This window comes from Euphorbia lathyris, chromosome 5 (genome assembly GCF_963576675.1).
Source record: "Euphorbia lathyris chromosome 5, ddEupLath1.1, whole genome shotgun sequence".
Lineage (NCBI taxonomy): Eukaryota > Viridiplantae > Streptophyta > Magnoliopsida > Malpighiales > Euphorbiaceae > Euphorbia > Euphorbia lathyris.
Genome location: NC_088914.1, coordinates 5,321,076 through 5,393,164, shown reverse-complemented (window position 1 = coordinate 5,393,164; position 72,089 = coordinate 5,321,076). Strand labels below are relative to the sequence as shown.

At 36.9% G+C, this 72,089-nt stretch overlaps 2 protein-coding genes across 3 annotated transcripts; one reads left to right on the top strand and one right to left on the bottom strand.

Moving 5' to 3' along the window:
* Positions 1 to 34,666: 34,666 nt before the first annotated feature.
* Positions 34,667 to 52,428, top strand: LOC136229621 (sphingosine-1-phosphate lyase). Of its 2 annotated transcripts, XM_066018527.1 has the most exons (15): positions 34,667 to 35,055; positions 35,137 to 35,182; positions 36,849 to 37,000; positions 39,854 to 39,913; positions 40,716 to 40,940; positions 41,054 to 41,195; positions 41,361 to 41,411; positions 41,534 to 41,625; positions 47,619 to 47,745; positions 48,386 to 48,401; positions 49,167 to 49,274; positions 49,375 to 49,429; positions 50,134 to 50,280; positions 51,154 to 51,232; positions 52,221 to 52,428. In XM_066018527.1, exons 1-15 carry the CDS (start codon positions 34,847 to 34,849, stop codon positions 52,341 to 52,343), a joined length of 1,632 nt encoding a protein of 543 aa, XP_065874599.1. In that variant the 5' UTR covers positions 34,667 to 34,846; the 3' UTR covers positions 52,344 to 52,428. The 2 variants fall into 2 exon arrangements, with proteins under 2 accessions (XP_065874599.1, XP_065874600.1); XM_066018528.1 differs by lacking the exons at positions 34,667 to 35,055; positions 35,137 to 35,182 and having other exon boundaries at positions 36,853 to 36,993.
* An 8,213-nt stretch (positions 52,429 to 60,641) lies between these two features.
* On the bottom strand, positions 60,642 to 65,379 carry LOC136229978 (protein LAZY 1). The gene is made up of 5 exons (XM_066018866.1): positions 65,238 to 65,379; positions 65,076 to 65,142; positions 63,310 to 64,127; positions 62,013 to 62,298; positions 60,642 to 60,881 (listed from the first exon to the last, which is right to left on the bottom strand). Exons 1-5 carry the CDS (start codon positions 65,241 to 65,243, stop codon positions 60,862 to 60,864), a joined length of 1,197 nt encoding a protein of 398 aa, XP_065874938.1. The 5' UTR covers positions 65,244 to 65,379; the 3' UTR covers positions 60,642 to 60,861.
* Between the last annotated feature and the right edge of the window lie 6,710 nt (positions 65,380 to 72,089).

Below are 72,089 nucleotides of genomic sequence, written 5' to 3'. Positions count from 1 at the left end.
GATTATAGGTCAATCCGAGTGATGGTCACTGGATTGTTGTCAAGAACATTCTTAAGTACTTAAATGACTGAAGATATGTTCATGGTATATGGAGATGAAATTTGAAAGTTGGAGACTTTCAGATACAAGTCATCAAACAGATAAAGATGATCTTACAAAATACAAGTTTATTTTAAAAAGAGGTACGGTTAGCTGGAATAGTTCCGAGCAGGAAAAATCGTGCCCGAGCCAGTAAATTAAATTAGAGTACATATATATATATATATATATATATATATATATATATATATATATATATATATATGTAGCAGCTTCAGAAGCAACTAAAAGGAAGTTTGGAATGCAAGTTCATTAATGAACTAGGCGTGGTACCTGACATTGTTAATGAGATTAACAATAGGGTTGTTGCTCTTGCTAAGGGCCCGCAGTCTCATAATACATCCAAACACTACCTCAGTCGTTACCATCTCTTCCGAGAGATAACAACAAGAGTAGATGTGAGAATTAAAAGAGTGTCCACCAAGGCACAATCTTATAGATCCATTTAAAAGAATGCCTTACCCCAAAAGGTTCATGATCGTCATACGAACGCTTATGGGAATGTTTCAGAAACAATTGGCTTTAGTCCAAGTGGGATAATGTTGGGGTTTATGTCCTATAGACAATTGTTTTAGGATATAAACATGGATCCGATGAAATAGTTCATTAGGATTGGGACCCGACTTGAGATAACAGAATGGATTGATTTATCTAATGTGTCAACTGTTCATCTCATTGGTATTAGTAGGTATAACTAATCCTCAGACTCAAACATTCGTTAATTAGTGATTATGGATTATGGAGTCTGATACTTTGATTCTGTGCGAGCACGATCCAATAGGTGAGAGCCTGGGGTGTGTGAGAGCAGGGTTGGGTATCACACAAAGTAATTGCAGAATAGTTAATGTCAGATTGAGCATTCGTCACTCCCGATAAGTGGGAAATATATCCAAATGGCCGCTTGTGGTGAATTGACTGAAATCCTTGCAAGGTGATAGAGTTAAGAGTAGAAATGAACATTTCACTTAACTTATCTTTCAGAGTAAATTCAACCTGTACAAGTAAAACCAGACTCTTCGTTATATGTAACCTTGACACGTTCCATGGTTATAAGGAATTGACCGACAGGATATAGTTGATGAAGGATCGTATTATACTGTACCTAATGCAGAAAGGTTAACGTCAGTTATCAACCTGACTTCTTAATTGCTCTGGAGGAATATCATAGGTTCTGCTAGTAACAGCTCGCGACGGTATTCCATTATATATATGTTGGAATTAATCGTGATGAATAATTTCAAAGGATATATACGGCTAGTGGCAATAAAGAACCTAATGGGTCGCATATGGGACTTGGAATCGGAGGACGAAAATGTAATTAGTGAGACAATATATATGGGCCGGAATTTACATATTAATTCGGGATAAATTAATTTGATTAATAATTATAATTTGATTATGATTATGAATTAAATTAAAAGATTATCTGATAATATCAATTAGAAGTTTTTATATGATTGAAACTCTAATTAATTATCCCTAACATTAATTAATTATTAATTTGATTAATAATAATTATCTAGATATAATTAGTTATTATTTAGATAATAGTAAAATGTTTATTTAATTATCTAATTAGGAATCCTATTCCGAATAAGATTCCAATTATTTAATTACCTAACACAACTGGGATTAGGGTTTAGAGAAGTCTACAAATAGACTCCCTAACCCCATAATTCGGCCAACACAATAATAAAGGAGGAGGAACCGTTTCGTCTTCGTCTCGGCTAATCTACATTATTTCTTACTCTCTTTTTTATCTCGTATCGATTTCTGTTAGAGGCAATCATTGCAATTGCTAATATTAAGGTTGATTACTGATTAGTTATCTTTTCTGTGTTGTTTCTTTTGTTGTTCGTGATACACAGATTAAGAGTTGTGGGCACTTCGTTTGCAACCGTAGATAGTTCTTCACCGAAGGTATTACTTTCTATCCCTCTTTATATGAAATAACAATTAACAGATCTTGGAAAAAAGGAAATAGATAAAATAGATAAAATTTTATCATTCCGATGCGCCTAGACTTGTCTATTTTCCTTCATATCAGTAAGGAACAGATCAAACACAGACGAAAAGAGCCAAATTAGGGCAAAAACATCTGTCAAGTTCGTGACACCTCAGTCCCGTTCGTGATCATGCCCAAAATCAACCAAAGATAGAAGATCATCTGTAGCGATCGTGACCTATGTCGCGATCGTGACCTATATTGCGATCGTGACATATAGCTCCATCAACTTTGCATGGCAAAGCAAAGTCACGAATGTGACACCCTTGTCTCGTTCGTGACCGACGTCTTCACTGTAAAAGGTATGATTCTTCAGTACAATTGCATCTCATTCATCCTGAACCATCATTCTTCTTCACCACGGGCCATGACTCTCCATAACAACACTTGAAGAGTTATCATCTTGATGAGACAAGATTCTTCACCTACTATAAGAAGGATACTCCTTTCTCCCTTCAATATATAGAAAAGAGAGAAGAATAATACATACATAGTTATAGAAAGTATACTATAAGCAAAGAAGATTCTACAGTTTCTAAGCTTCCATTTCCAACATTGAAAGAAGCAAGATCGAGAGATACAAGATACAAGATACAAAAGAAGAAGACGCCCAGAGGCTTGACAAACCTTATAGAGACAGTAAAAGGATTCACAACCCCTATACTCTCATCTGTTGTAGTCTTTATTCTCTGTATTATTTACTTTTGACAAATTATTAATTCTGTCAGACACTTATTTATCAAAATTACAATTCAATCTAATACAAATTATTCTTTGTTCATCAATAGATTCTATCACTGCTTTTATGAATATTCTAGGGAAATCCATATAAGCAAGACATAGGAATAATTATCATTTTATGAAGTTAGAAGTGATTCAGTTCATAAAAGGATAATTGTATCACATAATCCACTTGCTTCGTTTTTAATTCTTAATTCTAATTCACTATGATAGGTCGAGGAATTAGGATTATCTATCTAAAAACATCCAAGTTATTTAATCCTAGATCGAGAGCTTGGATTAAATATTTCTATCTGATACAACTGCAGTAAGTTTGGAAAGTGTTTTCAAGTTTAAACTTATAAAAATTTGTATATATCTCGGGCTATGCACGTAATAGAAACTTAGAAAATATAATTTAAGTATTATTATCATTCTTTTTTTAAACAAAACTATTTTCACATCAAGTTATTTATTCTCCATAACCAAGAGAAAACGAATTTATAAATTAAATCCGTTATAGTAGTTAATCAGTGTTCTCTATGGGAACGATAATCTTATTATTACTACAAGCGGAACTGTGCACTTACGGAATTCACCTAACATCTATGTAAAACTTTTTCCCCCACGGTTCAATGACATGTGGCACGGTCCGTTCAATTTCCCCCACTCTGAGCAATTTGGAATGCAAACGGGCTCGTCGCGGCATGCGCGGTAGTAATCAGGGAGGAATTACTAGTGCCTCTTAGACCAAGCGGTTGAGAGTTCGAATTCTGGTAACCCCATTTGTTGATTAAATTTCAACACATGGTAGAGTGGACCTGTATTGTACACTCTTGAAGCCTATATGCATTCGGGGGTATGTGGGAGATTAATATAAAAAGCTATTATTGGTCTTTAACTACCAGATTAAGCTTCCATAATACCATATTGTTTCCTAGAGCAGGAGTAGGAAGTTAATTTACTCCATAAACTTTTAAGCATGATGGGTAGAGGACTTTAACGTCTCAAGTTGGCCCCAAGGCCAACGAGCAACCTCCAAATTTTGACTCTTTTGTAGTTTTATCCTGCATTCCCCCTCTAATCTATCTGTTGCTATCTCTATTGATAAGTCCTTAATTTATGTATTTATGCATTCATATGCATATTTATATTAATACATTTAGCATAGTTGAGGATAAGTTTTGTAAAGATTTCACTTGTTTGTTTATGATTTCTATAGAGATAGGTTTGAAATACATAAAAGCTCAATACGAAGGAATATCAGTAAGGAACAGATCAAACACAGAAAAAAAGAAACAAATTAGGGCAAAAACATTTGTCACGATCGTGACACCCCATTCTCGTTCGTGATCATGCCCAAAATCAACCAAAGATAGAAGATCATCTGTCGCGATCGTGGCCTATGTCACGATCGTGACCTATTTCGCGATCGTGACATATAGCTCCATCAACTTTGCATGGCAAAGCAAAGTCACGAACGTGACACCCCTGTCTCATTCATGACCGATGTCTTCACTGCAAAAGGTATGATTCTTCAGTACAATTGCATCTCATTCATCCTGAACCATCATTCTTCTTCACCACGGGCTATGACTCTCCATAACAACACTTGAAGAGTTATCATCTTGAAGAGACATGATTCTTCACCTACTATAAGAAGGATACTCCTTTCTCCCTTCAACATACAGAAAAGAGAGAAGAATAATACAGACACAGTTATAGAAAGTATACTATAAGCAAATAAGATTCTACAGTTTCTAAGCTTCCATTCCCAACATTGAAAGAAGCAAGATCGAGAGATACACTTCCTCGAGATACAAGATACAAGATACAAAAGAAGAAGACGCCCAGAGGCCTGACAAACCTTATAGAGACAGTAAAAGGATTCACAACCCCTATACTCTTATCTGTTGTAGTCTTTATTCTCTGTATTATTTACTTTTGACAAATCATTAATTTTGTCAAACACTTGTTTATCAAAATTACAATTCAATCTAATGCAAATTATTCTTTGTTCATCATTAGATTCTATCACTGCTTTTATGAATATTCTATGGAAATCCATATAAGCAAGACATAAGAATAATTATCATTTTATGAAGTTAGAAGAGATTCAGTTCATAAAAGGATAATTGTATCACATAATCCACTTGCTTCGTTTTTAATTCTTAATTCTAATTCACTATGATAGGTCGAGGAATTAGGATTATCTATCTAAAAACATCCAAGTTATTTAATCCTGGATCGAGAGATTGGATTAAATATTTCTATCTGATACAACTGCAGTAAGTTTGAAAAGTGTTTTCAGGTTTAAACTTATAAAAATCTGTATATATCCCGGGCTATGCACGTAATAGAAACTTAGGAAATATAATTTAAGTATTATTATCATTCTTTTTTTAAACAAAACTATTTTCAGATCAAGTTATTTATTCTCTATAACCAAAAGAAAACGAATTTATAAATTAAATTCGTTATAGTAGTTAATTAGCGTTCTCTATGGCAACGATAATCTTATTATTACTACAAGCGGAACCGTGCACTTGCGGAATTCACCTAACATCTATGTACAATGTTTTTTCATAAAAATGTCATATATCATTTCATTATATTAGAAAGTACAGATACATCATGAAACTTAAGAGGAATAAGACCTCTCATCCATACAGGGTACAACCAGTACAATATCCATAAAGGGGAGAAAATAGACTATAAAGAGTAATAAAAACAAAAAAAAAGTACAAATACAACAAAAATAAAAATTATATCCTTTTCGTAAGTCGAATCCTGTTGAAAAAACATTGTAGTCCATTCTTCTTCATTTAGGTTCTTCCGGACGTTCGGATCTGGTTTTTTTTTTTTTTTGCAACAACGCAGAACTCTAGATCTACGGATAATATGAACTTTTTCTGCTCTTACTAACACCGAGAAAAGAATAAAAGAAAGAAGTATAACTAGGAAGTGTGTATATGACAGAAAAAGAAATTTTATAAAGAATATAGATTTCAAACTAACAAGAAAAAGTAGATCTAAAGCTAAAAACTAACTCGAAGCATAAATGGGAGGAGGAAGAAGGAAGATAAACTTCCTTCTTCCTTCTTTAAGTGAACCTAATTAGAAAGCTAGATCGGAAGTTAAGCGACGATAATGATGATGGTGAGGAGTTGAAAAAACGGGTACTTGAAAAGGAAAAGGAAGCAAAGCTTTTCAAAAGTTATAGAGAATTGAGAGCTTAAGTTGTTAAAAATAAGTTCACGAAGTTTTCCAAAATTTTGGTGATAAGTCCGAAATGTACCTAATTTAGCATGCATAATTGTGTTTGATTTCATGTAATATGTGTGTTATTTATTTTATTTTGGAAAGATTTTACGTGAGTATTTGATGTTTGTTTTCAAGGTATTAATTATTTAGAAAAAGCTAAATCGGAGCAAAAATGGATTAAAATTGGGCAAGATAGCAAGTTTTCAAGTAGAGTCACGTCCGAGAATTGGAAGTCACAAACGAGAAGCTGAAACAATTCGCCAAAGATAAGAAGAAAGTTTCTGTCACTGACGAGATTACCAGAATCTCGGTAGAGATGCGTTAGGCAGGAAACGCGCGCCCGTTTCTCCCCCTCTCCCTCGCGTGTCGCAATCGAGATTCTTGAATCTCATACGCGTCAGCGAGCAGTTCATGTATTGTTCCATCCTTATTTTCATCCAAGCAACACATCCTTTCATCCGGATCGAGGCTACTCTTTACCAACAGACATGCCTCTCCAACAGACATTTTGGAGATTATAAAAGGAGGAAAATGTTACACAAAAAGTGTCGCTACAAGTTACAAAAATTCTATTATTTTATTACATACATTAGGATTTCTTCTACTTAGAGTTAGGCTTATCCAAGTTACATTTATGCTTCGAAGTTGATCGAGAGATTTCTTTTTCGAAGACTCAACAAGAAGATCCAGAATTGAAGGTGAACCAAGACGTGACGAACCTGTTGGTCCCGTGTAATTAGTTCAAAGGGGGAGGGGGTTAGGAACTAATGTAACTTTTTTCCTTAATTATGCTGACTTAATTTAATTCTTTAAATAACCTTACTCAGTTTTGGTTAGCAAGGCTGAGCGAAACGTAAGACAGCTTTAGTCAGAGACTGACTAGAACCGTTTTACTTGTGAGTTGAGAATTAACACTTAAGGTCAGCTTCCAACTCAGCACTCTGATTACTCAGTGTCAGCTTATACAATTTATATCCTGAGTAATTTAAGCAAGCAACGCATACATATATATATTGAGAGAAAGGGTTAGAGATTACTCAGCAGTCTTATCCTGGTTCGGCCTCACCGCCTACGTCCAGTCCCCAGAATCCTTCCGGGTTTTTTCAATCCACTACTGAGCTCTTTAAAGGTAGAGCACAAACCGTTTACAAAGCAATTGAGTATGCAAGAGTACCATCCTCTATTCGTCTACTCAATCCTACTGAGCGCTATAACCGAACACTCAGATTTTCTCTACCGCTAAGTAGTAAAACCGAGTACTCAGCACCACTCTCTCAATCTTTACAATTGATACAAATTTGTTCTTTCTAGATGAAGAGTACTTTAGATGAATACAAATTCACTCTAGACTTTTACACAGAGATTGGATTTGGGTGTAAGTATTTGCTTTTCTGTTTGTATGTGCTTGTATGTATTGTTTTTCTTTTTGTACTTCGACAAAGGATCCAAGTGATGAACTTGTCCTTTTATAGTAAAACCTGATGCTTCAATCATTTGAATTCGGACATATCCATTGAATTCAAACGGTCTTCTTGCGTCATTCATTGGTCAGCATACAGATTTGCAGGCCAATCCTGTCGTCTGAAATTAACAGGCGTCAGGCTTGTCTTCTTCTGCCAGGTTCGTCTTCTAGCGCCAGTTTCGTCATTTAGCCAAATGCCAGTTGACCCATGCATCTCGAAAAGGTCTATTGGTGTAATTCCAAGGCTTCTGAATTGGCGCAGATCTTTGTCGGATTTTGTCTTTTAGTTAACGGATCATTGGCGTTGTCCTGATGAACACTCAGCTTGACTTAATAGACGTTGCCTTTAATCTTTATCTTTGGCGAGGCTGAGTTACGTTCTGTTGAAACACCTTTCCACAAGATTTTGATTTGACAAAATCATCCATGATTAAGAGACAATTAAATTTAAGTGCTTTGATTTAATTGTACTAATCTGTTTGTTCAATGTTGAGTATAAACTTAAATACAAAAAGATATAAAAAGTAAGACAGGACGAAGTCAGCATGAGATCAAAGAACAAGCTGAGTAGAATCAAGCTCAGTATCAAAGAATAGAAGTCTGAAGTTCAACAAAGTAAAGAAGAATGGAACTCAGCATTAAAAACCCTCTCAAAAGTTGTCTTACAAAATAGAACTCAGCATAGAAGTTGACGACAAACAAAGACAATGAATAAAGTAGAAACTGAGTAAATCTTCAAGACAGCATGAGAGATCCGTTCACTAGAAGACAAGTTTTGCAAACCTTCTGCACCAATAATTGAATCCTCAGAATTACGCAGAAGACACATTTCGAGATGCATGGGGGAACAGATTATTGCTAAAAGACAACTGCCACAAAAAGACAACGTCTGCAGGAACAAGACAAGCCTAGCACCTGAAGAATTCAGAGGATAGGATTGGCCTGTAAAATCTGAAGCTGACCAGAATCTGTCTCCCAAAAGAGCCGTTTTGGAATTAACGGCTAAATCATTTCAAATGATCCTTCTCCAGGTTTTCATATATATAAAGACAATCAAACTCCTTGGATCATTGCCGAAGTAGAAAAAGAAAACTACAAGTGCGAAAAATACAAGTTCAAAGCATTTCAAAACAAGAAAAAGATCTTACACCCATTTTCTATTCCTGTGTAAATGCTAGATTGATTGTCTGTAATCATCTAAGGTGTTCTTCTTTTGAAAGAGAACAAATTGTATCAATTGAGATATTGAGAGTGTTGTGTTGAGTGTTTGGTTGTAAACATTCAGTGGTAGAGAAATCTAAGTACCGGGTTGTGGTGCTTAGTAGGAGTTGAGTAGAAGAATAGAGGATGGTACTCTTGCATATTCAACTGCCTTGTAAACGGTTTGTGCTCTACCTTTAAAGAGCTCAGTATTGGATTCTAAAAAGCCCGGACGACTCTAGGGACTGGACGTAGGCGGAGAGGTCGAACCAGGATAAGTCATACTGAGTAATTTCTAACCCTCTCAATATATATATATATATGTGTGTGTGTGTGTGTGTGTGTGTGTGTGTGCATGTGTTGTCTGTTGAATTTACTCAGCATATATATCATTTAAATCTGATACTGGGTAAATTAGAGTGCTGAGTTGGAAGCTGACCACAGAGAGTATCAATTCCCAACTCACAAGTAAAACAGCCTTAGTCAATATCTGACCAAAGCTGCCTTATATCAAGATCGGCCGTGCTGACCAAAATCTGAGTTAATAAACTCATCAAAAAGAAAAGTCAGTATAATTAATTTAGAGAAAAAGTTACATTAGTTCCTAACCCCCCCCCCCCCTTTGGAACTAATCACACGGGACCAACAAGTGGTATCAGAGCCTAAGCTCACTACTCAAAGATATAACTATCTTGAGCGGATCCCCATAAATGGCTGAGAACAGCACTCGTTTCCTTCCAGGGAACCAAACAACACATATACTCCCTGAGGGATTATCTATTAGTCGGCCTCCCCTATTCTTTGGATCCAACTATACATTCTGGAAGAATAGGATGAAGAACTTTATTCAAGCCACAAACATGAGTGCGTGGCTTGCAATAGTTCAAGGCCCATACGTGCCATATAAAAATGTTGACAATGAGAAAGTTGTTAAGAGTGAAACTGAGTGGTCAGAAGATGACCTTAGAAAACTTCAAAACATGCTTCAGCTATCAATATGCTTCACTGTGCTTTAGATGCTGCAGAATATAATAAAATATCAGGTTGTGAGTCAGCACAGGAGATATGGAAAAAGCTCGAGGTGACCTACGAAGGTACAAGCAAGGTCAAAGAGTTGAAAGTGAATCAACACATGAGATTGTATGAACTGTTCGAGATGAACGACAACGAGGACATCTCCAGCATGAATGCTAGATTCAATAATATTATAAATGAACTAAAAAGACTCGGCAAGAACTTCACCGAAGAAGAACAAGTGAAGAAAATCTTGAGAAGCTTACCTAAGAGCTGGCAAGCTAAAGTAGAAGAAGCTCAGGACCTGATTACATATAAGTATGACGAGCTAATCGGATCCCTGCTGACTCATGAGATCTTAATGCAAAACTTTGAAGCTAAAGAGAAAGAAAAGTCAGAAGACAAGAAACAAAAATCACTTGTCATGAAAGCTGACTCGACTGAAGCTGACTCATCAGACGATGAGGAAATGGCCATGTTTACACGAAAAATGAAGAAACTGTTTAGGAGGAATGAAAAGAACAGCAGGAGGCCATTCAGAAAAAATGACAGATACAAAGCTGAGTCCAGTGACAAATACAAGAAGGACGGCTCCAAGACTGTCACCTGTTTGAGTGCCACCAAACTGGGCACATCAAGTCAAGCTGCCCAAACCTCAAGAAAGAGAAGAAGGGAAGCAAAAAGGCTATGGTAGCAACATGGAGCGACAGTGATGAGTCAACCTCATCTGAAGCTGATGCAACTGAAACAGCCAACATATGTTTCATGGCTGATGATGCTGACCATTCTCAATCTGAGCAAGCTGACCTCTCCGATGAAACTGACCAGGAGGAACACAACAATGAGGTAACATCTTTACTCTTGCTTAGAAATGAGATGGTAAATGCCCTGAGTGATTTATACACACTAACCAAAAAATGTAACAAGAAAATAAAATCACTCAGCAGGCGATGTGACGAGATTGAAGAGGTCAAGCTGAGTGACCTCTGATATCTCCTCCAAGACAATTCAGATTTACATAGCAACATGCAAATAATGCACAAGTTTGTCACAGAGGTCCAATCTGAATCGAAGAAACTAAGAAAGGACGTTACAACCTTACAGAGTCAAGTAAAAGGCTTAAATAGAAATAAACCCCAAGCTGAGTACGCAAGTACTAATCAGCATAAACAGCTCACTCAGTGTGACTGTTGCGGAAAAAGGGACACACAAAAAGACGTGTGTTGGTTCAATAAGCGGATTGTCCAATGTGACTTCTGCGGAAGAAAAGGACATACCACTAAGGTATGTTGGCATGCTCAGCATAACAATGCTGACCACACTCAGTATCACCCTCAAAGGGTAATTCATTGTGACTTCTGTGGTAAAAATGGCCACACTATAAAAGTATGTCGTCACAAACTAAAAAATGACTTTGCACCTGTTTATACTAACAAGAAAGGACCCAAAAAGAATTGGGTACCTAAAGATGAATAGTTTAAAATGCAGGTCAGCTTGACATGCGTGGAGAAGTCAAAACTTTGGTATATAGACAGCGCATGCTCAAGGCACATGACAGGTGATGAAACACAATTCATCACACTAGAGCTTAAACGAGGTGGTAGTGTAAGCTTTGGGGACAATAAGAAGGGTAAGATAGTCGGCTCAGGTACTATCGGAGGTAACCTAACTATTGAGTCAGTCTCCTTAGTTAAAGGTCTCAAATACAATCTTCTGAGTGTAGCTCAACTTTGCACAAGTGGCAGAAAGGTTGTATTTGATGATACCAAGTGTCAAATACTCAAGGGAAATACAAATGGATTAATTTTAACTGCCCCTCGTATAGACAATGTATACATGCTGAATTTGGAAAAACAGTTTTCTAAAAACATATGCTTAGTGTCTAAAGAGGATAACTCCTGGCTATGGCATAGAAGACTTGGTCATGTAAGCATGGACCTTCTTGCCAAATTAGCTAGAAAGCAACTAGTTGAGGGATTGCCCAAACTTAAATTTGAAAAAGATCAATTGTGTAAAGCTTGTCAGCAAGGCAAACAAACTAAAAAGTCATTTCAAAGCAAAAACATCGTCTCAACTAAGAGACCATTGGAATTACTACACTTGGATCTTTTCGGACCTATCTAGCCACTCAGCTTGGGAGGTAAGAAATTTTCCTTGGTCATTGTAGACGATTTCTCTCGGTACACTTGGATCATCTTGCTGGGTAGCAAGGATGAAACATTTGAGATGTTTACCACATTAATTAAAAAGCTTGAAATTGACAAAGACCTAAAAGTAGCTCATATTAGAAGCGACAATGGTGGAGAATTCAAAAACTAATAGTTTGATGAATTCTGTGAAACCAGTGGCATTGACCATAATTTATCTGCTCCTAGAACACCTCAACAGAATGGGGTTGTTGAAAGGAAGAACAGAACAATTGTCGAAATTGCTAGAACCATGCTGAGTGAAAATAGGCTTCCAAAGTATTTCTCGGGTGAAGCTGTCCACACAGCATGTTATATTCTCAATAGGGCTTTAGTTAGACCTATTCTTAAGAAAACCCCATATGAACTTTGGAAAGGACGAAAGCCCAACATTGGCTATTTTCGTGCCTTCGGGTGTAAGTGTTTTATACTCAATACAAAGGATAACCTTGCAAAATTTGATGCTAAAGGTGACGAAGCGATCTTTTTAGGGTACTCAACAAACAGTAAAGCATATAGAGTCTATAATAAAAGAACTCAGGTTGTAGAAGAATCTGTACATATTGAGTTCGATGAAGCTGACCCTGCAGGGAAGTCAACCCAGCTCGAAGAAGATGAACTGAGCTCAGCCTCCGCTGACCAAAATGGTGCTCCTGAGTCATCAATACAGGGGCTGACCAAAGGTAAACAAGAAGTTGAAATTACCTTTGCTGACCAATCTACTCCTGCAGAAATTGTAGAAACACCTGTTCCAAATAACTCAGCGTTGCCCAAAGAAATAAGAATTCCACGAGGACATTCAGAAAAATCCATTCTTGATGCTGCTGAAAACAAGGTAATGACAAGAGATCAGCTTCGGAAGTATCTAAGCAATGTGGCTTTTGTATCTGTACATGAACCAAAGAACTTTGCTGATGCTGAGCACGATGAATACTGGATCAATGCTATGCAAGAAGAGCTCGACCAATTCACAAGAAATGAGGTATGGGATTTAGTACCTAAGCCTAGGAATCAAAAGTCCATAGGTACTAAATGGGTCTTTAGAAACAAACTAGATGAGCATGGAAATGTAGTCAGAAACAAGGCTCGACTTGTAGCTCAAGGCTATAGTCAGCAAGAGGGTATTGACTACGGTGAAACATTTGCATCAGTAGCTAGGCTAGAAGCTATACGTATATTGTGTGCCTATGCTAGTTTTATGAACTTTAAATTATATCAAATGGATGTTAAAAGTGCATTTCATAATGGCTTTATAAACGAAGAGGTACATGTTAACCAACCTCCTGGGTTTGAAGATCCAAAATTTCCAAACCACGTTTATAAACTCAAGAAGGCCATGTATGGCCTGAAGCAAGCTCCAAGAGCTTGGTATGAGAGGTTGACCAACTTCTTGCTGACCAGGAACTATGTCAGAGGAAAAGCTGACACAACCTTGTTCATTAAGAAAAAGGGGAAACATATCCTACTTGCACAAATCTATGTAGATGATATAATATTTGGCGCTACTGATGAATCTTTGTGTAAAGAATTTAGCAAACAAATGCAAACTGAGTTCGAGATGTCCATGATGGGTGAACTCAACTTCTTCCTTGGACTTCAAATTAAGCAAGGTAAGAATGGCATCTTCATAAGTCAGTCCAAGTACACCAAAGAGATGTTAAAGAAGTTCGATATGGAAGATTGCAAACCCATATCAACCCCTATGGGTACTGATACTGTCCTTTGCAAAGATGAGAAAAGTAAGTCAATAGATAGTAAACTTTATCAAGGTATGATAGGCTCCTTACTTTATCTCATGGCTACTAGACCTGATATACAGTACTCAGTATGTTATTGTGCAAGATATCAAGCTGACCCCAGGGAATCTCACTTAATTATTGTAAAAAGAATTTTTAGATAATTGCAGAGCTCAGTTGATGCAGGTTTATGGTATCCAACCTCAAATGACTTTACACTCATTGGATATACTGATGCTGACTATGGACGAGATAAGCTAGAACGTAAGAGTACTTCGGGAGGGTGTCATTTCCTTGGAAGCTGTCTAGTATCTTGGTTCAGCAAGAAGCAATCATCCGTAGCCCTGTCCACAACTGAAGCTGAGTACATAGCTGCTGGAAGCTGTGTTGCCCAAGTCCTATGGATAAAGCAACAACTTGAGGATTATGGAGTAAAAACAGAAACAATAGAGATCAAATGTGACAACAAGAGTGCCATTGATCTATCCAAGAATCCAATCCAACACAGCAGGATGAAGCATGTCAGCATAAGGCATCACTTCATCAGAGATCACATACTAAAGGGAGAGATCAAGCTGATCTACGTACCAACAGATGAACAGCTTGCAGATATCTTCACCAAGCCATTGGCACGTGAACAATTCAACATACTAAGGGAAGCTATCGGTATGTCTAATCCTCTTCAATAACTCTATGCGAAAAATTGAATGTTGAGTGATTGCCATGCTGAGTGAATTCAAAATTAGTAACTACTACTTACTGGGCTTAAAATGTAGAAGATCACTCTATGCTCAATAGATATACATGATGAGTGATTATCCTATGCTAAGTTACTAAGAGATAAGAAACTCATCTACGTAGAACTAGGTACTTAGCATCACAAACATTCCATATTCTAGTAAAACTTAGTAAAACCCACCTGCACCATTTAATGCAAACACGTGTAATAAAAAGAGCATCTGGGATAACGTAAGAAATAAAGGCAAAGTCCATGCGCCGAACGTGTCATAAGTGACAGAATTTCTGTCGATTGAATATCCCAAGGTAAAAACGGCTAGTCCAACGAATAGGATCGATTTAAAATCTCTATAAAAGGTGGAAGATTTCTCACTTAATCGTCTTTACGCTTGAATCCTTTGGCATTCCAATCTCTCTCTCTCTCTGAATTTCAAAATCCCTCGAAAAACTTTGAGAAGAAAATGTCAAACCCTCAGAATGTCTCCGGTGGTGATTCCGGCAAACATCACACCGATGAAAATCCAAAATCTCCTCCACAGCTTAACCAAACTCCAAACAAAAACCCTCAAGCTGACCCAGCAAGCTCTTCAAAGAAGCCCAAGGAAAGGAACATGGTCAAGGTCCATAAGAAAGTCAACAATCTGGAAGTTCTGAAATGCAAATGGTTCTCTTCCAGCTTCATCACCGCTGAAAAACCCTTCTGTGAGTGGATTGAGAAGAATAAATGGGTGGGACTCTTCTCTCTCCCTGGGAAAACCTATCCTAGGTTAGTTAGGGAATTTTATTCCAATCTTCATGTTGACAAAGAAGATGTTGGCTACTTGGAAACTTTCGTCAAGGGCCACAAGATTACAATAACCCCATCTTACGTAGCAACCTTACTCAACCTGCCAGAAGAAGGGAAAGAGTTCAGGACAACCAAAGAAATGCTTGACCATGTCAAAGGGTTCTGCAAACCAGAAAATCACAAAGGAGAGATACCCAGCACCTGTATGGGGCAAAATCAGAAGATGGCTCATTACATATTGACCAACTTCATCTTCCCAAAACTCAACTCATTATCATCGGCCTCCAACTTCGAGCAGTGCTTCATATGGCACATGCTAACCTACAACCCACTCAATATGCTAGTATTTCTAGTCGGTGCATTTCAACGAGGAGGTAAGAAACTTAGACTGGGCTCCTTAATCACTAAAATCCTCGAAGATCAGAAAATAGAAACAATCAATGAAACTCAGAGTTTGGGAAATGAAATCTCCGCGGCTCTACTGTTGGGGTTAAGATTCAACCAGCCCTTGAAGGGGACTGAAGATGTTGAGGAAGATGAAGAAGAAAATGATGTTGGACAAGAAGTGGAACCAAAGAAAGGAAAGAAAGTTGTTGCTGAGTCTGCTGAGCCAGCAAAGACAAGGAAGAAGAGAAAAGCACTTGAAACGTGCTCAAAGGATGTTGATACCGTCCCAAGGAAGGTACGAGCTGTATCTAAAGGGAAGAAAGTTGATACTGACCAAACACCTAGGTCAGCAAAGAAACGAAAAGGGCAAGTTGAGCCCGAAGAGGTGAGTGAAGAGACTCCAGAACAACCTCTGCAGAAGAAAAGAAGAAGCTCTACATTGCAAATTGTTGAAGCTGACCCCCTCGACTGGGTTGTCCCTCCAAAGTCACACTTCGTCCAAAGTCGCGGGATTGATCTTGAGCAAACCCCTATTGAGGGCGAAGAGGAAGAACAGATAAATGACGACGCTCAGCCTGATATTGAGGAAGAAGAACATGTTGAGCAAACACAGACTGAAGACAATGCTAAGCAAGAGGAGAATCCAAGTATGGCACTTCAAACAGTGGATGTTGAGCTCACCGAACACAACATTGCAGAAAATAAGGTCAATGTTGAGCTTAGAGACAACTCCTCTTCTGACTCAAGTGAGGATATTCAAGCTGACTCTCCACCCCCTCAAGCTAAGACATTCAAAAGGCTAAAGAAGAAAGCCTACAAAGCACCTTTTATTGATCTGTTGGGTGATTCTCCACTTTGGGACCAAATTACTGATCTATCTGACATCCAGTTCAGATACTTTTCTAATGATACTGAGTCTCCTCCTATGGAACCTACTGAAAATCAAGCCTCTGTTACTCATACTGAGGAACAAGCCAAGACTCTGGAAAATCCAAATACTGCCGAGCAAGAGCTCGAAGTCCAAGATGCTCAAGATGGGAAGCAAACTATGGAACAACCTGCTCAACTTCCACATCATATTGAGCAGGCCAACATCTCTGTAAGTTAATCACCGCAAACTCAAAATGCACAAGATGTTGAGCACTCAGCTCCTCGTACTGAGCTACCACAAGGCACAACCATTGACCAACCCAACCAATCTGATAAGCATCCAACTCTACCACCATCAAGTTCAACCTCAATTCCTGCCTCTGAGTCAAATCCTGCTGGCACATTGGCCTATCTGAGTGCTACTGAGTCTGGGCGCAGAATCATTGCCTCCGCTCAGTCTCTACTCCAGGATTTGAATCCTATTCATACAGATGCTGCTGGGGCTGCAAATCTTGAGTCCTCCCAAATTACATCCATCACTCCACTTCTGAACGAAATTCGGAGCCTCAAAGATCTCATCAGTGTTATGACCACAGTCTAGACACAGCAACCCAAGCAAGACCAGATTGCCAAGATAACTAAACTGTTGCTCATGATGGTGAACCACATGAATGCACTTGAAGGCAAAATCCAGAGTCCATCTGATATAAATCCAGGGTATGCTACTTCTACTGAGCTCAAAGACTACTTTACTAAGCTGACCACGGACCTGGCCAACATTGGATCTACGGGTCATCCTGAGTATGCCACTTCTGCTGAGTTGAACCAACACTTCTCAAAACTGACCTCTGATCTGAACTGCACACGTGAATTAATTTCCTCCACTTCTTAGTGTACCATTGATCAACTGAGTGAAGCTGTGCGCCTCCTCAATGTCAATAAGGACCAGATGGATATTGACCCCGTCAATACTGATGCATTTCTGAACTTTGTCCAAGACATCCATGATCAATGAAAATTCTTTGACTCAGCTGTACTCAAAATGTACCACCAATCCTATGCCCAGCTCACTGAGTCCGTCTCCTGGATCAGCAAATCTCATTAGTACATCGTTAGCATACTGAGTAGCTCCTTACGCGTTCCAAGATCCATTCAAGATGATGGTGTTCCTGTTATAGATGGCCTAAGAGAGAGTACAAAGAGGTTGAAGCGTTATTCCAACTCTCTGTCTGCTGCTGCTTGAAATGATACTTTCATTCCTCCTCCACCCGATGATGGCAAAACGGGGGAGAAAAGGCAAGATGGAACTCAGCACGCAGGTGGTGCATCAAGCAGCAAAGAAAAAGGAAAAGGCAAGTATCAAGCTGGGGAGCAAGCTCACGCTACCTCAAGGAAGAAAAAGTAGCTTAGTCATACTTCAGGACTTAGCATGTATTTTTGCTTAATATTTTTTTGTGCACCTTGATGTTTTGTATGCTTAACGAGTTAAACTATGGTAAGTACCATTCTATCCAAATTATCCAAATACCATGCCTAATGTTATGTGCTAAAAACTGATAAATCAGAATAGAACAAACAAGTAAAAGTAAAACATACTCAGTATACGTTAAACACTAAAACAATCTGTGCATCAAACTGAGTATTTAACCATTTCTGAAAAACTGACCTAGATTAGATCTTGGAAGGTCTAGAATTGAACTGAGTCAGTGTAAGCAATGTCTTGAACTTATTCGATTGGAAGGTTTAGAATTAAGTTAGGACATTAGATGCAACCCTTACGGGGGAGTAATTTCAGAAATGTGAAAAATAAATCAATCATGGGGAATTTCAAAACTGAGTTCCATAATTATGTATTTTGCCAACATCAAAATGGGGGAGTTTGTTGAAACACCTTTCCATAAGATTTTGATTTGACAAAATCATCCATGATTAAGAGACAATTAAATTTAAGTGCTTTGATTTAATTGTACTAATCTGTTTGTTCAATGTTGAGTATAAACTTAAATACAAAAAGATATAAAAAGTAAGACAGGACGAAGTCAGCATGAGATCAAAGAACAAGCTGAGTAGAATCAAGCTCAGTATCAAAGAATAGAAGTATGAAGTTCAACAAAGTAAAGAAGAATGGAACTCAGCATTAAAAGCCCTCTCAAAAGTTGTCTTACAAAATAGAACTCAGCATAGAAGTTGACAACAAACAAAGACAACGAATAAAGTAGAAACTGAGTAAATCTTCAAGACAGCATGAGAGATCCGTTCACTAGAAGACAAGTTTTGCAAACCTTCTGCACCAATAATTGAATCCTCGGAATTACGCAGAAGACACGTTCCGAGATGCATGGGGCAACAGATTATTGCTAAAAGACAACTGCCACAAAAAGACAACGTCTGTAGGAACAAGACAAGCCTGACGCCTAAAGAATTCAGAGGATAGGATTGGCCTGCAAAATCTGAAGCTGACCAGAATCTGTCTCCCAAAAGAGCCGTTTTGGAATTAACGGCTAAATCATTTCAAATGATCCTTCTCCAGGTCTTCATCTATATAAAGACAATCAAACTCCTTGGATCATTGCCGAAGTACAAAAAGAAAAATACAAGTGCGAAAAATACAAGTTCAAAGCATTTCAAAACAAGAAAAAGATCTTACACCCATTTTCTATTCCTGTGTAAATGCTAGATTGATTGTCTGTAATCATCTAAGGTGTTCTTCTTTTGAAAGAGAACAAATTGTATCAATTGAGATATTGAGAGTGTTGTGCTGAGTGTTTGGTTGTAAACATTCAGTGGTAGAGATATCTAAGTACCGGGTTGTGGTGCTTAGTAGGTGTTGAGTAGAAGAATAGAGGACGGTACTCTTGCATATTCAACTGCCTTGTAAACGATTTGTGCTCTACCTTTAAAGAGCTCAGTATTGGATTCTAAAAGCCCGGAGGACTCTGGGGACTGGACGTAGGCGGAGAGGCCGAACCAGGATAAGTCATACTGAGTAATTTCTAACCCTCTCAATATATATATATATATATATATATATGTGTGTGTGTGTGTGTGTGTGTGCATGTGTTGTCTGTTGAATTTACTCAGCATATATATCATTTAAATCTGATACTGAGTAAATTAGAGTGCTGAGTTGGAAGCTGACCACAGAAAGTGTCAATTCCCAACTCACAAGTAAAACAGCCTTAGTCAATATCTGACCAAAGCTGCCTTATATCAAGATCGGCCGTGCTGACCAAAATCTGAGTTAATAAACTCATCAGAAAGAAAAGTCAGTATAATTAATTTAGAGAAAAAGTTACATTAGTTCCTAACCCCTCCCCCCCCTTGGAACTAATCACACGGGACCAACACGTTCTACTCAGCTTCTTCGGTCAGCTTCGTCTTCAAGCGTTTGTTCTGAAGAAGACTTTTATGCTGAGTTGTGTTCTACTCAGCTTCTGTTGCTCATGTTGACTTTGTTCTGTCTTACTTTTTATTTCTGTTCTCATTTATAATTATACTCAACATTGAACAAACACATTAGTACAATTAAATCAAAGCACTTAAATTTAATTGTCTTAATCATGGGATTAACTTAAATAATTTTGTCTAATCAAAATCATGTGGAAAGGTGTTTCAACAAACTCCCCCATTTTGATGTTGGCAAAAATATTTAATTATGGAACTCAGCATTGAAGTTCCCCACGATTGATTTACCTTTTATTCTTCTGAAGTTACTCCCCCGTGAGGGTTGCATCTATTGACTTAAATTAACTCTAAACCTTCTAAGATTTAATTGAGTGAAATTAAGACATGCCTTTATTGACTTAGTTCAATTCTAGACCTTCCAAGATCTAATTCAGATGAGCCTAGGTCAGCTTTCAGAAGTTGGTCAATTCATGGAACATAGTTATTACTCAGTGTCAATTATAGATATCAGAGTTGTGTGTTGAGTATGTTTTACTTGTATGTTCCTTATGTTCACAAGATTCAATTTGTTGTTCAATGATTAGTTAAGTATGACAGATCAGCATATAAGCACAACAATTAAGCATCGCATATAAAGTTAGTTTGAATAAAAGATGCTTATATATTATAGACTATTATATAACTCAGCTTAACATGCCATAAAATACAAGTTACAAGCACTATAGACTATTACTAGCACTATTTTCTAATGTTGGCTTGAACTTGATTCGACTTAGGTTTGGTTTGGGCAGTGCGTTGTTGCTGAGTTCGGGTGCTCGGGTCAGCAGAAGTTGAACCAGGCTTCTGCTGAGTTCCGGCAGCTGGCTTGGATATCTCCCCCTGTTTCTGCTGAGTTCGTTCTTTCTCCCCCATTTTGCCAGCATCATGAGATGGAGGAGAAGGAGCATAGAAAATTCCATGTTGAACAGCACGAGTCAGTTTTGATGAGTACAGTTGGAGTTGACTCGTACTCTCCCTTAGACCTTGGAAAACCTGCATTCCCTTGTCCATACTTGAAGCGGGGATCTTAATGTTTGCACTGAGCATACTTAGCAGATACTCTTGAGACTTCCCGATCCAAGTTATCGATTCTGTCATCCGGGCATAGGATTGATGATACATCCTGAGCAGGGTAGTGTCATATGCTTGATGTTGAGTATTCGTATGCCGGACTTGTGCAAGTGTGGACTGAGTGCACTGTAGAATCTCGTTGGTCTTCACTTGGTCAGTGTCCATTTCCTCTTTACTTAGGTTAAGTAGGCGAATGGCTTCACCAATCTGTTCAATGGAACACTGGGAGGAGGAGGAGATTAGTTCACGAGCTCCGGTCAGTTCAGGGGTCAGCTGGGAGAAGTGTTGATTAACCTCAGCAGAGGTGGCATATGTTGAGTTCGCAGCTGATAAGGTATTGAGTTTACCTTGGATGGAGTTCATATGGTTCACCATCATCAGCTGGAGTTCAGCCAGCTTCACTATTGACTCTTGCTTGGGCTGTTGAGATACAAAAGACGTCATGACACTCATCAAGTCCTTGAGACCCTTGATTTCAGTCAAAAGCTGAGTGACAGAGGAGAGTTGTGTTGGCTCAACATGAACAGACCCAGCAGCATCGGCGTGAGTTTGATAAATATCCTGAAGGAGAGCTTGAGCTGAGTCGATAATTTTCCTGCCAGACTCAGAGGCATTCAAGTAAGCATAGGATTCATCAATGGTGTGCTCAGGGGCCGGAATCTTGTCAGCACCGGATGGAGGAGGTGTTTGGTGCTGAGAAGTAGAGGTGCCATCTTGGTCAACATCTGCACTTTTATCCAGGTTAGCAGCAGGAGCTGACTGGTTTTCATTCTGCTTGGAAGGAGTAGGGAGAGGTGGATCAGTAGAAATATTGACCTGCTCAGTGTCAATCTGAAGTTGAGTAGTTTTTGAAGGTTGAGGCAACTCAGAATTATCTTGAGCAGGATTTTCCTTTGCTAGCTCGTTTGGTTGAGCAGCAGGGACTTCGAGCACTTGCTCAGTGGAAGGTTGAGCAGAAGTGTCCGCAGTATTTTGACCCTTGGGAACTGTTGGGTCGGCTTGTTCCTCAGCTCGAGAAATAGAGGCTTATTTTTCCTTGATTTGTTCCGGAGTTGGCTCAGTGATAGTGGAGAAGAATTGGAACTGAAGCTTAGTGAGGTCAGTGATTGGATCTCTGAGTGGGGAGTCATCCATCAGATCAATGAGGTTGGACTCCTGAGCTTTGCGTTTAAAACGCTTGTCCGCACTATCCTTAGGAGTTTTGGTTGGTGGAGTAGGATCAGCAGGAATAGACTCAAGTGACTCAGAGGAGAAGTTGAGGTCAGTACCAAGGCCTTCCACAACCTTGTCATTCACTGGTGACTCAGCAAGATGCTCAGCTTGGTCAACATCAACTTGTTTACTTTGCTCAGTAGGAACCATCACATCAGCTTAAGGCTGTCCCTCAGTATCACCCAGTTCTTCCTCTTGACCAGAAAGAACTTTTTCCAGATCAATCTCTTGACTCTGCACGAAATGTGATTCCTTAGTAATCACGAAGTCAAGTGGAGGAGCGTCAAGTGGCTTTAGCCCAGAATTTTTCTTCCTCTTGAGGGGCTGATCTGGTGTCTCTTCACTTTCTTCCTCAGGCTCAACTTGCCTTTTCTCCGCTGACTTAGGTTCCCCTTGAGCTTGCTCAGCAGTAGCTTTCTTCGCACTAGAGATGATCCGAAGCTTCCTCGGAGCTGTGTTAATGTCTCTTGCGGATTGGTCACCTTTTCGCTTTTTGTCCTGCCTAGTGCGGTTAGCGGGTTCTTTGTCACCCATCACTTTCTTTCCTTTCTTGGTCAGCGCATCCTGTGCTGCTTCAACCATATTATCCCCTTCTTCATTTTCATCAGTGGGATCTTCTTCACCTGCAGTCCCCTTTCCTTTCTTATGCTTAATGGGTTGGTTGTAGGCTAAGCCAAACAGAACGGCAGCAGTGATTTCTATACTAGAAATTTCAATCTCCTCTACAATACTGACTTTGTGATCCTGGAGAATTCTGGTGATGAGAGAACCCATCCTGAGTGTCCCTGTACTGCGTTGGAAAGCACCGATAAGAAATACGGGCATGTTGAGCGGCTTATAGTTCAGCATGTGCCAGATGAAGCACTACTCAAAGTTCGAAGCTGGTGAGGAGGAGTTGACCTTGGGAATAGGAAGTTGGTCAGGATATCATGAGCCATTTTCTGAGGCTGACCTATGCAGGTGCTGGCTATCTCCCCTTTGTGGTTCTTCGGTTTGCAGAACTCAACGGGGTAGTTGACGCGTAAATAATCATTCGTGGTCCTGAGTTCTGAACCTTTTGCCGTCAGGTTTAGAAGTTTAGCGAGGTAGGACGGAGTGAGGGTGATGTCCTTATTTTTGACCTTAGTGACTAGGTGGTCAACATCATCTTCAGCAACCCTGAGGTTCGTGTAGAATTCCCTCACTAACTGTGGATAAGTGGTGCCGGGAAGAGAGAATAGCTTGGTCCAGCCATTCTTAGAAATCCACTCGCAAAAGGGCTTTTCAGCTTCTACAAATCCCTTGGAGAACCAACAGGAACGGAAGACTTTGAAATTCTTTACGTTTTTATAGACTTGGTGGAAAACCCTTTCTTAGGGTTGCTTGTTCTTTTTCTCCTTCTTCTTCTTTGAAGGAGTTGCTTAGTCAGCTTTGGGGTTTTTGCTCGGAGTGCTGACCTTGGATTGGTCATGCTGACCTTGTCCTTGAGACTCAGTGGAAGTCTCTTCATAGTCCTGCTCAGCAGGAGACGGAGGGTTTAGGTCGGAATTATTATCTTCGTAATCCCAGCGGGAGTTGTTCTGGGAATCGCCAGACATTATGTTTTTTAGGATTCTTGAGAGAGTTTAGAGGATTTGGGATTCAAGAGAGAGAGAAATCAAATGCCAAAGATTTCTAGTGTAAAGAGAGTTTAGTGGGAAATCGTCCACTATTTATAGTCGTTTTGGATTAATCTGATAGGTCGGAATGGCGGTTTCACCTCGAGTTGATCAATCGACCGTTATCCCTGGCATTTATGACACATTCGGTGCATGTGTTTTCTATTTATTACGCTTATGTCATCCTAGGTGGCTACTTAACGTGCGCGCTAGCATTTATTGTGCAAGTGGCTTTAACTCAGTATCTAGAATATTAATCATTTTTGACGTTCTGAGTGCACATTTTTACGTAGAAGGGATTTGATCATGCTTAGTAACTCAGCTTATAGTAACCACTCAGTGTGTATGTCTACTCAGCATAAGGTGATTTTATATTATTCATATTAGCTCAGCATGTAATAGTTATTCATTAAGCACTAATCACTCAGCATGTAATAATCACTCAACATTCATTTAAGCGCATAAATCTATTGAAGAGGATTACACATACCGATAGCTTCCCTTAGTATGTTAAATTGCTCACGAACCAAGGGCTTCGTAAAGATATCCGCAAGTTGTTCATCTATTGGAACATAGGTCAGCTTGATCTCACCCTTGAGTACATGGTCTCTCATGAAGTGATGCCTAATGCTGACATGCTTCATCCTGTTGTGTTGGATTGGATTTTTGGATAAGTCAATGGCACTCTTATTGTCGCATTTGACTTCGATTGTTTTTGTTTGTACTCCATAATCCTCCAGTTGTTGCTTAATCCATAGGACTTGTGCCACACAGCTTCCAGCAGCAATGTACTCAGCTTCAGTTGTTGACAGGGCCACTGACGATTGCTTCTTGCTGAACTAATACACTAGACAGCTTCCAAGGAAGTGACATCCTCCTGAAGTACTCTTACGCTCTAGTTTATCTCGTCCATAGTTAGCGTCAGTGTATCCAGTGAGTGTGAAGTCATTTGTATTTGGATACCATAAACCTGCATTAATTGAGCTCTGCAAATATCTAAAAATTCTTTTCACAGCTATATAGTGAGATTCTTTGGGGTCAGCTTGATATCTTGCGGAATAACATACTGAGTACTGAATGTCAGGCCTACTAGCAGTTAGATAAAGTAGAGAACCAATCATACCTCGATATAACTTGCTGTCTACTGACTTACCTTTCTCGTCAGCGCAAAGCACAGTGTCAGTACCCATTGGGGTAGATATGGGCTTACATTCTTCCATATCGAATTTCTTCAATATTTCTTTGGCGTACTTAACTAACTAATGAAGATGTTGTTCTTCCCTTACTTAATTTGAAGTCCAGGGAAGAAGTTGAGTTCGGCCATCATTGACATCTTGAACTCAGTTTGCATCTGTTTACTAAATTCCTTGCACATAGATTCATTAGTAGCACCAAAGATAATATCATCTACGTAAATTTGTGCCAGCAGGGTATCTTTACCCTTTTTCTTAATGAATAAGGTTGTGTCAGCTTTACCTCTGACATAGTTCCTGGTCAGCAGGAAACTGGTCAACCTTTCGTACCAAGCATGTGGTGCTTGTTTCAGGCCGTACAGGGCCTTCTTGAGTTTATAAACATGGTTTGGAAATTTTGGATCTTCAAACCCAGGAGGCTGACTAACATATACCTCTTCGTTTATAACTCCATTAAGAAATGCACTTTTAACATCCATTTGGAACAGTTTGAAGTTCATGAAGCTAGCATATGCACACAATATTCTTATAGCATCTAACCTAGCTACGGGTGCAAAAGTCTCACCATAGTTAATGCCTTCTTGCTGACTGTAGCCCTGAGCTACCAGTCTGGCTTTGTTCTTGACTACGTTGCCTTGTTCATCTAGTTTATTTCGAAAGACCCATTTAGTTCCTATGGTCTTTTGATTCCTAGGTTTTGGCACTAAATCTCATACCTCATTTCTCTTGAATTGATCAAGCTCTTCTTGCATTGCATTGATCCAGAATTCGTCGTGCTCAGCTTCGGTGAAGTTCTTTGGTTCATGAACTGAGACGAACGCAACATTGCTGAGATATCTCCTGAGCTGATTTCTTGTCATCAGGTTGTTCTCAGCAGCATCAAGAATGGACTTCTCCGAGTGTCCTCTTGGGATTTTGATCTCTTTAGGTAATGTTTAGTTTTCAGGAGCAGGTGTTTCAACAATCTCTGCAGTTTTAGATTGGTCAGCAAAGGTAATTTCAAGTTCGTTTTTACCTTTGGTCAGCCCGTGTGGTAATGACTCAGCGGCTCCATTTTGGTCAGCGGAAGCTGAGCATGGGTCATCTTCGACAGACTGACTTGACTTACCTGCAGGGTCAGTTTCATCGAACTCAACATGTACAGACTCTTCTACAACCTGAGTTCGTTTATTGAACACCCTATATGCTTTACTGTTAGTTGAGTACCCTAGAAAGATCGTTTCGTCAGCTTTAGAGTCAAACTTGGCAAGGTTGTCTTTCGTATTGAGTATAAAAAAATTTACTACCAAAGGCACGAAAATATCCAATGTTGGGTTTCCGTCCTTTCCAAAGTTCGTAGGGGGTTTTCTTAAGTATAGGTCTAACTAAAGCCCTATTGAGTATATAGCATGCTGTGTTGACAGCCTCACCCCAGAAATACTTTGGAAGCCTATTCTCACTCAGCATTGTCCTAGCTATTTCAATTAATGTTTTGTTCTTCCTCTCAACTACCCATTGTTGAGGAGTTCTAGGAGCAGAAAAATTATGGTCAATGCCGCTGACTTCACAGAATTCATCAAACTGTTGGTTTTTGAATTCTCCGCCATTATCGCTACGGATGTGAGCTAATTTTAAGTCTTTGTCAGTTTCAAGCTTTTTTTATCAATGTTGAAAACATCTCAAAGGCTTCATCATTGCTACTCAGCAAGATGACCCAAGTATACCGAGAGAAATCATCTACAATGACCAAGGAAAATCTCTTACCACCCAAGCTCAGCTGCTGGACTGGTCCGAAAAGATCCAAGTGTAGCAATTCCAATGGTCGTTTGGTTGAGACAATATTTTTACTTTGAAAAGACCTTTTAGTTTGTTTACCTTGCTGACAAGCATTCTATAATTGATCTTTCTCAAATCTAAGTTTGGGCAAACCCTCAACTAATTGCTTTCTTGCTAATTTGGCAAGGAGGTCCATACTTACATGACCAAGTCTCCTATGTCATAGCCAGGAATTGTCTTCCTTTGACACTAAGCATATGTTTTTCGAAAACTTCTTTTCTAAACTCAACATGAACACATTGTCAACACGAGGGGCAGTTAAAATTAGATCATTTGTTTTTCCCTCGAGTATCAGAAACTCAGTGGCATCAAATACAACCTTTCTACCGCTGTCACACAGCTGAGCCACACTCAATAGGTTATATTTGAGACCCCTGACTAAGGAGACTGACTCAATAGTAGGGTTTGCTCCGATAGTACCTGATCCTACTATCTTACCCTTTTTGTTGTCTCCGAAGCTTACACTTCCACCTCGTTTACGCACAAGTGTGATGAATTGAGTTTCATCACCAGTCATATGCCTCGAGCACGCGCTGTCAATATACCAAAGCTTTGACTTCTCCGCGCACCTCAGGCTCACCTGCAATTTAAACTATTCATCTTTAGGTACCCAATTCTTTTTGGGTCCTCGTTGGTTAGCATAAACAGGTGAAACATCATATTTTGCTTTGTGACGACATACGTTTATGGTGTGGCTATCTTTACCACAAAAGTCACAAAAAATTACCCTTTGAGGGTATTTCCTCTTTTGGTCAGCACGATGGTGTTGAGCATACCAACACACGTTTATAATGTGTCCTTTCTTTCCACAACAGTCACACTGACTGTTCTACTGAGTGTACTGTCTATGCTGACCAGTACCTTGATACTCAGCATTAGGATAGAACCTTTTCTTAGCCGATGTACTCAGTCGTTCTGTATAGATGTGATGTCCTTTCTCAGCTTCTTAGAGTCTGATTGGACTTCCAAGACAAACCGATGCATGATTTTTAAATTTTCATCTTGCCTGGTGTTGTCCTGAAGCAGATGTCGGAGGTCACTCAGTTTGACCTCTTCAATCTCATCACATCGCCTGCTGAGTGCTCTTCTTTTCTTATTACACTTTTTGGTCAGTGTATAGAGATCACTCATGGCATTAACCATTTCATTTCTGAGTAGAAAAAGAGATGTTACCTCATTGGAGTGTTCCTCTTGGTCAGATTCATCTGAGAAGTCAGCTTGCTCAGATCGGCATTGGTCAGCAGATTCGTCAGCCATGAAACATATGTTTGCTGACTCAGTGGCATCAGCTTCTGATGAGGTTGACTCATCACTATCGCTCCATATTGCCACCGTAGCTTTTCTGCTACCTTTCTTTTCTTTCTTCAGAGTGGGACAGCTTGATTTAATGTGCCCAGTTTGATGGCATTCAAAGCAAGTGACAGGCTTCGAGCTGTCCTTCTTGTGTCTGCTGTCGCTGGACTCAGCTTTGTACTTATCGCTTCGTTTGAATGGCCTTTTGTTGTTGTTGTCATTCTTTCTGAACAGCTTCTTCATTTTTCTTGTAAACATGGCCATCTCCTCATCATTTGACGAGTCAGCTTTCATGACAAGAGATTTTTGCTTCTTGTCCTCTGACTTTTCCTTAGCTTCAAAGTTCTTCATTGAGATCTCGTGGGTCAGTAGAGATCCTATGAGCTCATGATATTTATATGTGGTCAGGTCCTGAGCTTCTTCCACAGCTGTCTTCTTAGCTTGCCAGCTCTTGGGGAGACTCCTCAAGATTTTCTTCACTTGTTCCTCTTCTGTGAAGTTCTTACCGAGTCTCTTAAGCTCATTTATGATATTGGTGAACCTTGAGTTCATCTCAGACATGTCTTCATTTTCATTCATCTCGAACAGCTCATATAGTCTCATGTGTTGGTTTACCTTGGACTCCTTGACCTTGCTTGTGCCTTCATAGGTCACCTCTAGCTTCTTCCATATTTCCTGTGCTGACTCACAGCCTAAAATTTTGTTGTACTCTGCAGCATCTAAAGCACAGTGAAGCATATTGATAGCCGAAGCATTATTCTGTAGTTTCTTAAGGTCATCTTCTGACCACTCAGTTTCACTTTTAACAACTTTCTCGTTGTTTACCATTTTGTAGGGAACAAACGGGCCTTGGACTATCGCAAGCCATGCACTCATGTTTGTTGCTTGAATAAAAAATTTCATCTTGTTCTTCCAAAATGTATAATTTGATCCGAAGAACAAGGGATGCCGACTAATAAATGATCCCTCAGGGAGTATCTGTGTTGTTTGATTTCCTGAAAGGAAACGAGTGCTGTTCTCAGCCATTTTACAGGGATCAGCTCAAGATAGTTTTATCTTTGAGTAATGAGCTACTGAGCTCTGATACCACTTGTTGGTCCCGTGTAATTAGTTCAAAGGGAGGGGGGTTAGGAACTAATGTAACTTTTTCGCTTAATTATGCTGACTTAATTTAATTCTTTAAATAACCTTACTCAGTTTTGGTCAGCAAGGCTGAGCGAAACGTAAGACAGCTTTAGTCAGAGACTGACTAGAACTGTTTTACTTGTGAGTTGAGAATTAACACTTAAGGTCACCTTCCAACTCAGCACTCTGATTACTCAGTGTCAGCTTATACAATTTATATCCTGAGTAATTTAAGTAAGCAACACATACATATATATATTGAGAGAAAGGGTTAGAGATTACTCAGCAGTCTTATCCTGGTTCGGCCTCACCGCCTACGTCCAGTCCCCAGAATCCTCCCGAGCTTTTTCAATCTACTACTGAGCTCTTTAAAGGTAGAGCACAAACCGTTTACAAAGCAATTGAGTATGTAAGAGTACCATCCTCTATCCGTCTACTCAATCGTACTGAGCGCTATAACCGAACACTCAGATTTTCTCTACCGCTAAGTAGTAAAACCGAGTACTCAGCACCACTCTCTCAATCTTTACAATTGATACAAATTTGTTCTTTCTAGATGAAGAACACTTTAGATGAATACAAATTCACTTTAGACTTTTACACAGAGATTGGATTTGGGTGTAAGTATTTGCTTTTCTGTTTGTATGTGCTTGTATGTATTGTTTTTCTTTTTGTACTTCGGCAAAGGATCCAAGTGATGAACTTGTCCTTTTAGAGCAAAATCTGATGCTTCAATCATTTGAATTCGGACATATCCATTGAATTCAAACGGTCTTCTTGCATCATTCATTGGTCAGCATACAGATTTGCAAGCCAATCCTGTCGTCTGAAATTAGCAGGCGTCAGGCTTGTCTTCTTCCGCCAGGTTCGTCTTCTAGCGCCAGTTTCGTCATCTAGCCAAATGCCAGTTGACCCATGCATCTCGAAAAGGTCTCTTGGTGTAATTCCAAGGCTTCTGAATTGGCGCAGATCTTTGTCTTTTAGTTAACGGATCATTGGCGCTGTCCTGATGAACACTCAGCTTGACTTAATAGACGTTGTCTTCAATCTTTATCTTTGGCGAGGCTGAGTTACGTTCTACTTAGTTTCTTCGGTCAACTTCGTCTTCAAGCGTTTGTTTTGAAGAAGACTTTTATGCTGAGTTGTGTTCTACTCAGCTTCTGTTGCTCATGCTGACTTCGTTTTGTCTTACTTTTTATTTATGTTATCATTTATAATTATACTCAACATTGAACAAACACATTAGTACAATTAAATCAAAGCACTTAAATTTAATTGTCTTAATCATGAGATTAACTTAAATAATTTTGTCAAATCAAAATCATGTGGAAAGGTGTTTCAACAGAACCTACAAAGTAGAGTAAAGGATTGACAATCCGGAATTCTTAATTTATTTTAATGCATTTAAAAAAAAAATTCTTCTTTGTTAAACTTGTGATGTTTATGACTCACAATAATAATATATCTTTTAATTCAATTCCATTCTCACTTTGTTTTACTTAAAGTTTGATTTAACAATATTTTTTAAGTAACATTAATTGGTGTTTTCATGTAAAATTTATTGGAAAGAAATTTGGTATTCGAACATGCAAACTTTGTTGAACACTTATGCAAATTCGGATTTAAATTTGGTCATTGCGGTAATTCGAGTAATCGGGTTTAGATTCCGAATTTGATTAATGTTTTCAATCTAAGATCGAAAGTAAAGATTGATAACCATTCAATTCTTCTAATTGAATCAATTGGTAAGTTATTACATTCGTTTTTTACAAAGCAAAGTTTAAAGTTATGATTTTGGCTTAACATAAATTAACTTTGGAATAAGTTGTAGTTTAGATTTAATTTCTGTAATTAGAATTAGAAAATATTTCACAAATATCAATTTTCTATAAGCCTCGAGAAAACGAATAAAGAAACAATATAAGTTAATTATCAACTGCGTTCTCTGTGGGTCGATATCTTTTATTACTTAAACGTGTAAACCGTATACTTGCGGAAAATCACCAACATTTGGGCAATTGAATAATCTCAAACAATGAGTTAAATGCACCATTGGTTATTGAACTTACATGGTTATCTCAAAATGGTAATTGAATCTCAATTTGAGTTTTATCCCAATTACGCCATTTTATCCTAATTGAGATAAAACTCAAAATTAAATAATTTTATTGAGACAAATTCAAAGTGAATAGACAATCATTTAAATTCGGTGAACAACGGTGCATTTGTTAAATGAGAAGAAAATCTGATGTCCTTATTCTATGTCACTCTCACAAAAAGTGGTCCATTTTTATTGTATGAGTCTTATTGACTCACGAAATATATTATTTTAATTAAATAAGAATCACTTTTTATGAAAGGAACCAGGACCGGTCCTGATAATTTAGGGGTCTTAGACAAAATAAGCAATAAGTGTCTTTTAAAATGTAAAAATTGGACATGTCTTTTAATTTTTTTATAAATGGATTTTCGGAAAGAAATTAACAATTCTGTATAATTTTATCACTATTTATATTAAAAAAATTAACTTTCATATATAATATAAGACTAAAAAAAATTTGAATCCCTCCAATTTTCGACACTAAGCCGCCGTACCGTGATCTATGCCCAGAACCAAGGAAATACTGAAACGAACACATCAGAATTTATTCTCTTAAATGCTATGAAAAAACATTTCATATCACTTTTTTCTATATAGGTGCGTGAAAGCATTTATTGATTGAGGGATAACTTATGAAGCCATGAAACCCATCAATTATTTTGTTGCTATTAACAAATCCGCCAAAAAAGAAAAGATCACATTCACATGTATGCAATACAAATACAATCACAATCACAATCACATAAAAAGATAAAAAAATTTATTTTCAAAAAGAAAATAATTTTTCAAATATCTTAAATAATTCATTTTTGGGAAAAACAAAATAAAAGATACTGTGGTTTGGCTGATTCACAAAATAATGCACGTGATTTAAAATTTGTAAGGGTAGTGTACAATATTTGTCCTATTTCATATTTTGGTGGACAACTTTCAATTTTGCATATAACATTTTGATAACATTCCACTAAAGTGTATAGCCGGTAATTGTGACCAGTCAACACGAAATCAACTCACCATATTAGTAATTTGACATCTTTAAAAGTCAAAAGTTAACCGGCCAACGCACCACATCAGCAATTTTGACCTTTATATAAGTTAAATTGCTAACGTGGCACGTTGACTTCGCATTGACCGGTCATAATTACCGGTTATATACTTTAGTGGGAGGTCACTAAAGACTGTATACCAAAATGTGAAAAATGACAAAGGGTGTACACCACGTATATAATTTACCCAAGTTTGTAAACAAGTGTTTCTGCTTTTTGCAGTTTACAAACTCAATCATTCTTTCAAAAATTGTTGTTGTGACTATTTATCCCAAAAGGAAGCGATCTGAAGCAATTAAAAAAACTGACTTTGCAAATTATTCAAAATTTAAGGTGAACTTTGTAATTTAACCACAGGTATTGTTTGGCTAAAAAATAGACTCACATATCATTTCACTGTAAAATTCACAAAATACAATCTTATGTTTATAAATTTTTAAACCACAAAAACATATTTTTGCAAATCCATAAAACCATGAGTTTTTTTTTTTTTTTTATTTTTTTTTTATCTCTTCATTTTATTTCAACAATTTGCCCAAAAACCAAACACCATTCAAGGATGTATTTTTTAGCTTGCTCGATAAGAGCATCTCCAATGGTTCGTACCTACAATTACTTAATATACATGTGTTTCTACTTTTTTGGAATTGTGCGACCATGCTAGGAAGTTTGTAGAAAACTTATAAAAGTATAAGAATGGATTTCTAATCAAAGATTGTGTAAAGTTAAAAGACGAAACGCTTAAATGTTCGAAATTAAAACCGTAAAGACGAATGACTTAATTAATATGAACGATGCTGAATTGTGGATAAAATACATGAATACTTGAAATTGAAGTTGAAATTGAACGATTACAAATATAGGAATTGAAATGGTAGAACTTGAAATTGAAAAGGAAAGTGTAGAACTAAGGATGACAGAGACTTAATGTTGAGTCTGATTTTTGAATTGATTTTGGTTGATTGTTGTTGAGAGTCTTTTTCTACAGTTGAATTATGTTTTTATGCTCTAAATTTTATGCAGACAACTTCCCAGTAAGGATGCTCCACGTTTCAGCAAAGGAAGTTCCGTAACTGTCAAGGATGCTCCCTAACTGCACTCCTCCACTATCTATAAAGCAACGTTGCGCACAACTGCTCTCACTCCACTATCCCTTTTCTGTTGCTAAATTTTGTAATTATGCTGTAGATTTTATGCTAATGTGTTTGTTAAGTGTTTATTCTAACTTAAGCATAAAATCAAAGACAACTTAAAAAAGCATTGACAATCTCTCAACTCAAGTCGTTCCAAAAGAAGCAAAAAGATAGAAGATAGAAGACATTGTCACACAAACGTTTCACTCTATCAACCAAATGAGGAAAGATTCAGACTGCAAGCTTGTAATCAGGGGTGGATATAGGAGGGGTCCGGGGAGCCCGGGCCCCTCCGGCCGTCGGAAACACTGTGACTGTAGGTAGTTCCAACCCTTTTGTCTCCACAAAATTTAAGGTTGTGGTGTTTTCAGCCCTCTGTCTCCAAGAAATTTTGATGGAATCCTCTTAGGCTCCCCTCTAAATCCAAAATTCTAATTTTGTTTACCGGTTAGGTCATCTCTAAATCCAAAAAATATATTTTTGACCTGTTAGGTTCTCTGTAAATCTAAAATTATAATTCTTTGACATGTTAGGTATTTTTTAAATCCAAATTTTTAAATTTTTTGGATTGTTAGCCCTTCTTAAATCCAATTTTCTATTTTTTTTTTTGTTTATTAGGCCTTCCTAAATCTAATTTTTTCTATTAGGTCATTTTCCTAAATCTGATTTTTTGGTTCTTGACTACTCAGATTATAACACATATATATACGGGAAAAAAATTAAAGTTCAATTTAGCAATTATTTTTACACACGCACGTGTAAAATCACTCCTCAACCGACTCATTCTGTATTCGTAACTGCATACAATGCTATAAGTCGGAAGACGATTATTGACGCGTGGATAAACAATCAACAGAAATCTAATTTCGCAGGCAACAATTTTTTTTATATGGATAAATTGACACAGTGGTCAGAAACGCATAAAAGACAGAAGAGGTTTTCCCATTGGATCAAGCCAACTCCGATGGAAACAGAGGTACTAAGCCTAATTTGTAATTTTGTAGGGAAATAGTATATGAAAATCAACTTATTTTACGGCTTGACGCAAATGGCTTGGCCCGCCAAATTTTGTAGGGAAGAAATAGTATATGAAATGAAATCAACTTATTTGACGGCTAGACGCAAATGGCTTGGCCCGCCAAAACGGACGAACCTGACTTGCACGCGACAAATAACAGATAACTCCTTTTCTATTTTCCTCGATTTGAATCATTTCGTATTCTTTCTTCTGACTAGTATTACTTTATTATTTTTATTTCTCTTTGTTATTTTCGTTAATCCGATCTGAGCTTCGATAATTCAACAGCAATGGAAATGGATTTGGCTTCCATCAAGGCTTTATTGATTCAGTTCAGAGCTTCTACGAATTCTTTCTTATCGGATTATGAACCTCTTACTCTGCTTCTTGCTCCTCTCTTCACTCTCTTTCTCGCGAGAATTCTCCGCTCTTTTCTTCGTTTACTACACGAAAATGGAGTCAAAGCTACTATTATAGGGTTTATCATGACTTCAATCAAGTATGTGATTCATTCAATTGATTATGATTGGGGAATTTGTGTTTTTGGATATTGATTTTGTTATTTGTTTTTGTTTTTAAGGTTGGTGCCTGGGGTCAAGGGTTATATTGATGCCGAAAAACAGAAGGTTAGTCGTGATTCTTTTAATTTATTTATTTTATGCATGGTTGGTGAAGTGCTACAGTGATTTAAAAAATTTGTTTGGGCTGTAAATTCTGATACATGGGGTCTTTCTGGATTTTGAAAACATTGAATGAGTAGTTGGATAGGTGTATGTTCGATTTTGCTTCACCTTGCGAACTTGAAGGTTATATTTATGTATACTACTTGCATTAAATGCACACAATTTGGTTTCAGCATGAGGTTATTAATGGGTAGAAATGGCTATTATTATGTATAATGTCCAAAACTTAATGTTTGTTGTGCTTGTGCAGCTATTAATGAGCATAGAATTTTTGGTAAACAGCATTAATAATCTTATTTTTATTTTTTTCATTAAAAACAAACTCTGGTCGATGGTTGGGTTTGGGGTAATGTAGGTCCATAGCCTGCAGATTGTGGTAGGTGGGTAACGTTTGCAGTTTCTCTTATTTAGGATAATGAGATAGTGGGGGTGTTTGGGGTGGAAGGCCAGTGAATATCCAGGATTTACAAGTTGTGTGGTGGTCTCTCATGATTTATGGGTACTAATTGATATTTTTGGAGTGTTTAAAGCCTCGTATTTCCATAGAATTTTCAACGTTTTCGGATGATCAGCGCCCCATTTAAGGAGTACAAATTATTAGAGGCTGGAATTTATGTATCTGCATTATTCATTTTTTTCCTGAAAGTTACCATGGCTATCAAGAATTTTTTTAAATGCTAAGTTGGGGGACAACTCTAGAGCCTAATTTAAGTATTCAACTCGAAGTGAATGTGGGGCTAACAAATTACTTCCATAGATCTCTTCAGCTTACAAAGCATTTGATGGAATGAGCTACAACTTCCATAGCAAATTACTTCCACAGACCGCTTTGTGTTAAATAGTGATGGAATGAGCTACAACTTTCTGAATGTACTCCCTTTGCTTGCCTCTCTGCATTTATTGGTATTCAATCAAAGGGTAATTCTTGCCGTCCTGTTTCTGCGTTGAAAAGTAGAGTTCCCTGTCAAAGTAGGGTGTGTCCTTCTGATTTCGAATATGTGAACTTTTTATGTGGTTGATTCATACTTTGTAATCATAGCTTCCAAGTATTAATATGAGCTTCAAAAGAAATTTTCGCTCACAGGAACACTTCTTGTGACGTACACATGGATATTTTGAGATGAAAATTACCATTAGGAATACTTTTACATTGATAAATATCTAAATGAAAGACTTTTGGATCTATTTGGACCGTGATTCATGATGTTTTTCCTTATTAGCTGATGGAGGTATGCAATGACCATTGTTGCACGTAAACTCTTCTTCATTAGCGTTTCCGCGTTTCGTGTCCGTTTCCAAGCTAATTTTTCCGTTTTCATTTCCATTTCCGTGCAACATACGCAATGACTATATGTTTTTTTTTTGCTGAAGACTAACATAACTCTTTCAGTAAATTCTATATTGTGCGAGGAAATTCCAATTCCTTGTCAATGCGCCATTTTCACTGCTGTAATATATTGGGCTATTGAGTGCTTGTATGGGAATAATAATTGAAACTAAGTTCTATTCTGAAACAGCTATCCTTTTTTTTTTTCGTTTAACTACAATCTGTGTATATTTTCTTTTCGTTTAACTACCTCATGTGGATATTTTGGTCTTTGAAATGCAGGTTGTAGATAAGTTACAGGGTGATAGTAAATCTAAACGGGAGGGTTGGAGGTCAGAGTTGCCAAGGGAACGCTTTGGAGCTTCAATAATAGATAAATTGAAAGAGGAGAAAAGGAATGATGTTGCTTGGCAGGGAAAATGCTCTGGTACAGTGTATGTTTTCTATTTATTTACAAATGTTTTCACTTAGGAGCATAATTGTCAACTTGAGATTCGATTCATGAATCGTGAATCGAATCGTAAGATTCAGTTCAAATTCACAATATTATAAAAAATAAAATATTATCAAATATTAGTCTAGAAACGCAATATGGATTCAGATATAGATTCGATATGGAATAAGATGGAGCATAGTATAAGGGAAGTAGCGAAGGAAGTTCTAGGGGAATCTAAAGGTAGCATGCCACCGGGTAAGGACACATCTTGGTGGACAGAAGAAGTACGACAAGCAGTAAAGAGTAAGAGAGAATCCTATAAACTATTGGGGAAATGTAGGAGTGACGAGAACTACGAAAAATACAAAGAGGCTAAAAGGGAAGTAAAGAAGGTCATACGAGATGCTAGAGCAAAGGTGAATCGGGATCTGTATACAAGATTGGATACGAAAGAAGGGGAAAGAGACATATATAGAATTGCTCGGATGAGAGATAGGAAGACGCGAGATCTCGGAAAAGTTAAATGTGTGAAGGATGTGGACCAGAAAGTCCTAGTTGGAGATAAGGATATCAAGGAACGATGGAGGTCCTATTTTGATGACTTATTTAATGGAGATCGCCAACAAGATGTTGGAGATATAAGTATCCATCACGATATGATAAATCATGAATGCCTGCGGAGAATTCAAAAGGGTGAAGTCAAAATGGCATTAAGTAAGATGAAGTTGAAGAAAGCAGTAGGACCTGATGGCATCCCTATTGAGATTTGGAGATGTTTGGGAGAAAGAGGAATCGAATGGTTGACGACGTTCTTCAACAAAATTTGGAGAAACAATAAGATGCCATCAGAATGGAGGAAAAGTACCTTAATCCCTTTGTATAAGAACAAAGGCGATGTCCAAGATTGTGCCAACTATCGGGGAATCAAATTAATGAGTCACACTATGAAACTTTGGGAGCGAGTGATTGAACAAAGGCTAAGGAGGACGGTGAAGATCTCGGAAAACCAGTTTGGCTTTATGCCGGGAAGATCAACTATGGAAGCCATCCATCTAATGAGACAATTAATGGAGCACTATCGAAATAAGAAGAAAGACTTGCATATGGTTTTCATTGACTTGGAGAAAGCATATGATAAGGTACCAAGGGAAGTACTTTGGTGGGCCTTGATAAGGAAAGGCATTTCGCGGAAATATATTGACATCATAAAGGACATATATGAGGGAGTATGCACGAGTGTACGTACTAGTGTTGGGAAGACTGAAGAGTTTCCTATTACGACTGGAGTGCATCAAGGTTCCGCACTAAGCCCATTTCTTTTTGCCATCGTTATGGATGAACTAACAAGTTCACTTCAAGATGGTATACCATGGTGCATGCTGTTTGCATATGATATTGTGTTGGTTGAGGAGACGAAAGAAGGAGTGGAGATGAAGTTGGAACTATGGAGGCAAACTCTAGAATCTAGAGGCTTTAAGTTGAGTCGAAGTAAGACAGAATATTTGGAGTGTAAGTTTAGCGGCCGTAGGAGTAGGGAGGCAGGGACAATCATCCTAGATGGGAGAGTTGTTCAGGCCTCGGATTGCTTCCGGTATTTAGGATCTATTATCCAAACGGATGGAGAAGTAGATGGAGATGTTGCTCATAGGATTAAAGCTGGTTGGTCGAAGTGGAAGAGTGCTACGGGTTTCCTTTGTGATCCCGGCATGCCTAATAGATTGAAGGGAAAATTCTACCGGACGGCAATTAGACCAGCATTGTTATATGGTACGGAGTGTTGGGCAGTAAAACACTGCCACATCCATAAGATGTCGGTGGCGGAGATGCGTATGTTGAGATGGATGTGTGGTCACACGAGAAAGGACCGGGTGCGTAATGAAATAATTAGGACAAAAGTAGGGGTCACATCTATTGAGAATAAAATGAGAGAAAACCGACTAAGGTGGTTTGGCCATGTGAGACGTAGAGCGCTTGATGCGCCGGTTAGGAGAACCGAAGAGTGGCAAAGGGATGTAGTGGTGAGGGGTAGGGGAAGACCTAAGCAAACTTGGAGGAGGGTGATCGAGAGTGATATGAGTTTATTGGGAATTGAGGAAAATATGGTAGTGGATAGGACGGAGTGGAGGGAGCGAATCTGTGTCGCTGACACGACTTGATTTTCACGGTTTTATATGATGGTTCATGTTAGCCGACCCCGAATCATTTCGGGACTAAGGCTTTGTTGTTGTTGTTGTTGTATTAGTCTAGAAACGCAATTTTAATGTCAAACAAGAAATTATATCAACCAACTAAGTACTTACAATTCAAATCTAATGCAAATACAATTCTAATAAAACTAATTCACAAATCGGACTCGGTTTAATAACTTTGTGGAGATGGATAGTTTGAGCTTCTTACTCTTTTTCTTTGCCTTGTTGTCAACTTGATACTGATGGAATGAAACTAGTTTGAGTTGATAACTTGATAAATAACAATCAGATTAGAGTATAGTGGATTTAGTAGTTAGTATTGTTGAAGTTTTTGATGAACAGTGATGAAGATCCGACTCGAAATAGGGCCGAATCAAATTGAATCGTATGATTCGAATCGCGAATTGTAAGATTCTGTTACAATTTAGATTCACCCTATAGATTCGGCTCGAAATAGGGGTGAATCGAATCGTACGATCCGAATCGTGAATAGTAAGATTCTAACAACAGTGCTTAGGAGTATCTCGTGCACTGGTGAGGAGGTTTTTTCAGCTTCTGCCCTGTTGAAGAAATTGTTTAATTTTACTTTTGTTATTCTTTTTCTTTTCTTTTCTTTTCTTTTCTTTTCCTTTATTTATTTATTTATTTATTTTATGTTGCAGCTACATAGGGGGAAGTGAATCTGAAGGACATTTTTCTTTGATAAATGAGGCATGTTCAATGTAAGTAAGATGTGACAAAGCTAGTATTTTGATTTTTTAGTTTCTTTTATTATCATCCCTAAAAGTTACTCTTTGAATAACTCAATTGATGTGTTCAGTATGGAATTTTAATCTAATTTCCTTGACTATTCTAGTAGTGAATTAAATATATTTAACTGTCCTAAACTTTTACTTCTGCTGTTACTGCTTCCTTTAAATTTGCAGCTAAACTTAAGTTGATCCCTGCAAGGAATCTAGATGGTAAATTTTGGACATAGTGCTTATTGTTCCGAAAAGAAATTAGAGTACCACTCTACTATTGTAAAGCTTTTGCAGATGTATGAAGAAATTCTTAGCTGGATCTGAGTTCTTAAGGGGATATCGTAGTTTGTCTTAAGTTCTTCTGCTTGCAGCTATTAGATTTCTTCGATATTGTTTGGAAATATAAAAATTACCCTTCAAATCTACTTTAAACAATTTAAGTTTTTTATTCTTAAAACAGTGAACCAGCAAACATCTATATTTATTGACATTGAGTTAAATAATTTTATTGCGCTTCATTGAAAACAACAGTTAAGGCATTGCCAATTTCATGGGGTTTGTAATATTCCGTTGAACAACGTCATGATTATGTTGCTTTCATGATTTTATTGTCCTCTTACAGATGCATTCTGTATGTTCTTTGACACAATGTCCATAATAAGCTTAGGACTTCTCAAGTCCTCTCTCATCACTATTGACTTCATGTTACCTGCTTCACCATTCCTTCCCAATCATCCTTATACCTTATCTCTCATTGAAACTTAAATTGATTCACTTTCAGGTTTGCACATACAAATCCATTGCATTTGGATGTATTCCAAAGTGTAGCACGATTTGAAGCTGAAGTGGTTGCAATGACAGCTTCCCTACTTGGTAGTAAAGAAAAGGCTTCTGGAGGAGAAGTATGCGGAAACATGACATCTGGAGGAACTGAAAGTATATTGTTGGCTGTAAAATCATCTCGTGACTATATGAAGGCTAAGAAAGGAATCACCAGGCCTGAAATGTATGCTGCTGCTTTTCAAGAATGTGTTCTCAATTCATTGTTTGATTTATTTTTCTGATTTATCCCTGAGTTTAAGGACTGTTAATAAGAGTGATTTCTTTTCCCATTCATAGGATCATACCTGAATCTGCACACTCAGCATATGATAAGGCAGCTCAATACTTTAACATCAAGTTGTGGCGTGTTCCAGTAAATAAAGAATTTCAAGCAGATGTTAAAGCAATCAAACGACACATTAACAGGAATACAATTTTGGTACATTAACCTGCAGTCAATAACTTTTACTTCATTTATCTTCCAGTGATCTTTCCTAGCCAGAACAGACCTTCAGGAGTATATGCTGTTCCATTTTAATTTTGTTATGTCAAGCATAGGATGTGATTTACAAGTTGATCTGATTTTATTGTCATGCTGCTGCAGATTGTTGGATCCGCACCTGGCTTTCCCCATGGAATTATTGATCCTATTGAGGTACATGACTTCTACATCCTTCCCGGTAATGATAAAATTGTGACAAACGCATAAATTATCAGTATGTGTACATTTGTTGTTCTTTCCTAGCTGTTAATTCAAGTAAAAAATTTCTTTTACAGGAGCTTGGCGAGTTGGCTTTTCGATATGGGATTTGTCTACATGTTGACCTTTGTCTTGGTGGTTTTGTATTACCTTTTGCTCGTAAGCTTGGGTATGTCTGATCTTTCTAAAAATCCCTTTTTTGTTTTATAACTTTTATGGCCATAGCCACTTTATGTGCCCTGGTTCCCGCTAAATATGGTCCATGGAGTTCTTGATATTCAAGGAATATTGATGTCTACTTTCTCAAAATCTTAATTTGATGCATATAAAAGAATTCATGATTTTTGAAATTTTATGCACTAGTAGCGTTCTGATTTTGTGATCATATGTGCTTGAGTGACATGTTGATTTTTATTATGGAGGGTTATGGGAATTGTTAGTAGATCTGTTTGATATTGCCGCATAAGGTTATGTTAAGACATGTACAAACTGCTTGGGCGGACGCTATAGCTCAGTGACAATGTGTTCCTTGGGTAAAAGCTATTGATAGCTCTGTTCTATACTAAATGCATATATTTCTGTGAAGTGTGAACATAGTTTGTGGCTTTCACTTTCAATGGTTCACATATGGCATCGTGTATATCGTATATCGGAGCCATGTTTTTAGCCTGTAATCAAGCCGAGCCGAGCCGAGCTTTGGCCTGTTCAGGCTCGGCTCATCAAAAAATTGACGAGCTCGAGCTCAACAATGTGTTCATGAGCTGCTCACGAGCTGTTCGCGAGCAGCTTGTTAATTCAGTTCATGAACTTCACTTGCGAACTGTAACCACACAAGGGTTATTTGAAAGTGTTTTCTTATTAAGGCTAAAGGTATTACAAGTATATATATATATACAAACAACCATTAATACCCAACTACTTACTTCCCAACTACTTACTTAAATGCCAGCTACTAACTATATCTAATTAATATTGTAACACTCCCCCTCAAGCTGGAGCATAGATATTTATCATGCCCAGCTTGTTACAAATATAATTGACTCGAGTTCCTGGTAAAGCCTTGGTGAACACATCTGCTAATTGACTTCCGGTTCTGACATGTGGAGTTGTGATTGTACCATCCTCCAACTTCTCTCGAGTAAAATGACAGTCAACTTCTATATGCTTTGTTCTTTCATTAAACACACAGTTCTTTGCAATATAGATAGCTGCTTTATTATCACAGTATAACTTCATTGGTTTTATCTGGTCAAACCCAATTTCGCCAAGTAGACGACGTAACCACACAAGTTCACACGTAGCCTGTGCCATAGCTCGGTATTCAGATTCTGCACTGGATCTAGAAACTACATTTTGCTTCTTACTCTTCCATGAAACTAGATTTCCCCCAACAAATACACAGTACCCAGTAGTAGAGCGTCTGTCTGACAAATCTCCAGCATAATCTGCATCGGTGAAGCCTTCTGCGATGTGATGTCCATGATTTTGATATAACAAGCCTCGTCCAGGAGCTCCCTTTAGATACCTCAGGATGTGAGTAACAGCATCCCAATGCGTTGTCCTAGGTGAGGACATGAATTGACTTACCACACTCACAGGAAATGAAATGTCAGGACGAGTAATTGTGAGATAATTCAGTTTGCCCACAATTCTCCTGTATTTCTCAGGTTCTTTGAGTAAGTCACCATCATCAGACTTCAACTTCACATTGGGCACCATTGGAGCATCACAAGTCTTTCCCTCAATTAGACCTGCATCTTTCAACATATATAAACAATATTTTCTCTGATTTAAACAAATTCCTTTCCTACTGCGAGATACCCAAGAAGTATTTCAAAGGACCAAGATCCTTTGTCTGGAAGCAAGTACCAAGGAACTTCTTCAACTCCTTAATCCGATCAACAACACTTCCTGTAATTATGATATCGTCAACATACACAACCAGTAGAATGCATCCAGAGCTAGAACTGAAGTAGAAAACAGAGGGATCATATGCACTTCTGTGTAAGCCGAATTCCATTACTGCGGCACTGAATTTACCAAACCATGCACGAGGAGATTGCTTCAAACCATACAGAGACTTTCTTAATCTGCACACCTTTCCAGACTCCCCCTGAGCAACAAAGCCAGGAGGTTGCTCCATATAAACCTCTTCATTCAGGTCACCGTGCAAGGAAGCATTTTTAACATCCAGTTGATGAAGCTCCCAATTGTAAGTGGCAGCTAAAGAAATGAACAGACGGACAGAAGTGAGTTTAGCAACAGGAGAGAAAGTAACGAAATAATCAAGACCATAAGTCTAAGCATAGCCTTTAGCAACCAGGCGAGCCTTCACTCGAGCAACAGTACCATCAGGATTCATCTTAACAGTCCAAATCCACCGAGCACCAATTTTCTTCCGATCTTTTGGTAAGTCCACAATGTCCCAAGTGTGATTATGTTCAAGTGCCTTCAGTTCTTCTTTCATTGCCTCTAGCCAATCAGGATGATCCATAGCCTCTGAAATGGATTTTGGAACTGCAATGGAATCTAAGGTAGCTACAAAACACTTGGAAGGGGGTGATAAGGCATCATAAGAAACAAAGGAGGAGATAGGGTAAGTGCAAGACCTTGTACCTTTCCGAAGAGCAATAGGGAGATCAAGACTAGGTTCAGATGAAGATGTAGGATCTGGAGCCGAAACAGATGAGGTATCATTGGTGACTGGTCCTGGAGCAGGTGCCGTAACCGCGGGCTGCACACGCCTAGAATAAACGTGATGAATAGGAGGACGAGGGACAACCTGTTCACTTACAGTATAGATCAAAAAATTATCATCAGATGTATCAGTAGGAAAAGAGGGTGAAGGGGAAGATGGACGGAAGAAAGACGTATTCTCAAAGAACGTGACATCGGCCGACACAAGATAGCGCCCCAAGGATGGAGAGTAACAACGGTACCCTTTTTTACTTCGAGAATATCCCAAAAAGACACACTTGAGAGATTTGGGGTCAAGTTTGGAGACTTGAGGACGAATATCGTGTACAAAACAAGTGCACCCAAAAATACGAGGGGCAAGAGAAAATAAAGATTGAGAAGGAAACAGGATAGAGTATGGAATCTGACCCTGAAGAACAGCGGACGGCATACGATTGATGAGGTAACAGGCAGTGGAGACAGCATCTGCCCAAAACACTTTCGGGACTTGTATTTGGAACATGATCGCCCGAGTGACTTCAAGTAAATGGCGATTCTTCCTTTCGGCTACACCATTCTGTTGTGGTGTAACAACACATGACGTTTGATGAATAATACCATGTTGTAGAAGGTATGACTGAAAAGTACTGGATAAGTATTCTTTGGCATTGTCACTTCGCAAAATACAAATATTTTTATTAAATTGAGTTTTAATCTCAGCATGAAAAGCACAAAAAACAGTAAATAAATCTGAACGGTGCTTCAAATGATAAAGCCATGTAACTCGAGAAAAATCATCCACAAAAGTCACAAAATAACGATAACCAAGTTTAGAAACAATAGGACAAGGACCCCACACATCAGTGTGAACTAAATCAAAGACAGACTCAACACGTTTATTTATTCGAGGAGAATATGGGACTCGATGGTGCTTAGCAAACTGACATGCTTCACACTCCAAAATAGAGTTCCTTGGAAGACTCGGACACATTTTCTACAAGACTGGAAGAGATGGATGACCAAACTGACAATGAAGCTGCAACAGAGAGGAGCTTGTACAGGAAATTGGTCTTGGCACCGCTTCAGTGGAGTCAAGAACATACAACCCATTCACCAGTTTCCCTCTACCAATATTCTGTTTCGTCCCAAGATCCTGAAAAAGGCAATAATTTGGGAAGAAAACAACACAACAATTAAGGGCTTTGGTGAGTTGACTAACAGATAACAGATTAAAAGGAAATTGAGAAAGACATAAAACAGAGGATAAAGAGATTTTGGAGGTAGGATGAGCAGTTTCATGACCATTTACAGGAGCGGTGGCTCCATTAGCTAAAGTAACAGATGGCAGATTGGTATTAGAATCAAAAGAAGAAAGAATACATGTGTTACCAGTCATGCGATCGGTAGCACCAGAATCAATAACCCAACTACGGGATGAGGTGGAGAGACAAGTAGCCCGATTACCTGTATTAGCCAAAGCAGTAGTAGCGGACTGGGAGGCACTATGATCAAGAGACAGTTGCTGAAGTCGAGCATATTCATCAACAGAGATAGTGACAGTAGGAGTAGAAGACGAAGATTGAGGGGACGGTAGGATACCATCACCAGCAGCAATGTGAGCAAACTTCTGATTGTTACTTTTCTGCGGCCGACCATGTAGCTTCCAACAGTTCTTCTTAATATGTCCTTCTTTACCGCAATGATGGCATACCTGATGACCACTTTGAGAGATACGGTGAGTAGTGGAATTCTGAGGACCACTTTGAACTCCATGTGTCGCATTGCTCACCAGAGCCATTGTCTCTTGAGACATCACATCAGACGTCTTTTCAATATCCTTACACACAGGAAGAAGTCGACCATAGAGGTCAGCAAAGGAGGGAAGTGTCCCACTGGTCAATATCTGGCTGCGTGCTATTTCAAATTCAGGACCAAGACCCTTCAGAAATCCAAGAACAAATACACGATCATCATCCTCTTGCATCTGCTTAACATCGGCTGTCATAGGAAATCGAGTCCGCTTCTCCTCACAAATCTACTTACATTCATTATAATACTGAAAGAAGGTGCGACTCTTTCTCTGAGGACGATAATATGAAGACAACAAGTTATGAATATGAGTCAAGTCTTGTTTACTAGCATACATAGACTCTAAGTATTCCCACATTTCCTTGACAGTATTACAATGAGTCACAATGTCATCAATAGTAGAGTCCAAAGTATTCTGAATCAGATTAAACAGTTTATAGTCTACCATCTCCATTTCTTCCTACTTCCCTGATCATCTCTAGGTGGAGGATTATTACTCAAATGATCCCCCAAATCAAAACTATTAATGTACCGAGTAATAGTACGTTTCCACTGAGTGTAATCCTTAACTCCAGTCAATTTTTTGTCCGTAATTCGAGTGGTACCAACAGTAATTTCAGTCATGACTTTCTTTTCCTCACTCATTGTCAATCCAAGCAAATGACAATTACCACCAAAAAATCAAAGAACAGTAAAGGCACTACTAATAATTTTAACAAGACCAAGATAAAGTAGAGCAAATGTAGCAGCCTCAATTGAACAGAAAAAACAGATCAGAAAAATGAGTCAAACCGAACACAAGCCGGAGCAACCACAAAGAAGGAGACTGACCGGAGTTGCCACAACGAGAAACTAACCACACAGACGGGCCGGAGATGAGGCTGGGAGAAGAAAAACGGCGGCGAACGGAGCAGCCACGCGCCCTCACGCGTCGGCGAGTGGGCGGCGCGTCGGAAACAGAGGCGACGCGTGAGCCCTACGCGCGGCCTTTCTGGTTGCCGGAGTTGTGCGACCCGACAGATTGGCGGCAGAGGAATCCAATGGAGGGGGCGGTGAGATGAACGGAGGTGTTTGAAAAAACGACTTCCAACCTGGACCGACGTTTACCGTTCAAACTCGGAGAAACAACTTCCTAAGCCAAAATGCTTGGCTCTGATACCATGTAACCACACAAGGGTTATTTGAAAGTGTTTTCTTATTAAGGCTAAAGGTATTACAAGTATATATATATATACAAACAACCATTAATACCCAACTACTTACTTAAATGCCAGCTACTAACTATATCTAATTAATATTGTAACACAAACATTTCATTAATTATGTTTATTAATTATATTGATTTGACCTTTCTTTAACACAAAACTAGTTAGTTTTGAAAGCTACGGGACTAAATTTTACACAAAACTATGTTGTTTTACATTTTCCTTTTATGAAAATATAACCGAGCTTGTACACAAGCGTGTTAATGAACATTATAATCGAGCTTGTTCATGAACCTATAATCGAGCCTGCTCGCGAGCTTTCGAGCCGAGCTTCGTCATGTTCTAGCTCAGCTCGTTTATAAATCGAGCCGAACACTTTAGTAGCATTTATCTAGTGTCAGTTTCTTCCTTATCTTAAAGCATCTCATACGATATCCATGCTTATTTTCTGGTTCTTATTTTTTCTTTTCAGCTACCCGATACCACCCTTTGATTTTTCTGTTAAAGGAGTAACCTCTATCTCAGTAGATGTACATAAATATGGGTTGGCTCCTAAAGGAACTAGTGTAGTTCTCTACAGAAATCATGATATTAGAAAGGTAAAAGTCTACTTCTTACTTTTCTTGACTTTTAGAATATTCTTTTCCATCTGTTAGGATGTTACATGAAAACTTTGATTTTAAAGCTTTCACGTCTCCGTATCCGTATCGGAAACCGAAACTCTCGGAAATTTGTACGAAAAGTTTCTGGGTAACGTTTCCTTAATTTAGAAAAATTGAAAACTCGTTTCTTAAAATTTGGAAACTCAATTCCGACGATGTAATGTATTTTCAAAAGTGGATAAATACTAATCTCATGTTTAGTAAACCCTCCCCCAATATGTGACTTGTATGTAGTTTTTTTAATGTGTATATATATATATAAAATTAAACAGGCATTTTTACAATTTTAAAATTTATAGATACATCCATAAATTTTTATTATTTACAAGTTTCCCACGTTTCGGTTTCCTATATTTTTTACAAACATCCTTTTTCTGTTTCCATGGTTAAACCACAAAACTATATTAATTTGGATTACCACAAAATATTTTGCTTGAGTTGCAGATCTTTTTGCTTATGTTCTTTCATATGTAGTTTATGTTTCTCGAAATATTTCTCAAATTTTTTCTGATATGAGTTCTCTGTCGTGGCATTGCTTATTGGTGTGCTTGGTCCTTGGCCCACTGTCTTCGAACAGAATCAATTTGTTGCTGGTAAGTTTACTTTTCTTTGCCAACTAATTTCTTAGAGAAATAGTACTGTCTTGATAATATTTGAACAAATGTTTTGGTTCTTATGTGATGACCTTATTGAATGGTATTAAGTATTACTTTGTTATATTTTATAAGTCATTTAAGGTTTTTCATCAAGATCGATAAAATATTATTAGACTATTAGAATGATTAATTTACCTTTAATACTTATCCCAAAACTCTACTTTTCATCCATACAAAAATTCTCTTTCTTAATTATTATGGTTTAATTAGGATATTTTCATTAATACTAGACCTCTCTCTTACCATTAATAAGGTCAAATTTGAGGAAAAATTGCCAAAAGTGCATATGCATTGCTAATACAAAACGGCATATAAAAATGAACAATATGCAGCCAATACCTTTGTGGGTTGAAAAATATATCAATAGTTAGTTTCTTGGAATTAAGGATCAATTTGGCTATAGGTTCAGTTTAGTCCAAATCGAAGTTTAGATATTAATTCAGCCATGAAGTTGACAATATTTGACAAAGCCCAATACAATCAATTTCAATACCTAAAAGTTTGTCAATTTGGGCTAATTTGTCAAATAATGCCAACTTCAAGGCTGAATTGATACCTAAACTTCGATTTGGACTAAACTGAACCTGCCTGCTAACTTTAGGGGCCAAACTGATCCTTAATTCTACTTTCTTGTTTGACTTCATATTTTTGGTAGTTTCGAGCTTCTGTTCAAGTTTTTTTTTTTTTTGTGCTGTACTACAGTCACTGAGTGGTCTGGTGGTCTCTATGTATCTCCGACCATTGCTGGAAGCAGGCCTGGAGGTCTAATAGCAGGGGCTTGGGCAGCAATGATGTCTCTGGGAGAAGAAGGTTTCAGCTTTTGGTCTCCTTTTTTTGCTTAGCCAGATTTATTTACTGATGATTTATTTATTTTTTGGCTGATTATGGTTTCTTTCACAACTGAAAAAAGGTTACTTGAAGAACACAAAAGCAATAATGGAAGTATCCAAGAAATTACAGGAAAGGTTTGTACTTTTGCAATCATGTTTATTCCATTCATTTAGTTTGTCTTATAACTAAATGGGATAGAAATCCTAGCTCAATTTTACCCTTTTCCAAAAAAATCTATAAAATTGGACTAGGTTTTTATTATGAGGGTAAAATTAAGCTAAATTTTTTACCATGGCGAAAAATTGGGGTATTCTGTATGGCAAGTGTAAAATCGATCGCTCCCCAATAACCTGCACGGATACTCCTTTTTAGTAGCGTTTCTGCGTTTCGTGTCTGTATCCTTTTTGGTTTTTAAGGCTATTTTGGGAAGGTTGTGTTTTAGAAATAACGTTTCCGGTATTTGTTTCCGTTTCCGTGTCCGTGCAACATATATTTGACATTTTCTTTTGTCAAGGAACCATTTTAAGCAAAAGGTTGAACTGATGGTTGAGACTCAATAATAGCATTTATTATAATTTGTGATGCATCTCCGCACACGAATTCCCTCATGGCTTAAAGTGTGTATAACATAGGCTCATCTTACCATTGTGTTGAAATTTCACCGACAAGGGGTTACTAGGATTCGAAACCTCAACCAGTTGGTCTAAGAGGCTCTAATACCAAGTCAAGGAACCATTTTTGACCAAAAGTTTAAACTTATAGTTTAAAGCTCAATTATATCATTTATTATAATCTCTGAATCCCTAACTCAATTGAAATTTGACATTTTCTTTCTCAGAATGATGGAGCTGCCTGAGTTATTCATTGTTGGAAAACCGGATATGACAATTGTGGCTTTTGGATCAAATGTTGTAGACATATTTGAGGTCAACGATATCATGTCGTCAAAAGGCTGGCATTTGAATGCATTGCAGAGACCCAACAGGTAGGCATTTTCATTGAACAATCATGCTCATACAATGCTATATAGCCATCCCTGGTGAGGGTGACAAAGTTGAGAAGAGCTATGTTAAACTAGGAGTTCCAATTTCAATTGATCGATCAATGTTTTTCACCAGCACTGAGCAGGACTAGGAAGCTAATTTAGTCCATAAACTTTTTTAGAAAGGCTCAACGTATTAGTGTATACTTGGTGAAACTCGTTCTAGAGTAACAATTCGTATAAGTGGTTCGTGTTATGTTAATTATTAAGTTAGTGTCAAATGAGTCAACTCTGTCCCAGCTCAAAAAATCTTGTGTCACAATCGTGTTAATCCAATCAGATTCGTGTGGTTTTCGTATTGTGTTCACTGGTCATATTTAACTTTACTGGGAAGATATAGTAATACTTTTAATTGATATATATTTACTTTATTTTTGGATCAACGGACCATCCAAAAGTTTCATTCAAAATCTATTTAACAAACCCCTAATCCGCTAATATCATGTTAGGTTCGTGTAATAGGTTTACAAGCCACATAACTTTACTATCTCTATTAGTAGATGCAATGTAAAAATATGGAGATACGAGTCGTGTTCGTGGTCGCTTATAATTTTCTTACCACAGTTAGGTGACTTGTGAAAACATGAGAAAATATCATAATAATCTTAAATACTTGTGTAGTTTTCGAGTTAGTAGCAATCCTAACCCAATTAAATGTATGTTAATTTCGTGTCACTCCAAAAACGACTCATGTCCTGTGAGGGCGAATTGATACTTCATCCATTACTTTATCAGTTCTGTTTCAAGCATACATTTTAGATGACCATTTTCAATAGACTAGATGTTTGATGCTTTTTGTTGATGTGTCTGAAACAGCCTTCATATATGCATTACTCTGCAACATGTATCGGTTATCAATGACTTCATACAGGATTTACGGGAAGCTGTGCAAACTGTAAGTTCTCTATAAAGAAATCATGAAAATTTCTATCATATTAGTATTAAGGGAAAACTTGAATTGGGATTTCACGCTGTTTTTTTTTTTTTAAATGACAAAATGGTTCATCTAGTTTTCGATAACAAACAACAACAACAAAGCCTTAGTCCCGAAATGATTCGGTGTTGGCTAACATGAACCATCATATAAAACCGTGAAATCAAGTCGTGTCAGCGATACAAATTCTCTCCCTCCACTTTGTCCTATCCACTACCATATTTTCCTCAATCCCCAATAAACTTATATCACTCTCGATCACCCTCTTCCAAGTTTTTTTAGGTCTTCCCCTACCTCTCACCCCTACATCCCTTTGCCACTCTTCAGTCCTCCTAACCGGCGCATCAAGCGCTCTTCGTCTTATATGGCCAAACCACCTTAGTCGGTTTTCATCTAGTTTTCGATGTTAGCGAAAAAAAGAAATTTTCAGAAATACTGTTAAAGTTAGAGGGAATTAGTTTCCAATATTAGTGAAGAAAGGAATTTTCAGTATACTATTAAAGTCGGAGGGAATTTCTGGTATTATTATTAAAGTTGATGACGTGACGGATGATATTTTTGTCCAAATCAGAAAAATGAAAATATTGCACGAGAAAGAAATATTTCAAATTAATAGCTCATTGTCTGCTCTCAGTCGGTAAATTTTCTAGTGAAAATGACGACTTGAAGTAGTCTAGCTGTAGAAATAGCGAAATGGAAGGTGATCAGATAAAAATGTCTTTTGACTTTTGACTTCCGACTTTAAGCAGTATTACCAAAAATTCTTTTGTTTGCTAACATCGAAACCACGTTATATCATTTTATTACAACAAAAATTCTATAGTCCTCGAAGTGTCAGAGCGTGAGACCGCGGAAGTTTCATAGTTTCCTTCCGCGGGAGGGTAGTTTTATTGCATTTTAACACTTCCTGTGAAGTAATTTTTCTTTCCTTTGCCCTTCAATCATTCAGGTGAAGGCAAATCCAGGTCCCATAAAAGGAGGACTTGCTCCAATTTATGGTGCTGCTGGAAAAATACCAGATAGAGGTATGGTTCAGGAGTTGTTGGTAAATTACATGGACAGTACATGTTAAGTGTGTCTTTCTTTCATATCTTTAACTTGTATAAGAATAATATTTTGTAATTTATTGTTGTACTATTTAAATTGCCAGTTGTTTCCGTTGCTTTATATTCACAAATAGATTAGAAAATGGAGGGAGGGTTACACGTAGGGTTGCAAATGGGCAGGAATTTGCCATCACCGTCGGGGATGGGAAATCCCCGATTAAAATCCTGCGAGATGGTGATGGAGATTGTTTTGCCTTGCAAGTGAGAACGGGGTGGGGACGGCGATATGTATCCCTGCCTGTGCTGTGAGTATCCATGTATCTGTCCCCGATATTGCTTCCACGGGATTCCCAATTAATTCCCCGTCTAACATTTATTTTTCATTTTTTATATATATATTTTTGTGATTTCTTTTAGAGTTATTAAGTTAGATCTGTTTGTTTACTATGCCAAATGCCAGGAAGATGGAAAAAAAATAGAATAAAAGTTTTATATATCTAAAAATATAGAATGAAATGGGCAATAGATATCCCGCGGAGTTAGAGACAAAATTAAATTTTATTGTTGTACTATTTAATTTGCCAGTGTTTTTGTTGCTTTGGATTCAAATAGATTGGAAAATGGAGGGTTATTATATTAGGCGGAGGGAGGGTGCACTTAGGGTTGCAAACGGGTGGGAATTTCCCGTCGAGGATTGAAGAATCCTCGATTAGAATCCCTGTGTTGTAGGAATGTAGATTGTTTTGTTCCCGCAAGCGGAAACGGGATGAGAATGGAGATAGGTATGGAGATAGGTATCCACGTTCCGTGGGGATTTTTGTTAGTCTTTGACAAGCTTCTACGGGGATCCTTGTGGATTTCCATTTAATTTCCCGTTTAATATTTATTTTTTTGTTTTTATATATATAATATATATTTTTGTGATTCTTTTTATAATTATTAGATTAGGTCAATTTTATTATTTCTTTCCGCCACTCAATTCAAACTGAATCTTATCTTTCGTACTATATCAAATGCGAAGAAGATGAAGAAAAATAGAACAAAAGTTTTAAGAATAAAGGTTCAAATTGACTCTCAAAGTTGGCATTAAGGGTCAATTTAGCCTAAATCAATTTTTAGGTATCAACTTAGTCCTTAAAGTTGGCGGGAAGGTATAAAATGTGTTGCTAGCCAAAGTCGGCCCAGATTCGTTTGACTCGATCTTATATATATATATAGGGATAAGGGTCAAATTTAATGCTAATGTTTCAAGCGACGTGTAAATTTAGTTTTAATGTGTGAAATGATAAAAATTTAATCTTAACGTTTACGTTTCTAAGCAAGATCAATTTTAGCATTGCTCTATCGAAAATTTGAAAATGTTGGTATGACTGTTATTTAACTATAATATTGGATTTTCCAAACAAGTTTGTCCATAAATTTAAGCAGTTTCGTACATTTTTTTTTGTTAACTATATTAATAATACAGTAAATATTTTAGACAACTTAACAAATTTTTTTTTTATTAACTTATATGCAGCAGATTTAGTTTTTAACATTTTAATCGAATTTTTGTAATTTTATTACTAATAAATTAAATATCTTAGGCATAATTGATATTTGGAAGGTCTGAAGTGATAGTTAAATACCAGTCAAACCAGTTTTTTCTAATTTTTAATAATATAGTACTAAAATTGATAATGCTTGGAAATGTTAGGGTTAAATTTGCACAATTTCATATGTTTAGATTAAATATGTACTTCACTTAAAAAATGTTAGGGTTAAATTTAGTCTTTATTCTCTCTATATATAATTTAAGATTATATTTATTGAACTTTGTTGAATTAATACATTAAATTTTAGTTTGATGCATTTTTATGGGTCAGAATCATAGGTTTTTTTTTTTTTTTTTTTTTTTTTGTAAATATAAATATATTAGTTCTACGGGACGAGTTGGTTTGTGAATTGTTCCTTTTGTCCGGCAAAACTAGACTCATATCCGATATGAAACTAATGCGAACTAGATTGAGTTTGGACAAAATATTTATATATCAATCTCGGTCTGACCCCGATTTGGCCCGACCTGACCTATATAAAGGTCCAAACACTTCTAATATTGAGTTCAATTGACATATAAAACTTTTTGAAAATAATTTTATCTAAATGTCATAAATGAAACTATTTAGGCCAATTTCAAATATTATTAAACTATTTAAATATGTGTTACGTCTTCTGTACTAGTTGTATATCCGTTAATTTTAAAAGTAAGAATTTTACAATTTTGTGATTTTAAAATAGTTTTAGAGGATAAAATGCCTTTCGCTTCAATAGAATATTTTGATTTTTTTTTTTTGTCTTGATAAGAATCGATGCAAAATAAGATCTAAATGATAATATGTGTACATGTATTTTTAATTTGTTACTATGACAATGTGAGGCACATATGAAATGAAATAGCAGGATTAATAATGACAAAATGACTGTTAATGGATCTTTTTCTTGTGGTTCGGTGCATCTCGCGTTTAATATTGATCAGAATATTATTCCTTCACCGATTTGGAAGTTTATCTGGGCTTGTAAAGTTCCCTACCATATCCGGAGCTTCCTTTGGCTTTGTACCCGGAATTGTCTCTTGACGAATGTGGAGCGGAAGCGTAGACATTTAGTTGTTCATGATGATTGTACTAGATGTAATTTAGCGGTGGAGTCAGTCGCTCATGCACTTAGGGACTGCCCTAAGAGTATGGAAATTTGGAGACTTATTTTACCGTCGAATATTGCTGAGCAGTTCTTTGCCTTACCGCCGTCAGACTGGTTTAATCAGTGCGTAATGGGTAATACGCTGGCTGGGTTGGAAAATAAAGATGAGTTTTTTGCTACGACTTGCCATTAGATTTGGAAGCTGCGGAATCAGCTAGTGTTTGGGGAAGAATCTAAACCTATCTTCATTGTCAGGGATACGATTTTGTAGAATCTCCGGTGGTTTAGGGAGAGTTTTCAAAATGACAGAATCGGGGATAGAACTGCAACTAAGGAGGTTGTGTGGCTTGGCTGGTCGAGACCTAGGGTGAGGTGGTTTAAACTTAATTCCGATGGCTCTTGGGGGTTATCGAGCAATATTGCGGCGGGAGGAGTTATCAGGGATGATGTGGGGAATTGGGTTTCGGGGTTTGTACAGAACCCGAGGATCGGTTCCTCGTTTGTGGATGAGATTTGGGGAATTCTAACATGGATGAGGAGGGCTTCTGAGCTTAGTATAAAATGTTTACAAGTGGAGTCAGACAGGCTTGAGGCTATTCGGATGATTACCGATAATCAAGGTTCTCGAGGTTTTTCGCACAATCTGATTAAGGCAATTTGGAGGATTCAACAGGAGTTCGATCAGATCGAGTTTTCCCATGTGTTTCGTGAGCAGAATCGAGTTGCTGATCGTTCAGATGGTCATTTTGCCACTCTAGGCGTTTCAACTCTCTCAAGACCTCCAGAGTCGGTGTCTACCTTGCTTCTGGAGGATAACATGGGAGCCTGTTTTCCCAGACTGCTGTCTGGCTAGTTTTGTTGTGTTTGTTTGTTGCTTTCTTATCTTACCAAAAAAAATGACTGTTAATACTTAATAGTAGTCGAATTATATCTTAGTCGTCTTAATATTAAAGGGCAACGTTCGAATTTGTTCTATCCTTTTTGGGGAATTGAATATTTATCTCTAAGGGGGCGTTTGGTTTGGGGTCTTTAGGAATGAGAATGGGAATGAGAGGGTTTCATTCCCTTTGTTTTTGTTTGCTTACAAAAAAAAACTCATTCCCTTTACCCACTTCAGGTTAAGCCATTACCCCACTTTAGGTTAAGCCATTACCCCATGCCTTCTAGGGAATTGGATTCCCTTTACCTCTATTCTCTTTCCTAAACATATCCAAACACATGTGGGAATTAATAGTTATTCCTTTCCTTTCCTTTAATTTCCATTTCTTGATTCCTTTTCCCTTACCCCTTGTGAACCAAACGCCCCCTAAAATATAATTTTACCTCTAACATTTCTAAGTACTATCAATTTTACCCATACGACTTTAAACATATTGGTTTAGTGTTATTTGACTTGTTATTTATTATCAAGTTGGACCTTCGAACATCAATTATATCTAAAAAAAAATTAGGGTTAAAAATTATAAGGTCATTGTGTTTTTATCTAATACACTATCCAATACTTGTATTTATAGAAATAATTTTATAGTCCTTAAATTTTTATTTTCATCAATATTTTAGTCTTTATGTTTGGGTCAATTATCAAATTAGACTAAATAAAATTTAAAACAAAAAATTTACCATTTATTCTACGAACATCTATTTTTGTTGTTTTTTTTCCTCATATAATTGTAATCTCTCAAATATAAAGTAATTGATTTATTAATTTTTTTATAATTATAAAATTTTAATTTAGTAGTGTAGAACTTAACTTATCCAATAAAAATATAAATGAAAATATTTTAATAATTATCAAAATTAGAAGATAGAATTATATAAAATAAGAATTATACATGTGAATTTTTTTTAATCTCTAATAACTTTGTAGATACAATGAAAAAAGATATGTTAAAAAAATAATTAATATAATTTATTTTATAATTAATATATGCAAATATAAGAACTTCAGTATATATATTAATTATATTAAATAAACTTTATTAATTATATTAAATATAAGAACTTCAGTATATATATATATATTAAATAAACTTTATTAAAATTATTTTGATTAAATTTAGTGTCTTGATTGATCACATTATTTGGTGGAACTCGACTTCTCCATTTTGGCTTTGATGATTATAGTCACTCGTAGTTTAGGTTTGTTTGATTTTTTTTTTTCATTTCTCCTATTAATAAAATTTGGGTCTAGCTTTGGTTTACTGCAAAGACACCAACTTGATTTTTTTTTATAAAAGAAAGAAACGAAACAAGAAAAAACGAAAAGAAACTAAAACGGAACCATCATAAGAAAGCCAGCTCCCATGAGATCATCCAGCAGCAGCCTTCGAATATCAACTAGCGGGAACAGAAGATGAGTAACACTTGGTTCAAGAGCATGAGCGCTGCTAGCCATAAAATCAGCAACCTGATTTTGCTCGAACATAAATTTGAGTTCGAACAGAGCTCGAAGCTCGATTTGAACTTGTTAATATTATAACGACTCGAGCTTGAACAGGTCAATGAATTTGTTAATATTATAACGACTCGAGCCTGAGCAGGTTAAAGCTCGGTTCGATTACGGCTTAGATATAGTAGTCTTTTAAGTAAGAATATATGAAGTTTTTTTTTTTTTTTTTTTTTTTGATAAAAGAATATATGAAGTTACTAAAATGCAAACAACCTTTTGGATTCCGACTGTAATTTGCAGATAACAAATAAACCAAATGGATTACCCATATAAATTAATCACAAAAAAAAATCTCTAAAATATTATCACAATATTAATATAGTTATATTAATATAATTAAAATTGATCTTACTAATAATCTAGACTTCCTTCTCTGCAGTAGATAAGAACTGGAATGTCCAATTATTCAACCGTTTCGCTAAACGTTCCTTTAAAAAACCAAAAATTGAACGTTTAGATATGCTAATTAGGGAGGGTAACCCCAGATACCGTCCCGTATCAAGAGGGGTATATACTTATAGTGTATCCCTTATGGTCTCTCTTTGCTTTTCCTTCACATTTGTATTAAAAAAGATATCGGATTTATTCAAATTGACAGTCTGACCTGACATATCTGCATACCTTATCAATAATTACTTTATGATAAACTTGTTTTGATGTTGGATTGGAGCACTAACATAAGGCGATTCGTTCTCAAATTACAAAAAAAAATCATGGAATTTTTTTTTTTTTATAATTAACAATTTTCTATTTATAGCTTTTATCATACACTATATTTTTAATTTAAAATATCATAAACTTATGTTTTTAATTATTAATTATTTCATTATTTTTTTTATCGGAATGTGTTTATTTATATAAAATTATATAAAAAAACTATTTATTTGACATTTTTGAAATTTTTTTCGAACATAAAAGACTTATAAATATTAAGACCCTGTTTGGGAATTAGCTGTTAGCTGATTTGACTAGCTGTTTGTGCAGACCTGTTTGGTAAAAGTTAAATGATTGATAATAGCGGTTTGTGCAAAAAGACGAATAAGAGTATTTCTTTTTTAATACATAAAAATATACATAAAATAATTAGGGTTAAAGAAGTCCATTAATTTTAATATTGCAAAACGCTAATTGAAAAAGCTTCTAAAAAGGAGCTTTTTCTAAATTAGTGTTTTCATCCCAAAACTCTCTTCACCAAACACTTCAATCAGCGGTTTCAGTGATCAATCCGCTAAAGTTGGTCAAAACCGCTCTTTTTATCCCAAAACGCTCTTTACCAAACAGGGCCTATGTCTATCTATGATTATGCTGTAACTGTCCCAAATGTCAAATATAATTAAAATTGATCTTACTAATAATTTGGACGTAAATGGCAATACAAACCGCATTGGCGCGATAAACAGAAAACAGTGGAAGATCAATTGATCTCAAACTGACCTTGCTCTGTAAGTATTTTTTTCTGTTTTCTTTCTCTCGAATTCGAAATCTATTCAAGGTTTCACAACATTGATTGATGAACGTCGAACCTATTTCTTAATTCCTTGTGCAACGATCTGTGGCCATTGTTCATTAGATATTTTTTCTTCCGATTTCAAAATTTAATCTGCAGTATAATTAATTGATTGGCTATCAATTTGGTGCAAAAGCTGCAATTAGGTGTATGTGGGCCGGCTATCTAGTCATTCATGTATAAAGAGATCGTAGCAGACTCTGGCGCATTCGTTTTTACCCTTTTGTTCTGACTTGGTGATTTACAGTTCATGTGGAACTTCTTTTGGTTGTTGTGTGTGAATTTGACTAGTAGAGTCTCAGAAAAAGGGAGAATAAATTGGTGCATTCGTTTGGCCTGTTACTACTGCATTGTGATTCCAGTAGAAAGTCATTTCATTTTTGTTTTTATTTCTTTTTAGCCTAGGGTTTTGAATATGAAACTTATGCTTCAAATAGAATAGGGAAAATAAATAAATCTGTTTTGTTGTCTCCTATAATTGCTCTTCAGTTGTCAGGAGTGAAAAATTGATTCAATTATGATTATTACAGTGTGTTGCTTTTTAATTTTTGATGTTTTTACTCTATATTATTGATTCCTTCTTGTTCGGTTGTCATTGTCAAAAAAAATAAAAGGCATGTTTAATGTGCTGTTCAGGCATAGACAACTTTTTCTTTCTGATCTTGCATTTGAGTGTTGTGAATTAAGTGCATGTTTGGTAACTTTTTCTCTCTTTGTAGTGGTTGAGATATTGCTTTATTTCACAACTGGTGAATTACTTGGCATTGTGTGGAAGCTTTTTGAATTAGTGCCTCTCAAATATGTGGTTCTGCTTATAAAGAGCTTCAACTGAATAGTTCTTTTAAAGTTAATGATATGAGTTGTAAACTATGTTGCATGAAAACTTTGATTTTAAAGCATTTCCTGTTTCCGTATATGTTTCGGAAACCGAAACTCTCTGAAACTTGTACGAAACGTTTTGGGTCAGCAGTGACAGATTCGGGATTCACTGAGAGAGTGGTTATCGTGATTTATGGTTGCTAAATTGATATTGTTTTTTTTTTGTGTGTTTTTAACTTCCAATGAAAATGGATAATTATGAATGGTAAAACCTCTCTTTTCTTCTTCATTCTTCCAAATGGCACAAAGAAGTAATCGCGACGATAAATCATCAAGCAATTTTGTTACACCCTTTCAGACTCCCGAACCTCTAGCCTGGTCCAAGGGTTAGGAGAAACGGCTGGTCATTTTCAGATTTTCCAGTGACTAGTGGGTGCTCAAGGCCCCACCCCACCCAAACCCCCTAGATCCGTCCCTGCGGGTCAAGTTTCCGTAATGTAAAAAATTGGAAACTCGTTTTTTAAAATTTAGAAACTTGTTTCCTAGAATGTAATGTGTTTTCAAAACTGAATCAATGCTAATCACATGTTCTGTAAATCCCTAATATTTTCTAGATCATTTTTTTAAGCTTTCAAAATGAAAACTCTCTTTTGCTCTATTATGTAATTTTTTTTAATAAAAAGTAAAGTTATATTCTTATAATTTTAAAAGTTTAGATATATCCATCTATTTTTTTATTTACACGTTTTCCCCAAGTTTCCGTTTTCTATATCTTCTATAAATATCATTTCCCTGTCGGTTCCTGTTTATATTTCCGTGTAACATAGATGATATGAATTGCAAATGTAGCAATACTATAATTCCATTCAGATATATGTTTACCACGAACTATGTCTTACATTACATATCAATTGTTTGAAGACAGCTCTATGGTGGGACTGCCTCTTTTATTTAGTAGTTGTTCTACTCAAATTCTTCATAGTACAATCACTCATATAGTTCAGACAACAACCACCACAAAACACAATATTAGTACAACTCACCAAATTGAGGATGACAATATTTGTACAACCTCTGCTGTATCTGTCTTTTAGAGCTCCAACACCAGGTCTACAATGCCAACATAGAACCAGATTGTAATAGTTGCATAAGGAAGTTAGTACCAAAACTAGTAATGAATTGAAACATAGAACTAGATACTAGTGTTGAAACCTTATGGTCCTTATTTGTAATTGTATGAAGCTAACATTTGAATATCTAGTTAAGCACAACTTGTATAGTACCTAGTGTAGTCTATCAAACTGGACAGAACAAAAGTATAAGTATCAAGTTGGGAAAAAAGCCACACTTATTCATTCAATAAAAGACATGCTTGCTTGATACTAGAAATGGGATAGTGCTTCAAGCTATGTGGTCCATGCTCTAGTTTTTCTGTACTCAGTAACTATTCAGTTGGATTTCAATGGTGAATTTTAGGGTAAATTACACTCATGGCTCCTCAACTTTGGTTTAATTTCTTTGTGGTCCCTGAACTTCAAAACCGGACATAAAAGTCTCTTAACCTTTGACCACTCCAATAGTAGGTAGCCGTATTTGTAGAGTTGATGGAAATGATATTCTAAGCAACTTTTGAACTTTTTGGTTTTGAAGTCATTTAGGTGTTGTTTGGTTAGGAGAGAGAAAGTGACTGTTTAGAGAGAGAAACCTATGAAAATGGTGTTAGAAAATTGAAAAATGGTGGTTCTAAATGGTCATAGATAAAAATAATAGCTATTATTGAGTCTTCACTATTAGCTTAAGTTTTTGGTTCATGGTATCAGAGTCTTTTTTATCAAAAGTGGTCAGAGGGTTCGGATCCTGACAACACCATTTATTGATTAAATTTCAACACATGGTAAGATGGACCCGTGTTGACTTCAAGCTCGGAGAGCATTTGCGTGAGGGGGTGTCAAAGATAATAATAAAAGCTATTCTTGGGGTTAACTATTAGTTTAAACTTTTGGTTCAATTGGCTCTTTGACACTAAACAACTTTAATTTTTAGACTTTTCCGTTTTGTGGTTGTCAATGGTTGGTCGTTTACTTCCATAAGGGACTTTTATATAGTGAAGAGCAAGGTTAAGGGACTTTTATGTCTGGTTTTTAAGTTTAGACGCCATAAAAATAAAGTAAAGCCAAAATTGAGGGACCATGTGTGTAATTTACACGTGAATTTTAAGCATGAAAGAATTTAAGTACTTACAGTCAGCATCTGTTTTGATCCAGCATTCCCTGCTTCCATCTGAATCACTGCTGTTTAGAGTAAATTGAGGTGGGTTTGATTGACTCATGTAGCGCCTCATGCTCCTCTTTGACAGAACCCTTGGAGGAATTACCGTTATGTATTCATCATCTGGAAGCATCTGACCACTATGGTTGTGTCCTCCATTGTTGATGTTCTTCTTATTCTCATTTTTTTGGGGCTTATCTGACTTCTTTGAGGATGTCGAGGTCTCAGGATGTACTTTTCTGTGGAACATATGTAGGATCTGTTTGCAAGGCACTAATAAGTGTTCTAGAACTAGGATTGTGAACTTAATTATCCTTCAAAACCTTAAATTTATTGACATATCATTCTAATGGATTATTCCATTGATTATAAGAATATGTTGGAAAGCATTTTAATGGTCATTTGGCTGCAAGATAAAGATTATCGGAATTGTACTTGGCAATTGTCCAAAAAATCCAATTGCCTCCTAGACTTTTAAAATGTTCAATTTAGCCTGAACTTGTTTAAAGTGACCTATTAACCCCAAAAAATCCACGTGTCGGAGTAAGGTGTGATTTTGGAAAAGTTGAAATCTGTAGACTTTAATCAAGTTCAGGGGGCTAATAGATTACTTTAAGAAAGTTCAGGGGACTCATAGGTATTTCCCAGAGAGTCAATTGGTTACTTTAAGCAAGTTCAAGGGTAAATAGAACTTTTTCAAAGTACTGGAGGTAGTTGACTTTTTTGGACAAGTACAAGGGGCTAAAGATGTATTAACCCATTATACTTGCATATCACTTGGCAACACTGAGCTTGGTAAATTGCATCAATGGTCGCTTAAGTTTGGGGTAAGTTTCAAAAAGTCACTAAATTTCATTTTTGTATCAATAAAGTCATTCCAACCAATTCGGGTAGAAAAAGGCATTAGAATAGTAACCTGACAACCACATTCGAAAGAACTTTTTTTTACTTATAACATGACAGTCATGTAAATCACGTGTATGCCATGTGACGACTAAAAATATAAAAAAATATCACGTGACAATTTTAAGCAGTTGAATTAAGTAAATAATTTCTTTTTTGTTGTCATGTGGTTGCCATGTCATAGTAAAAGTCAATCATTTCCAACGTGGCTATCATGTCACTATTCAGGTGAATTTTTTTGTCTGAAATGACTTTATTGAAATAAAAATGAAAGTTTCAGTGATCTTTTTGAAACTAACTTCAAACTTCCGTAACAATCTGTGCAATTAACCCGATTGGAGCTAGAAGGATTTTAACTTGGACATACCTTGTGTACTTTTTTTTCTGCTGAAGCAGAATCAACAGTACCAGAAGCAGCATTAGAGCTTCTAGGAGAAGAATGGAGCATTTTCTTCTTCAATATCTTTTTCATAAGATTCACAGCAGATTTATCAGTTTCCTTGTCCATACGCTTTTCATTACTGCCGAAATTCTCTTCTGTTAATTTAGTCTTCTGGAATAACTCACCAAGCGATGTCCTATGTTCCTTCTTTGCCACAGTTGTTGTTGTTTCTGATAGTTCAATTGCTGAACCAAAAAGATACCCTTGGAGAGGACAAGTTGCTGTGCCATTCAGATTGGTCTCTTGACCTTCAATTATTGGTTTGCCACTAAGGGTAATAGTGCTACCATGACTGCTTCTCCCTGTACTAACATAACTGTTTCTTCCTGATGAGTCATTGCAACTATCATCTCTAGCTTCAGCTCCGAGAACTTTCTCCAACTCATCGTTAATGTACTTCAGTTCGTTCTCGGTAACTTCAGTTTCTTTTTCTGTTATGTTGTCAACAGAGATGGCAAATGTTGGTGTTGCAGGGTCAGTAGAACCAAGGGTACCAATTGCAAGAAAGCCATGGAATAACTCATTCATTGAAGAAGCTGTTGATGATTCCTCTTCATAGTAATCTCCTTCTTCTTCTTCCTCTTCTACTCTTGCTGCTTCCAGACCAGCAAATGAATTTCTAAGGTGTTCTTTCTGTGCTTGCTTGAATTGTTTGTTACTGTTGTTACCATAGTTTTGCTTTGTGTAGTACTGTTGTTGATCATCAAGTGGTGGCTGTCCTATAAGACAATTGCATGCATGGCCTGACAAAGAAAAAAAAACCCATCTTTCATATTATTTTAGCACTAGATTGAAATTTTATAACCCTTAAATTCCATAGAAACTAAGTAACGACCCGGTCTAGAGTCGGTGGTGCCGGGGTAAAAGGTCTGAGTAATGAGAAGTCCTGAGGTATGACGATGGGGCAAGAATGAAATTTACCCACATTGGAAATAGAGGAGTGACTGTACTTTATTAGCAAAGTGTGTTTTTAATACATATACTCATATAGACATATTTTAAAACCGTGAGACCCTAAGAAGAATACTTGGTTCAAAGCGGACAAGATTTACATAGTATTGGACCATACTGTTACAAACTTCTATGGCTGTTACGCGTTTTATATATAGTCTCTTTGGCAGGTGTGTTGCCTGAAGTATGCATGGGTATAACCTTTTATCTTATGTTGCACGGAAACGGAAAAAGATGCGGAAACGCTGTTGCCGTGCAACATGGCTTTTAACTACACCTATGTTTTGTTTTTTTAAACTCTTTATAGATAGTATTACATGCATGGCTTGACCCAAAATACTTAATGAACTTCACTCAAAAGATTTCAACACATTGTTTTTAAGCTAGAAATATGACATGCTTCTAAACATGTTTTGCAAACGTAGTCCGCCTGTCTGACAAGCGGACTGCTCTCTCTGCCAGTCCGCCTGTCTGATAGGCGGACTGGTTTCGAGATTCTCCTTCCACATAAGGGAATTAAGATTCTCGCCACCATTCCGCTTTTCTGAGAGAGTAGTCTTCCTGTCACTGTCAGACAAGCGGAGTCTTTTAAACCTCTGCCGGAAAATGTTGGGTGCACCATTATGATTGGCGGAATGAACTAAAAACACTACCATAAAACCGGAAATAGTTTCAAATCCACCATAAATAGAGAAATAGTTTAGGGATTGACCATATCCCTTTTATCAGCGAGAACTTACCAAGAGCAAAATCCTTCAGTGGTTCACTGCTGTTCTGCCGAAACTTTCTGTGCATCCAACCTAGTAACTGCAATAAAGTGTAATGTGGTGATTAACTCATAAAGCATTGATGAAACTATTTACTTTACAAGCACAAACAATCCTGAAGAGCATAGGTTTCACCTTCATTTTCTCGTTCTCTCTTCAGAATCCTGAACTTTTGTTACTTTTTTTTTGTTTATGATGAAAAGATAGAATAGAATATAAGCTACTTTTCATTAATTAATTTATACTGTTTATGACTGAGATTTTTGATTGTTCCCTGGTAGCCTTTCGTACCTGTGTTGAAAGTATCTAGAGAGACACAAAGATAGTTACAAGTTTCGTTGATTAGGTGTGTTGTCAAAGATCAAATCACAGTGAAAATGAATAGTGGGGCCTGGACCTTCCAGCAAAATTTTAGACACGCACTTGGTTTTTAGCCTTCTCTTTTTGCTGTGTTTGGCTTTGATTTCTGCAAATCATTCTTGTGATACCGTAGCATGCATCTTGTTTGCTTCAAATGATAAATGGCTTAATACACATGATATGTTGCACCAAATACATGGCACCCTGAACTTTCAAAAGTTTCAAATTATCTCTAATTCTTATCCAATTGCATTCAATAACTCCTTATTCTTGTCCAATTGCATTCAATAATCCCAAAACTTCAACAGCTTGTTAACTTTCAAAATTTCCTAATTATTTATCTATTTGACATTTTCTTTTGGATAAATAATTTATTAGTCCCTACATTTTTACCTAACACACCATTTAGTAATCATATTTTAATAATACATTGTTTAGTCCTTAACTTTTGTTCTATTCAATAGTTTAGTCCCTCTATAAGGGACTAAACTGTTTAATAATTCAAATATTTGAGAGACTAAATTGTTGAATAAAACAAAAGTTAAGGACTAAACAGTGTATTATTAAAATAAGAGGATTAAACAGTGTGTTAGGTATAAATATAGGGACTAATAAATTATTTACCCTTTTCTTTTTGATACGTGGTGAAGCATGTCTTTCATTTTCTGCATCCAATAAATTGTATTGAGCATAGGTAGTTATTCAATGCAATTGGACAAGAATGTCATCCCTAACTTTTAAAAGTTCAGGGGTAAAGTAAAGTTTTGGATTGAGTACAGTAGCAACAGATGGATTAGGCAAATGATAATTCTATAGATTGACATGTATTTTTAAGAAGGTTGATTTGATTAGTGGAGCTAATCATGCCTTGTTTGAAACTGCATTTCAAGTTTTGACATGTTTCGACCAATGTACTTTCTGTTCTCTTCCAGATAATGGTTATTGGTTGTTTATTATTCTGCTAGGTACTTTTTTGAGAGAAGAGTCTGCTCAAAGGTGGGGACAGAATAGAATATTTTGTCGGTTTTTAATGAGTTCAAAGACATTTTGACAAACAAAATACATCTTTTTCTCATTTGGAATTGGGTTTACATTAAGCTCAAATGCTTGGTTGATCTGCACCAATTGGCAGGGTGTTTTTCTAAAATCTTATTAAATTGATATGACCTTTAATAAGTATCTTGGTTACTGTTTTATTTGGAGGGTAAATTACATTCATGGAACCTGAATTATAGCACTATTAGTATTACAGCCTCTAAATATCATTTCTAGACATAAAAATCCTTCAACTTTATATTACTATAACATCAAATCCGAATTAACAAAAATCCCTTAAAAATTAATGAAATAATGGAAGATAAAATAGGCATTTGACCATAATTTATGATGAATGGATAAAAAAAAAAGTCAATGATGTAGTCAAACTTGTTATTTTTTTAATAGATTTTTGTTGTTTTGGAATTTAATGTTACATTAATGTAAATTTCAAGGATTTTTATGTTAAGAAATGGAGGTTATAAGCCGCCATGAATGTATTTTATCCTCGGAACTCTTTGAAGCTATGAAATTTACTGGATATTCCACATTGCTTAATTCTTGAGTTATATAGCTTTTTCTATATGCGAGCCATTTCTTCTTCTTTGAGATATCTTTTTATTGAGTTATATGGCTCTTTCTATATGCCAGCCAATTCTCTTCCTTCGAGATACCTTTTGAAGTGAGTTAGACTTTTGTTTACATGGTTTATTAGAACTTTGTATTTAATGTTGAGTCACCTATGGATATTTGATTCACGCTCCAAATAGTCTTAGGCATAAGGGAGGTGTATTTAATGTTGGGTCACCCATGGATAGTCTTTGATCCTCCTGCTACTTCCTGTAGGATGATGTTGAAGTTGCCAGGTAAGATCTTGGAGGTTCATCCAACCATGATCAAATTCTATACCATCATAAGGTATGTATTTTCTCTTACTTAAGATCATCTCAAAAGTAATATCATGATTAGGGTTAGCTGAAAAACAAGAAATGGCTGTTAACTTGAAGACAAAACCATAACAGTGCCATGCTTGATTAGAACAAATACTTTCCCCATGTATTAAGTTTTTAATAATTAATTGCTACACAATTAATATCTTATCATTGATAAAGCTATTATTTTTATATAGTTTATACTTAGCTTAATACACCATCCGCACCTTAACTTGTCTAAAAAGCTTAATTTGCCTACTGAACTTTGAAAGTGTCATGATAGCCCCCTCAACCTGCTTAAAATACAGTCAACTAATCCCTCAGTTGCAAAGTATTAGACTGCATGCGGAAATGTATTGCATGCGCATTGGAAAAGTCAAAAGAATTGACACATAAACGACAAGTCGGACTTGGACTATCATGCAGGGAAAAAGAAAAGGGGTTAATTATTATTTCTCATTGTGGAAGCCCTAACTTTGTCAATTATTTAATAGTCTGGTACACCGATAAGAAGAGTTGTTACAACTATAGCAAGGAATGTTAAAAATTCTGCTCAAATAACAGTAGATATTGGATTTCACGGTAAAAGTAATTAATTAACTCCCTTTCTTCTTTTCTACATGATAGTCCAAGTTCGACATGTAGTACATGTCAATTCGTTTGACTTTTCCAAGGCGTGTATAACACACCTTCCGCATGCAGTTTACTTATTTGCAATTGGAAGATTAATTGACTATTTTAAGCAAATTGAAGAGACTATCGAAACACTTTAAAAGTTTAAGTGTACAGTCAAGTATTTTTTGGACAAGTTAATGTATTAAGCTTTATACTTTACAATCTTGTCAATACAATATGCATAATGTGAAAAGAAAGAATGGTAAGTCATTTCTTAGAAGTGCCACTTGCTGTTATATATGTTCTCTAAACTAAATATTCATGTTTGGCCTTATTGTCTTTCATGTGGGAAGTACAGTTGGCTTTAAGCTACTCTAGTTAAGTCCTTCGTTAACCATATATATGAAGGTAATTATATCCATGGTCTCTTGGTCTTAGTTTCTTTATAGCCCCTAAACTTCAAAACGTTGCTTTTTACTAAGGCGAAAAGTATTTTGAGCCCCGTGATTTTTATTTGAACATATTAGACCTCTGATTATTTATTTTTGGTCACATTAAGCCATTGCTTGTTAAATTAGTTAGTTGTAAATATCTAATTCATTTAAAAAGATGTTATTCCTTTTATCCATGTCTGAAATTATATTTTATACAGTTCGAAATAAGGTTTTTATAGTTTCCCTATAGCCACATAATACATATCAAAAACTGCTTTCGAACTATTAAAAATACAAATTTAGAACGCATGTGAAATGAACAACACTCTAGTAACCAAGTTTTATGTTGAAAGCCGACTTTTTTAGTCACCAGGTGCTTAATGTGACTAAAAATAAATTGTCAGTGGCTTAATGTGTCCAAATAAAAATAAAGGGCTTAATCCACCAAAAAGTGAACATCAGAAGTTTTTACCTTTTACTAACATAAAAGTCAACGACCTCAAAATAGAAAGTTTAAGAATTAAAGTTGTTAGAACCAAATTTCTGATGGAGTGGTCAAAGATTAAGGGACTTTATGTTAGTAAAGGAGAAAGTTCAGGAACATATATATCCAGTTTTGAAGTTTAGGGTCCATAAAGAAAATTGGCCAAAATTGAGGAGCCATGAGTGTAATTTCCCTGTATAATAATATATGTTGCCAAAGGTTTGGGCCATATACTATGATATTTATTGTACAATTTGGCGATCCCTAGGAAAATCATTGCACTAAATTATGCCTGAAAAACTGACGAAAATGGAATAGGTTAGCATGATTTTCTTAGTTCTGCAAATATTACATATTTGTTCATCATATGTTATAACTAGGAGCGGCCTCTTTTCAAATAAATTGGCAGGAGAAGGCTTGCCCCCAGTATACCCTTGTGGTGGGACTCCTCCCCGGATCCTCGCTCAGCGGGGACGCGTAGTGCGACCGGGCCGCCCTTTATGTTATAACTAGCCTAGCACACTAGAATTAGGATGTGATGGACAGAACCTGACTGAAGAGAGTTCATAGATTCAATTGCCAAAGATGAACCTCATTGTTTCCGGATCACTTGTGCTAGAATTTAAGGATAAAACTAAGTGAAAGGGCCCCGCAATAGGTGGTAATTTCGTGTTTCATGTCAAAATCATGTTATTTTATATATGTTTCAAATAGTTATATATGATATAAATACTAGAAAAATAATTTTCATGTTTTCTGAATCAGATTGTCTCTATAAATCGTATTTTTGTTCCAGAAATTTCCACCCCTACCTACAAAGCCGAGTAAAACTATCCTAATATACAGGGCCGGAGATAGGGAGGGGCCCGGGAGAGTCGGGCCCCTCCGACCACTGGAACTACCATGACCACGAGTAGTTTCGGCCCCCTATCTCCACAAAATTTGAGGTTGTGGTGGTTCCGGCTCCCTGCTTCCAAGAAATAATAATCTGGTGCTGAATTAGCATCCCAAAATTGGTCCTTAGGCCTCTAAATCCAAAATTCCATTTTTTTCCTCCTTAAATCCTAATTTCTAATTTTTTTGGCCTATTAGGCCATTTTAAAATCAAATTTCTAATTTTTTTTGGCGTATTAGACCCTCCTTCCTAAATCAGATTTTTCTATTAGATATAAAAAAATTTTACATGTTAAGAACCTTAAATTAATGAGTCACACTATGAAACTTTGGGAGCGAGTGATTGAACAAAGGCTAAGGAGGACGGTGAAGATCTCGGAAAACCAGTTTGGCTTTATGCCGGGAAGATCAACTATGGAAGCCATCCATCTAATGAGACAATTAATGGAGCACTATCGAAATAAGAAGAAAGACTTGCATATGGTTTTCATTGACTTGGAGAAAGCATATGATAAGGTACCAAGGAAAGTACTTTGGTGGGCCTTGACAAGGAAAGGCATTTCGCGGAAATATATTGACATCATAAAGGACATGTATGAGGGAGTATGCACGAGTGTACGTACTAGTGTTAGGAAGACTGAAGAGTTTCCTATTACGATTGGAGTGCATCAAGGTTCCGCACTAAGCCCATTTCTTTTTGCCATCGTTATGGATGAACTAACAAGTTCACTTCAAGATGGTATACCATGGTGCATGCTGTTTGCATATGATATTGTGTTGGTTGAGGAGACGAAAGAAGGAGTGGAGATGAAGTTGGAACTATGGAGGCAAACTCTAGAATCTAGAGGCTTTAAGTTGAGTCGAAGTAAGACAGAATATTTGGAGTGTAAGTTTAGCGGCCGTAGGAGTAGGGAGGCAGGGACAATCATCCTAGATGGGAGAGTTGTTCAGGCCTCGGATTGCTTCCGGTATTTAGGATCTATTATCCAAACGGATGGAGAAGTAGATGGAGATGTTGCTCATAGGATTAAAGCTGGTTGGTCGAAGTGGAAGAGTGCTACGGGTTTCCTTTGTGATCCCGGCATGCCTAATAGATTGAAGGGAAAATTCTACCGGACGGCAATTAGACCAGCATTGTTATATGGTACGGAGTGTTGGGCAGTAAAACACTGCCACATCCATAAGATGTCGGTGGCGGAGATGCGTATGTTGAGATGGATGTGTGGTCACACGAGAAAGGACCGGGTGCGTAATGAAATAATTAGGACAAAAGTAGGGGTCACATCTATTGAGAATAAAATGAGAGAAAACCGACTAAGGTGGTTTGGCCATGTGAGACGTAGAGCGCTTGATGCTCCGGTTAGGAGAACCGAAGAGTGGCAAAGGGATGTAGTGGTGAGGGGTAAGGGAAGACCTAAGCAAACTTGGAGGAGGGTGATCGAGAGTGATATGAGTTTATTGGGAATTGAGGAAAATATGGTAGTGGATAGGACGGAGTGGAGGGAGCGAATCTGTGTCACTGACACGACTTGATTTTCACGGTTTTATATGATGGTTCATGTTAGCCGACCCCGAATCATTTCGGGACTAAGGCTTTGTTGTTGTTGTTGTTGTTGTTAAGAACCTTAAATACAATATAGCTTAATTTTAAAAAGTTTTACATCGATACTTAAAATTGGTTCTTGACCATTTTGATTATAACACATATACAAAAAAAATTTGAACAAGTTTAATTTAGGAAAAAAAAAAAATTTACACACCACGTGTAAAATCAGCCCCCAACCAAGCAATCCTGTATTCGGCACTAAATGTACCTGATCTATATATTTCTTTTCTTTGTAAGATCTTAGAAACTGAACATCGATACGAAAATATGGAGACAGATAAGATAATCCAGACCATGTGTTAGGCTTCTAGATTATGAACTAATCATGTTTAAAGCAATCCACTTTTTGGTAGCCAACATGAAGCTAGAATACGAAATCTTCAACAGTTTCCAGCCTCTGAAATGAGAATAGCCCTCCCACCAGAGGACTCCAAAAGGATGTCTTAGTTGGACCCTATAGTCATTGTGTTTTTTTGAGTTAATTGCATTGATGATCCTCAAGTTTGAGGTTATTTTCAAAACGTCACTTAACTTCATTTTGTTTCAATAAAGTTATTAAACTTTCATTTTTATTTTAATAAAGTCATTACGGTAATTTCAGATAGAAAAAATCACATGAATAGTGAC

Excerpts from the sequence above, each read along its gene's own strand:
- LOC136229621 (XM_066018527.1), top strand. The coding sequence starts at position 34,847 with ATGGAAATGGATTTGGCTTCCATCAAGGCTTTATTGATTCAGTTCAGA. Across the intron at positions 41,412-41,533 it reads GAATTATTGATCCTATTGAG|GAGCTTGGCGAGTTGGCTTT; the intron begins GTACATGACTTC and ends TTTCTTTTACAG. Across the intron at positions 51,233-52,220 it reads TACGGGAAGCTGTGCAAACT|GTGAAGGCAAATCCAGGTCC; the intron begins GTAAGTTCTCTA and ends TCAATCATTCAG.
- LOC136229978 (XM_066018866.1), bottom strand. Across the intron at positions 64,128-65,075 it reads ACTGAAGGATTTTGCTCTTG|GCCATGCATGCAATTGTCTT; the intron begins GTAAGTTCTCGC and ends TTTCTTTGTCAG. Across the intron at positions 62,299-63,309 it reads CAGAAAAAAAAGTACACAAG|ATCCTACATATGTTCCACAG; the intron begins GTATGTCCAAGT and ends CCTTGCAAACAG.